Raw genomic sequence first — 72089 nt, 5'->3', positions numbered from 1 at the left:
GGGGCATGTTATCTAGCCCATTTTCGCCGCTTCATCGGCCGATTTCGGCCGAAAAGTGGCGATTTAAATATAGCACTATTACCTAGGACACGCTAACGTGTGTTTCCTTGATTTAGTAGCTGTTTTTTTCTCCATTTTGCATGTCAGCGATTATTATCCCTAATGACATGCAAAGTGGGGGTTCCTCACAATGTCTGCATGATTAACGTGGCAAACACAACTCCGCACTATTAACAATGCTGCCCCAGCGATAAAACAAACCGCGCTAACCGCGGTTATCGCATGAAGATAACATCTGCTTTTTCTTTTACTTAGCCATGATGGGAGGTGGATTGCCATGTTACGACCACACTCCCCTATCAGCAAGCATCTCCATAATCATCGGTGGATTTCAGGCGATATTTCAGTTTCTCACCGTCTATCGCTGGAAGTACATCGCCTGTTCGCAAAGCTTTGATAATACGCCGCTAACATGGTGATGTAATTCAGCGAAGTTGGAGATAAACAGAAACGCGCTCAGTGCGATAAGCGATGTTTATCACTCTTCTTTGATAATATGCCCCCCGTTCCTCTTATGGGCCACACGTGGTCAAAAATTAAAGGTAGCAAGTGATGAACTTACCCTACATACAACAATATTGTCTTGAATGTTTATCACATTACATAATATTTTATTTTGGAGTTAGGATCAGGGTAGACAGAACATTGTAGTGTATTTTAAATGTTCCTATCTTTGACCCTCTGCCTGGTGTTGTCATCTTTCCTGTGGGTAGTAGACATTGTGCAGTGTGAACAGCCATAGTAGCCAGCCTGCATCCCTTGTTGCTCTACATTTCCTTATAACGCTTTGACCAGGCAATATTTCTAAATCACATACAATTGTGACACATTCTATATTTCTGAGTAACATACAACAAAGATGGCAGAAGATAATCTGTATGTTCTCTGCTGGAACAACATTGAAACCCTATGGCTGCTGCTGGTGACATTCTGGACTACTTACTCTTTTCATGTGCAGAAAAACTGGAATTAGTGGCGAACATTACTAAATTAAATTATACTATATAAATGCTTGTATGCCTATTTCTACAAGGCTCCATTGCTTGACTTTAATCCAAAAACGTTGCTTAAGACCTGCGTCTGGGCCATAAATCATCTTGGAACCTGCTCTGGTAACAGCCATCTTTGTCACGTATGTGGTAACAAGACTGCACCAGAACTAGACTGCATCAGATTTCACTTCACATTAAGGGACTCTTGCAAAGATCTCGTGGGGCCATGGCGTCCATGCAATTTATGTCTCCCTCTACTGATAATGCAATATAGTACTAATGACTGTAATGCTACTGGAATTAATTATGGCTGCATTTTCGGTGGTCTACTACTGAGGGGCTCATTAGGACAGCAGTCGGCATGTTGGTGGCCGTCCGACTGACTTCCAGCAGTGAGGTCCCACTGCCACAATATGATGCGGTTGGTCAGACTGCAGCAGTCGGAGGGACCGACCGATGCGTCCAACGGGCTCAAGAAGCCCATCGGGCCGATGATAAGATTGTATTCCCTACAATAGGGGCGGTGCCTGTGCAGGCACTGCTGTAGGGATTACCATGTCCCCTTCCGACAGCCGGACCGCCATGGAAAGGCTTTCAGGCAGGGACTTTGGAGGACCCTAGTAGGGCCCCGATTCCTTGTGATTCTCCTCTATGAAGACCAGAGGCATTTCCAAACATCCATATCCCATGCATGGATGTTCAAAAACAGCCCCTATTCCATGGCAGCTTGTGCTGCTGCCCTTTTCAGGCTGCATCCCAAGCTGCAATGGAAAAAAGCAATGATTCTGACTGCCTACACAGAGGTCACATCATAATTTGTCTGGTGGGACTGTCAACTACTTGTCAGTGGGTCCCAATCCAACTGCAATGGTCGTCCATGGTCGTCCATCGTAATCGGGCCCTAAGTTCTGTAAACTCAAATAAACTAATTATGGCTGCATTATCGGTGGTCTACTATGAATTTCTGCAACATAGCAACTTGTAAATTGAAAACCTGTTAGTTAAAATGTGCCCTGACGCAAATAAATTGTTCTTGTTCAAGCACTCTAGCATGCTTTGGGGTTACGTTTCACTGTTTAAAACTACATTAAATAAAATAAACATATTATTCGTTGCTTGGTTTGTTGGCAGATCTTCTCTGAAATTTGTCAGTGATAAATGTTAAAGCACTAGTTCAACCCTATCAATTTAAGAGATCTCATTTGATTGCAGTTTCCCAGGAATTCATTTTATCCTCATGCTGTGGAATCATCAAGCCTTTGTGGAAGTTGCATACAAGATACTGTATAACCAGTTACACCTGAATACAATAATTCTCGTGCAAGTATATTACTAGGTGTAAATTAGCACTCTGTAAAACTGAGAGTGGAGCAGGGCGGGTGGTATGGCATGGGTGCAGCCCAGCCCCCGTCCGATCTTCCAGGACCATTGGGGAGGAGACAAAATGGCCCCAGAAAGGGGGTACAGATTCCTCTCATCCCATTCTCCATCTATGTCCTCTGCTTAACAGCACCTGACCCTCGTATCCCCGCTGAAATGTATCACCTCCTTAGACCAGCTGGTATTTACCAGTGAATTTGCCTCAGAATTTCGAAAAATAAATGGACAAAAATGAAATAATTTTGGGTCTACATGGTTGTTCCGTAGTCCAGGGTCAGAATCTTGTAATGTCTGAACTTGGGTATGGGGATATTGAAGGGAATCCAAGATTCTGAGTTCCTGGTATCCATGCACATAAATCCAGCCAACCTATATTGAAGGCCCATAAGGGAGACGCCTTGGTGTTGCATGATCTAGTGCAAGTCTATACTGCCATTCGTCAAACCAAAGTATATATGTCTCCCTTTACACTGCCAATGTTTATTTAAAAAAATCATATAAACACAATTTACAGCATTTAAAAGTGCAGAATGAAAGTGACGAAGATAATCATGGTGAAAAGGTTTTGGAAAATATGATGCACCAACCACTGACCTTTACTAATCATGCTACAAAATTGAAAATGCAGATCAGCATTGGCAAGCAGAATTAAAAGATAAAATACAGTTCAGCTTGGTTGTATCGCGGTGTCATGAAATTAGGTTGTATATGCCTCCCCATGGACATTCTTGCAGGAAAGCATTAAGAGTCTTATTATGAGTTTAGCGGTGCTGGAGCGGGATTGCCTCGCTACCGCACCGCCAAACCCGTGTAGGAACCACCCGCCAGTTTAGGAGTTTTCTCCTATCTGGTGGACGGTTCTTTGGCATTCCCAGGGTGGTGCCTATCAAATAGGCCTCGCAATGGGAACATCAAAGCCAGTCCTTGCTAGGCATGTACTAGTATCCAGGCACACAGGGAGGCACATGTTGTGCCCCCTTGTGTTCATCCACATAGCGTGAGGCACCAGGGGGCCCTTTGTTTCCTCACCGCCACACTTTTCAGGGCGGTAGTACCGCCATAAAAAGTGTGGCAATGAGCAAACTCATAATAGGCTTGGTGGACCACAACTGCCCCGCCAAGCATATTGTGGCCTCAAGACCACTGCGTCACCTCCAGGATCTCTGCTCTCTTGAGGTTGCGGTGGTCCCAGGGTGGTCCTATCAGAGTGGTTGGAAGACCGCCCCCGCTGTGCCCGTTCGAGTCTTGAGGTCCGTGGACATCCAGACTTGTAATAAGCTCCTAAAGCTCCGCAGAGTATTTCATGAGAATGAGATTATGCTAGCATGGTCTCAAAACAAAATGTCCATTAATAGAGAGAACCTGAGGAGGGACATGTTAAGAAACTGTACTCAGCTGGCAAACAGAGGTTGCCCTAGAGATCCAGGCAACCACATGGTTTAACTAATTTATACACACTGTGCCACTTTCAAAATGAAAACACATGTGTAGAGGTAGGTTACCATTGAAAAAAGCCTTCATTGTCATCTGCTCTAATGTCATTTCACATCTTGGATGAGTAAGGGAAGAAAGACCCACAATTCTGACTTTCAAGACTGAGATTACACATGGATAAATAGCAGTCATGACAGTGAACTGAGAATTTGGCAGCCAGAATCTATGTCTACTTGCCAGTGGGTCACTAGAAAGGTAGCCCCTTTGTTTTGGAATGAGCGTCCATTCTATCTACATCAATGTACTGATCATTCTAAATTGAGAAAATTCTTAAGACAGAGCTATTTGTGGCTTAATTAGTTCCTATTACCTGTCTATGGTCTGGGTGGCACCCAGATACCCCTTCCAGGGTGATTTGTGTGCGTTATAAATTGAACTAACATGACATAACATTTAGTCCATCTTATGATAGTGATAGCACAAAAGAAAAAGGGATAGGGTAAAGATGCATGCACTACTCTATCTTTCTTGCTGGTGCAATTTAGAGTCTGTCGTAAAAACAATGAAAGTTAAAATGGGCTGTTGGTAGTGTCTTGGCTATTGCTAAAGCCAAATTGAACCAAAGCAATAATGGATAATCTGCTAGTAGTATCTTCACTGCTATCTCCCAGTCATTTTTATTCATTTCCTATTCAGATTTAAATAACAAGCACACATCTGCTGTGATCTGCATGTCAATTTAGATTTCTAGCCACTGACAAATAAGAATATATTTAAAAAATGAGCTAATATTAAATTTCCTTGCTGCCCTCATTTGGTGTGCCATTATTACCCCTTCTCCCCCACCCCCTTTTGTACCAGTCCTTGCAGTGTGCGGAGGCGTGTTCCCTGAGACAGACATCTTTAGAAGCCTGTTAAAAGTGTGAAAGAATATCATGCAAGTCTTTTTGCCACTGAAGTGCTAAGCCAGTGGCATAAAGCCCCTCCTTGACCCCATTTCAGACCTGCAATTAAAAAGGAAAATTTGAGGAATTTGAAATGCCTATAATTCGAATTGGCGAAAGGGTGGGTTGAGAAAACAGGTGAGGGCTAGGAGTGAGGGTAATAAAACATACCGGTTAGTAATGATATTATTCCTACGAAGATGGAACTATAAATATTGGTACTCAATAGTCTTCCATTTCCTCTAGAATAATTGGTCACAACCTTGGTCAAATTGAAAGTGACATGGAAGTGAATCACCCTAACCTGTGAAAATTCCCTGTATTTTTTTGCATGCAGACCTCTGGTTTTTGGTGTCGTAAGTCTTCCTAATAGAACTCACTCACTGTAATCTCTATGATAAAATGAATTTGAGCTGTAACCTCCATTGTCCACAACTAAGTGAAGGTTCACTGCTGCACAGCTGAGGAAGGTAGTTCAGCACAGATTATACATCAGCATGTCTTTGCATATATGTGCATATGTGCACGCATGTGCAGGCTGAGCGAGGAAGACTGTTGTTGGACTCAGCCAGCCATCTGTGCAGAGTTAGCACTATTATAGATGGAATCTAGATTAATAGATTAAATTGGTTGTTATTACAAATCAGAGTTAGAGTATTCCAAGGCACTCTTTGTATGGAAATCATAACGGACACAGAAATCAAATAACAAAATCATAGCATTAGTGGTGTTCAGTTTCCCAGTGGCATTGTCGACATGGCATTCATCCCTGACCAGGATGGGGACTTTCCTGTATGCTCAGAACTAGGCTTCTTGGCGATGGTAACCCAGAAAGAAACATCTGGTAAGGATCAGGCAAGCCAGGTAAAAAAGAACAAGAGATTGGAGCAGCAAGTTGCTTCATAACTGTGGGCCAGATGTAGGTAAAACCCAAAATGCGACTTCTTAATAGCGATTTTTACCGAATTGCTATTAAGAACTCGCAATTCCCGATGTAGCTAAAAAAATCGCTAAAAGATAGCGATTCGGTAATATCCGCTAAAATAAATACCGAATCCTTATACCGATTCGGCATTAGCGATTCTTTATTACCGATTCGGTATTCAGCGAATCCGGTATTTCAAAAAATCGCAAATCTGTGAATCAGCCAATCCTGTGCTTCCTGATGACCTCACAACCAGGAAGTGGCCACACCCATGGAGTTACACTGAACCTGAAGCAGTGGGAGAGGCAGGGAACTGAAGCAAAACCCCAGGAGCTGCACAGCAACCACCTTGCTGACCCACCAAAGATACCATGGACACACAGGAGAAGGGAGAGGATGGTGGAGAAAGGAAGAGAAAACAAACGTTCAGTGAGAGGGAGTTGGAGATACTGAATGAGGAGGTGGTGAAGGACCACGACCAGCTCTTTGGGAAAAATCACTGCACGTGCCCCAATCGCAAAAAGGGAAAATATGTCTCGTGATCCAGCAGAAAATCAATGCCAATAGGCGTGACCCAGCGCTCGAGAGAGGAACTTAAGAAGCGCTGGTACGATCTCAGGAAACGTGCCAAGGAGAGGGTGAATGACAGGCTCAAACAAGCCAGAAAAACAGGTGGGGGAACATCAACAGCGCCTGCACCAACTGCCTTGGAACAAATAGTGGAGTCCACCCTCCAGCCGGAGAGTGTCAGTGGCATTGGAGAAGTGAACAGTTCCACCACAGGAGCCATCAGACAAGGTAAGAAGCATGCACAGCATGCTGTTCCCCCCTCCCGAACCCCAACCCCCAAATACCCTGCAAGAATTCAACTCCAGTCCATGCTTTGCCAATATCCAGCAATGCATCATGGGAGATGTAGTCCCAATCAACTAATAGCATAGCAGTCAGTCCACTCAACCCAAATGCATGTCGTACACATCAGTAGATAAGCAAGCGGGGGCCAGACAGTTAGATTAGCAGTCATTAATTTATTGTAAGGCAAATGCTGCTACACAAGTGAGTAAATGGACATTCTGTATCCACAGGCGAGCCATTGCGCCAGGCTGCAGGAGGGGAGACAGATGAGGCAACCAGGGAGCCCAACACACTGGAGGAGGATGTCCTGTCACCTGCTGAGGTCACACTACCACCACCACCATCACCACCATCAGCAACACCACCACCACCACCACCAAGAGCCAGGAGGCACACAGTGGCTAGCCTCCATGGTGAGCTCAGAGGAGGAGAGCATGGGAGCCCAACAGACCCCGCAGGATGAGGATGGACACACAGCAGGAACACAGTCCTCCATGGAGTTTGGCAACTCAGGTGCCCGAAGACGCCGACCAAGGGCACACAGTCCTGAGGTAGAAGAGTCCAGTGTCTTTGCAGGTCTGGAGGGGAAGATGCTGAAAGTGCAGCGCTTGCAAGGCAAAACAATGAGGGCAATGCAACGCCAGATGGTGGCGAACAACAAAACATTTGCGACATGAAGGAGGCCATATACTGCCTCAACAACACCGTGGCTGAGAGCATGCGGGACATGTCAGAGGCTGTTAGGCTGTTATGCAGCAAGATGGAAAGCGAACGTGGGGCAAGGCTCAGGGACAGACAGAGGTTGGATGGGTACACCAAGGCAGTGAACCGGCTATGCAATGCCACCCATGTGCTCAGCAGGCGCTCGGTGGCCATGCAGCTGGAGATGGCCAAGTGCAGCCGTGACATCACGAGGGGATCGGTCACAGTCACCAGTGCCCTAGAGGTGCTGCAGACCTCGCAAATCGCTGCCACAGGATCGGGGATGGGGTGATTGCGAAGAGGCAACAAGCCGCAGCAGCATCACTCCCCCAATACAGGAGTCCAGGAGGCGCAGTGGGAGGCACGGGCCAGCCGCAGGACAGACCGCTAGGGAGGACAGTGTGCCTAGTGAACGCAGCAGTGCTGCACGTGGGCACAGAAAATAAACCAGGCATCGCCTGGCATTGGTAGATGGGTGAAGTAACCCATCTGACATAATGATGGAATTGTAAACATTGCATGGGGAGTATCCATGCCATGTTGGGGTTGTGGAGGCACTGTGAGGCCATCATGGTGTGGCGGTGTGCTGTCCTATTGCCTGACTGAAGGTCAATTATACACCGTCACGCTATTGCAGTTACTCGCTTTGTCTCATTACTTACTCAGAAATAGTTGTGTGTGATCTCAGCCTGTCTGTGTCTCGCATCTAGTGCTGCTGTGACTCCTGCTGTTCTGTGCTGTGTCTGTGGACAATCCTCTTCCTCTTCCTCTGATTCAGTCAGTTCCACGGGTGTTCCTTTAATTGTAGCCAGGTTATGCAGCATGGCACATGTTGCTATTATTTTGCAGCAGGTCACAGAGTGGTACTGCCATGCGCCTCCACTTTTGTGCAGGCAACGGAACTTTCTTTTGAGGAGTCCGAATGTACGCTCCACCACATTCCTCGTTGATTTATGTGCAACATTGAATCGCCTTTCACTTGGGGTAGATGGGTTGAGGTATGGAGTCAGGATGAATGCTCGCACAGCATATGCACTATCACCTAGGTGTTAAAGGAAGAAAGATTATTCGCAGTCAGCAATAAATACATCAAAGGTAGACATCAGTGTGTTTCACATTTATTTACCTAGCAGGTATCCTTCTCCAAATTCACCCCCAGCTAGATGGGTATAGATCCCACTGTTCCTGAAGATGTAGGAATCATGCTTGCTCCCTGGAAATGTTGCTACGATGCCGGTAATGATGTGGGACGCATCACATATGACCTGTACGTTGATTGAATATGTTGAGTTGCGGTTCCGGTAGATGTACTCAGTAGCAGCGGGGGGGCAGATTGGTATGTGGGTCCCGTCAATGCACCCTATTACATGTGGGAACTGGGCTTTCTGATAAAAGTCCATCTTTGTCCTGTGCAATTCTGCCTGTGTGCTGGGGAACCGGATGTAGTGGTGCATCCTTTGCATCATGGCATCCAGGAATTTGTGGAAAAAAACGCGACAGGCAACTCTGTGAGACAGCACCAGCCACAGCTGTTACCCCCTGGTAACTGCCGGATACTAGTAGGTGCAGGCAACAGAGGACCTGCACATGTGGAGGTATTGCGTGCGCCCTTGGTGTTTGGTGCTCAAGGAGTGGGTGCAGGTCACGTATCAGGTCCAGGATGGTGGTTGGGTGTAGCCTGTACCTCTCATGGATTTCTGCCTCTGTGAGGTGGAATAGTGTGATGCGCAGTCTGTATACGCGTTCCTGTCGTCTCCAGATCCTTTGAGCTGCAGCTTGTATCCGTATCCGCCTTGCAATGACAAAGAGGGCCGCCATTGTGTTCACGCAGATGCATTCTGGGGCTGGCACCTGGTCACCACCTGGTTTGAGTTAGTGTTAATTTGCGACTTTTATTTAGCGTTTTTTAATGGAATCGGTATTAGAGATTTTAGGTACATTGTTCTGCGACTTTATTTAGTGATTCCTTATTTAGCGATTCTATAAATAGTGAGTCAGTGTGGCATAATCGCTAAATAAGGAATCGCTAGGTTCATTCCAATGGTTTTAGCGATTCCTTATTTTGTAATTCGGTGTTTCTGCCTCTACATTACACATGGGGTTTTAGCGATCGCAAACGTGGAAATTCGTCACATTTCAGCCTTTGCGATCGCTAAATCACTACCTACATCTGGCCCTGTGTGTCTTGTTTGGTTTCTCGTATTCGTCCAGTCCATTACTGACCTTCTTTGCAAGAGCACACAGTTTCTTTGCTACTCCCTTTCAGGTTCTTTATTCTCAATTGTTGCTTACTGTTTAGAGACTTCCTTTGTTGCTGTTCTTCTTCACCTCATCGACAGTACTGCATGTAGTCCAGTTTACCAGTGGCATTGTAGCTATGGAATTCATTCCTGACCAGGATGGGGACTTTCCTGCATGCTCAGAACTAGGCATCCCAAGCCAAGATGGCGACCCAGAAAGGAACATCTGGTAAGGGACAGGCAAACCAGGTAAAAAAGAACAAGAGATTGGAGCAGCAAGTTGCTTGATAATTGTGTGTCTTGTTTGGTTTCTCACATTCGTCCGGTCTGTCACTGGCCTTCTGTGCAAGAGTACACAGTTTCTTTGCTGCTCCCTTTCAGGTTCATTAGTCTCAGTTATTTCTTACTGTTTAGAGACTTCCTTTCTTGCTGTTCTTCTTCACCTCATCAACAGTACAGCCTGTAGTCCAGTCTCCATGATTATATGAGTCAAGAGTAACTCTGGCACCCCCAGTGGTGAGTGTACTATTGTGTCTACTTCTATGTGCTTCTATATGTATTCACATCCTGTAATGAAGTATACAAATCACATCTCAATATGTGCATTTCTATTTGCCTTTGTGTAGTGTTTCTCACTTTCCCACGCCTTCTTCTCTACATCCCTTGAGTCAGAGTTATAGCATTGTTAATCCTACGACGTACTAATTCTTTTTACTTTTGGAAGGCAGAAGACCATCCACCAGTCAGGAAAGCTATTAAGATCCCTGGAGCCGCTGTACAGTGCCATGTTGTCCCATCAACCAGGTGGGAGAGAACCTGGGCATGACTGCTTGACCCAGGGGCTGGGACACTAGTTCTAAAAAAGAAAGACCACTGGACGCCCATCACAGCCTGTTTTGAAGCAAGCAATGCTAAATATTTTCTGGCCACAGAACAGCTGGATCAATGGACCAAGAAAGAAGAGGTCACAATTCTGGGGTTAATTAAAGGCAATTGGCAACTGGATTACTATCACAGCATTGAAACAGAGAGGAATGATACATTTTGAGGGGATTGTTGTGCAGAATTCTCCTTTTAGATCTGACGTTTCAGACAGCATTAGCAGTCTTGTTTTTTACGAAACAATCATACATAATATAAATGGTGAAGGTGCTTTTGGTCAGTAGGCTTCATCCAATGGTCTGCTAAACTGTCATTCAAATTTTGCTGCATACTCCCTGTGTCAGCCCACTTTTGTTATTGGCTCCCTTCACTTTACGTGACTTCACAAAGCCTTTGCTCATTGTTCAAAAAAAGAAGTCTTTTTCTATTCAGTGCTTGACCAACAGTAATAATAAAAATGCATGCCACAACTGAAAGGCTTGTTGTGTAAATAACATCACTGGAGAAGTGAAAGTTTTAAATTGAACATTTTTCAAACTTTTTGTAAATGTTGTCTCATAATCTAGCACTAAAAAATAAAATTGATAAAGTAACCACTACGCCAGTGAATGCAAGACCTATTGGATTTGCCAGTTTTTGTTTAAGTCTGGTGTTAGCCAAAACCGTTTGATTTTACTAAAATTATATGTATGGTGTACCTATTTATAAGGGCTTTTAGTCACCCATCTTCATCCACTGGTCTTTTTTTTTATCATTCACAGTTTTTTCTGCCCACTACAGCATGGGACAGTGGGTCAGCCCGCTTGAGCCATTGGCTAACATCAATGCCCTCAATAGCATTCTGCCTTTCACGACGAGCACTCGGCACACAAAGAAGTCCCTGTAAGTGCCAGTGACTACTGTTGCAATGTGTGATTTTTGAGACCAGAAACATATTTTTGCTTTTAACCAATGCATTTTCAGGTTGGTGGTGGCCCAGAAAGGTCCCCAACAATACAACAATTACGTTTGCAGCATCCATGACAAAATAAGCATTGACAAAGGAAAAACGTGTGGCAGGCAATGCCAGAACGATTTGCTCTGACAACACTTGTTTTGCATTGTACATGCATTTTTACTATGTTTGTTACTCCAATTCCTTTTACCTGTTCCGAAGCATGCAAACAAACTAAATCATAAGAATAATGATGTTAAGGTGAGAATAGGGTAAGACGCTTACCGTTGTTAATTTGAAAAGGGTACGTGCACACCACTACTTTTGATGAACCCAATCACCATCATCCCCTTCTAGGACATTTTTATTTCGGACATGACTGTTCCTATGCCTTGTTTAGTTTGCCTTCTGTAAATAAAGATGCAGATGGAACCTTTGCTTCTACTGAGGTCCTAGACGGTCAGTGTCTGCCTTTGCTTCGAACTCTGTTTTGTGTGAAGGGTGAGTAGACTTCTGGGCCTTCATTACTAGCAGCCAAGTCCGAATTGGGAACCCAAAGCAGCCCTGGCAATTTTGACGGACCACCCCCCCTTCCTGGTTTTGTTACTGGGGCCAGATATAGCAGCAACGCTGCAAAACGCCCCCAGTAACAAAAAAAGGCCCACAATGCTGCCAAATTGGCTCCCACACTTTTTTTATTTTCATTTGTTGCATATTTATACAGCGCGAACTCGACCCGAAGGTAGCGCTTTACATGGACACCGTATTTACATTACACATTCAGGCCCGGGGAGATTGAGGGCCTCATGTAGGTAGCCAAATACCGGTCGGTAACGGCCGATTTTCGGTAAATATGCCGTTACCGACCGGTATTTAGACAAGTGAGATGTAGGAGGCCAAAAACAAGTTTTCGGTAAATATGAAGCGGTAAATACCGATTCATAATTACCGAATTCTAAAATACCGATTCATATTTACCGAATACATATTTACCGATTCGGTAAATATGAAGTGGTAAATATGAATCGGTAAATATGAAGTGGTAAATATGAAGTGGTAAAACTGAAAATGACATGTAGGAAAAATCGGTAATTAAGAAATCCATGAAATTCGGTAATTAAGAGTCGGTAATTAACACTGAGTGAAAGCAGGTGGTAACCATCAACAGACCATATAAGCAATCCCAAAATGCAACAGCGTGGACAACATGGCCGCTCTGTATGTCATTGCAAGGCGCCTACGTCTACAGGCAGCAGGTCTGAGGATATGGAGACGGGAGGAACGCATCTACAGACAGCGCATCACACTCTTCCAACTGACTGATGCAGAGATACATGAAAGGTACAGGCTACACCCCCAAACCATCATGGACCTGATAAGGGACCTGCACCCACTCCTGGACCAGCCAACAAGAAGGGCGCATGCCATACCACCACATGTGCAGGTGCTCTGCAGCCTACATCTACTGGCATCTGGCAGTTACCAGGGGGTGATAGCTGCGGTGGGCGGTGTATCCCAGAGTTGCCTGTCCCATTTCTTCAGGAAGTTCCTGGATGCCATGATGCAGAGAATGCACCACTACATCAGCTTCCCAAACACACAGGCTGAACTGCAGAAAACTAAAACTGACTTTTATCACATGGCACAGTTCCCCCATGTCATTGGCTGTATTGATGGCACACACATCCCAATCTGCCCACCAGCTGACACTGAGCACATCTACAGGAACAGAAAGTCCACCCACTCCATCAATGTGCAGGTGATCTGTGATGCAGGGAACATCATCACTGATATTGTAGCGAAGTTTCCTGGGAGCACCCACGACTCTTACATCTTCCAGAACAGTGGAATCTACACACGACTGATTGCCGGAGAATTTGGAGAGGGATACCTGCTAGGTAAGTAACAGTGACGCCCCATGAAACCTGCAAATCATAGTGTATAGAGGCATGTGACTGATGGTTCCCTTTTACTCACCTAGGCGACAGTGCATATGCCTGCCGGTCATTCATCCTCACTCCCTACCTACACCCATCAACCCAGAGTGAGAGACGATATAACGTGGCACATAAATCTACACGCAATGTGGTGGAGCGCACGTTTGGACTACTGAAAAGCAGGTTCCGCTGCCTCCACAAGAGCGGAGGCGCACGCCAGTACACACCGATCAACAGCTGCAAGATCATTGCCACTTGTGCAATGCTGCACAACCTTGCCACGAAGAGAGGAACAGAGGTGGAACTAACAGATTTTGAGGACAACGAGGAAGAGTCAGGCCAGCCAGAGGGCAACGCAGCTGGAGTGCCAACTGCAATAGATGGGAGAGAGAGACGGGCAGAGATCACATGCAACTATTTCTGAGTAAGTAAGGGGACACAGCCAGTTGTGGTATGTCATGACGTAGTTTTAATGCGGCACTACGCCATGAAAACAAGATCAAGCCAATCTGGCAACATAGCATATTTACAAGGAGTAAGTCCAGGGTTACGTCACCCATTGGGAATTGGCTACGCAGGGCTGCATCAATGTTTGCGCATACGCGCTGCAGTGTGGGATGGCACGAATTGAGCATCCTCACTACAGCCAACCCCAAGCCGCCTGCTGCTCCTGCGTGCTTCTGGGACGGGGGGTGTGATGCTGCTCCTGCTGCTGGAGTCGATGCTCTCCGCAGCATCCCCTGCAGCAGTTGTCGCCGCCTGACTTGTTAATAGCACCTCTAGTGCACTTGTCACCTGCACCATCCCCCGAGACACGTCGCTGCAGCACTGTGTCAGGCCCTCCTGCATCGACACAGAGCGCCGGCAGAGTAGAGAAGTGGCAGTTGCCAGACGGTTGAGTGCCCTGGTGTTAGTGTCCCTCCTCTGCCGTTCCCGGCGCCGTGCATCTATGTCAGCATCTAATTTGCTGCACACCTGCTGGATTGACTGGGACATGTCCCGAATGCCCGCTGCCATTGTGCTGATGTTATTGTCCATGTTGACTAATGTAGATTTCATGCACCGCATATGCCTCTGGACTGACATGACTGCCTTTGTTTGCAGGCGCTGTTGTTTTAACATTTGGCCCTCCAGCCCCGAGAAGACACCATGGCTGTCAATGTTTGCTGGTGGACTCTGGACACGCGACCTGCGGCGCCCTCTTGCACCCGTCTGTTCTGCCTGTGAGGTGTAGGGCACAGTGGCATGGCTCCCATCCTGGGGCATAGTAATTTGATCAGGGCCCCTGCTGTCGTCAGACGAGGTGTCTAAGGCTCGCAGCCTGGCGGCAGCACGCCTCCTCATTCTCACACATGCAGGCGGTGATGTGGCCGGTGACTCAAACATGAGTGGCGATGCTGGCTCTGGGTGAGGTGATGCTGGCTCTGGTTGAGGTGAGGCTGGCTCTGGTTGAGGTGAGGCTGGCTCTGGTTGAGGCGAGGCTGCCTGTGTTAGTGGTGCGGCTGCCTGTGGCACTGCTCCCTGGGCTGAACTTGTGCTGGCCAGAGCTGATCTGTGTGGCCGGTGTGCCCTCTCTCCTGCAGCATGTCCTGTCCTGCGCGATGTCACATCTGTGGACAGAAATGCAACATCGGCTCAGTGTACCTGAAGGGCTGCATTGTAAGCATCACAATTAAATCATGTTACACTCTAAATTTGTCCTCTGCCTGCTTTTGGCTAATGTGTGTAACATGCCTTGTTGTCCTGTGCCATTTACTTCATGGTTGGGGTTTCCCTGACTACATCTCCCAGAATGCATTGCCTGTCTGCACTAACACATGGACTGGAGTGGGATACTCATTTCACAATGGGGGATGTGGGATAGGGGTAGGGGGGGCTACATTGCTGTGCATTCGTCTTACCTTGTTGGGTGGCGGCTCTGGCAGAGCTGTCAGCATCCCCAAGGCCTACGACGCTCTCATTCTCGATTGTGGCCCCCACCAGCTCCTCAAGTTCGGTGAGGGCAGGTGCCCTGTTGGTTCCACCTCCAGTCTGGCTGGCCTCCTTCTGGATTTCCCCCATCTTCCTCTTGGTTACAATCCTCAGGTCATACCAGCGCTTTTTGAGGACCTCTATGTCCCTGTGGGTCACTCCCACAGCATTGACCTGCGCCTGGATGGCCAGCCAAATATTGCGCTTTTCAGCCTCAGGCACTTGCAGGGACTGCCTCCCAAACAGCTTCTGGTGCTGCTTCACCACCTCCTCCACCAGCACCTGGAGTTCCTTGGGGCTGAATTTCATCTTCCTCCTCCTTTCCCCTCCATCTCTCACTGTCCTCTGCGTCGACATGATGTTTTTTTGCTGCACAAACAGGCACTGGCTCCCTGCCTCTCCTCTGCACTCCAAGCCTCTCCAGAGTCTGTTAATTGTGTGCACCTGCCTGGGTGTGGCCACTTCCTGGTTGGGTGGGGTGTGGTTGCACAGGATTGGCTGTTTCATCCAGTCATGTGACTTTTTTTCCCCGATTCGGTAAATACCGATTCGGTATTTACCGATTCGGTAAATACCACCTCGGTATTTACCGATTCGGTAAATTCCGATTCTTGATTACCGAATGTTACCGATTCGGTAATTATTACCGAATTTTTACCTACATATAACTTACCGATTCTTAAATACCGATTCGGTACGGTTCGGTATTTAAGAATCGGTAATTTTTATTTACCTACATGAGGCCCTGAGTGATTTGCCAAGAATCACAGGATGTGGACGCGACCCTGAGGCTCGAACTCTGGTTTCCAGCACCAAAGTTTAGCCGACGGACCACATCCTCTCCCCAAGAGCCTCCTGGGGAAACGCCCGATGCCCGCTATGGGCTATACTAGCAGTGACAATTTAAGAGCACAGGTGTACAGCAGAAGGGCAGTCTTTGTTATTGATTTCATAGCAACCTTCATTTTATTATGGATAAAAGTGATAGAATTTAAATTAAAGATAGTCAGTCTTTTCGAAGTTCCTATTCCTATAGATATAAGACAATACCAAAAAACACTTGACTGTTTTATTTTGCATTCTGTTCTCTACAGTAAATAACTACTGAAGTGCAACTTACAAAGTAGTTTCAACCCTAATGCGATGCAGAAAGGCTGTCATTTAAATCGCTAATAAGTATTATGCCAGAAACTATCTATTCAATATAAAGCAAATATGTTTACAATTGTATCTGCCATCTGTCTAATGGATGTGAAATACTTAGAGCAGGATAATCAAGGAGGGTTTGGAAAACGTGTTTTACAATTAGGAAAGCAGATTTTTTTTTTTATTCTAGAAGGTCTCCTCGTGTGCGCCAACCAAATCCGAGAACGCACAAACAACACAATGCATTGCAGCTACTCTCCGTGTTACTGATTCTAATTACCCAGAGCAGATGTTCACCGACTCCAGCGGTCCAGGATCATTTCAGTGGACACATCATCACAACAACTAGTTCACTGGATGATTATGGCTGCGGAGCCCTGGCAAAAGGGGCAATAAATAACATGTCATCATGTATTCATTCATTTATTTACCTAGTAACGGCTGCCATTTTGTCCATGCAATCAACCAGCTAATGCGTTCAGTATCATGGCTATTGGGGAACTCATTAGCAAGATAAGTCATTCACATAACAAGAAGCTGTGAGGATGATAGTACAGCAGGAAAATCTTTGACAGTACGAATCATTCTCTTGACACTTCCGCTGACTTTATACAAGTACTTACATACAGAAGAAGAACTTGGCACTGTAAGGCATTCCAAATTTTCTGAACAGCAGTAGAGGATTGAGATCTATTTATCAGATCCTCTGGAAGAATCCTCTGGGTGAATAAAAAAAAGGATGCAGACCCCTCACTCACGCTAGGAGGCATGCGTCATCATCATCAGTGTTGCTCGTTGCTTCCTCGGATCCTGTTACAGGTGGGCTCACCACGAGCTCCTTTTGAGAGCTTTTATGTGTGAGAGTTTGATTGAGAAGGGTTACTAACTCTTAAAGGTGTTATTATTGGTCACTGGGTTTTGTCCTCAGCATTTAACATTGTATCCATTGGGGTGGAAGTCCTCTCTATTCAGTGTCTCAATAATACAATATTATCAACTTAATAATATATGGGTGGCTTAGTTAGGCTTCTGCCTTCTTGTTAAGTACATTTCAGCATGTTTCAGCCCCTTGGGAGGAAGCATTTTATTCATGGGGCATTCTTCAGAAGCAGACAGACCCTAGTCAGGGTTGTGTTCATTATAAGTGAAAGTAGTAAAGTAGTATGTTTGCAGTACAACAATAGTACTACAAACTAACAAGAATATGCTGTTCACAAACTATGGGTAGAGGTCTACACCTCTGCCTATCCTATTTTTGTGTATGGAGATCTCCACCCCTACTGCAGAGTCACTGCACACATAGGTATGTGTTTTAGTAGTCAATGTGGTAGGGACAGAGGCAGCAGCTTGCAGTGAGGAATACTTACTATGAAAGGGTGTTAAAGAAGGAGCAAGGAGGGATTATGGAAAGGCTAAGGAGGGGAGCAGGGAGGGGCATGCACCTGCCCACAAAGGAGCACGCCCACTCCTATTCACAAACTGAGAGGTCTATTCACAAAGGTAATCTACTTTACTACTTTGAGAGATTCACAAAATCCAAGGGTATAATTACTCAAAGGTACAGACTTACACGATCTTTCTCCCTGAAACATGTGGTGGAGTCAGTAAAAAGCCTCACATATTGCTGTAAATTTACTACGAGTTGTGAATTTATAACCATATTTGATGTGTTGCACATTTTCAGGTACCTCCACAATCAGGGCGGGGATCTCTCTATTGAAAAGCATAGGGAAAACCGTTAAGGTTTATTAATTATAATAAAAATAAAAACGTCATGTTAAATATTAATGTTAAAGTATTTTTTAAACTTGATTAAAATGTAGAACAAATAATAAAAGTGATGCTGCACTTTTAATCCAAAAATGTATTATTTGATTATGTTTATATGATAAATTAAGATAAACTTTATTTCAAAGTTTTAATTATTGAAAAATTCCTCACCAAAAGCATAAATTGTACAATAATATATTATGCACTAAATACACTATTAGTCATACTTAAAATAAAATTAAAATTCAATTTAACAGTAATTTTAAATAGAAAAGGTAAATAACACATTTATGAATATACCCATAACTTCTGTGTACACTTATAAATATATGGAGCCCGATTCACAGAACTAACTTAAGACAAAATCCTAAACTTATTACCATTTTGGTATTCACAGAAGGCACTTACTCATTTCGGTATTCACAGAAGTTAGGAGTCCTAACTTTAGGACTCCTAAATGCCTTCTGTGAATACCAAAAGTCTTAAAGTTAGGATTTTTCTCAGTTTAGGAGTAGTAAAGTTAGGACTCCTAACTTTAGGACTCCTAAATCCCTTCTGTGAATACCGAATGTCATAAAGTTAGGATTCATCTCAGTTTAGGAGTCGTAAAGTTAGGACTCCTAACTTTAGGACTCCTAAATGCCTTTTGTGAGTACCGAAAGTCTTAAAGTTAGGATTTTTCTCAGTCCTGGAGTCCTAAAGTTAGGAGTCCTAACTTTACTACTCCTAACACTGAGAAAAATCCTAACTTTAAGACTTTTGGTATTCACAGAAGGCATTTAGGAGTCCTAAAGTTAGGACTCCTAACTTCTGTGAATACCGAAATGAGTAAGTGCCTTCTGTGAATACCAAAATGAGTAAGTGCCTTCTGTGAATACCACAATGGTAGTAAGTTTAGGATTTTGTCTTAAGTTAGTTCTGTGAATCGGGCCCATGAACATTAAACTGAATTGATCTAGATCTCAAAAACTGTACTTTTCACAGGTAGGAGGGAGTTCCTACCACTGGATTGGAGAACTCCCTACGGTTAAGTATGTGTAAAGTTTGAAAGTTTATAAAACTTGAAAAAGGTAATAAAACATAATTCAACGATAAATGATAATGTAAAGTTACTCTATATACCCCTGCCTTAACCCCTCCCCTTTGGTGGTAATTATTTCCCATTTAATAGCCATTCCTCCAACTTTTACTACTACATGTGTGAGGACTATGCAGTCAGGGCAGAGATTTCAGCACAGAAAAATTTAGTACAGCTAGATGAGTAGACATCTGCCCATAGTTTGTGTATACTATTTTGATGTATATTCCAAGCTAAATAATGAGCACTGTACATAGCATAAAGTTGATTCAAGCCTGAAAGCACAAGCTAAATAAAGGGAGTTGTAGCCCTCAGTGGGACTAGGTTTCCCACTGGGAGGAGAAACCCATATGTTAACGCATGCCACCTATGGTGGGTGAGGGTTTTCGTCCTGGAAGGGATTTCCTCCATTCAGGGATTTAGTGAGACTATAATCCTCTAATCCTCCATTTTTGTTATACAATACAATATTGCGCGCTATTGGAGACACAAGGAGGCTTTGTGGAAGGGTCCTCTCTATCTGAGGCAGAAACTACAACCAAATATCCCAGCACGGCAGCTCAGATCGAATGATCTATTGCTCCTATGCCGAAAACGCATCACAACAACGAGATTCGGAGGCTGCGCCTTCTCATTCCTGGCCCCCTATCATTGAAATAGTTTACCCTTATCTATCCAAGCATGTACGGACTTCACCACATTCAAAACACTTTTGAAAACCTGGCTCTTCTCTCAGTAGTTTTAACTCCACTTTGCTCCCACACTGTAACAGCGCCTAGAGATCCCTTCTGGGATGTTTTGTGCGCCTAACAAATGTAACAATAATAATAATAATACTAATAATAATAATATTAAAAATTAAGTCTGGCATTAATCAAGAACTTTTGTTTTTATTGAAATGCTATCTCTATCTATTTATTAGCTGCCTTCACTGTGTCTGAAAGCATTCTTCTCTTTCACAAGGAGCATATTGGCACACAAAGTAGTTTTGTTCAGTGCCAGGAACTACTATGGCAATGGGGGCTTTTTGAGACCAAAGACCGCTGGCTGTCTAGGAAGAAAGTGCTGGTAAATAGCACCATGCCCACCCGATAAGCCCCAGGTAGAGAAAGGAGCATAGTGCAGGCCAAGTGAGTAACTAGAAAATGTAAATACCCCACTCTAAATCAAAGCTCTTGTAACACCAAACAAGCAAAGAAAGCCATTGCAACACTCTCCAGAAGAGCTCTCTTCTCTCTTCCAACCAGCTATCCATTAATGCTTTCATTCACCCATTGAAATTTACCATTTCACATTTACATTGTCATCCATTCATTCTTTCATCCATCAGCTTTTCACCATTCTGTCTGCCTACCCATTCATATCCAAACCTACCCATCCATCTCCAAACCTAGCCATCTATCCATTTCAGCGATCCATCCATCCACCATCCATCCTTCTGCTCACCCATCCACCCACCCTTTCACTCCTTCCATTCGTCCATCCATCTATCCTCCCTCTCCTTCACTCATTTATCTACCCTTTCACTCATCTATCATCCACCCTTCCACCCAATCTTCCTTTCACCCTCCCATCCTTCCACTCATCCATCCATTTACCCTTTCACTCACTAATCCATCCACCCTGCAACCCATCCATCCATCTATTCACCCGCTCCTTCATCAACACATTCATCATCTATCCACCATCCCTGTCATTCATGCATCCTTGCACCCATCCTTCCACTCATTCATCCATACATCTAGCCGCCACACGTATAGTCACTCATCCATCCACCCTTTTACCCACACATCATCCATCCTTTCACAATATATATCAGCTTTTTTTGCCCAGCTGCAGATAGAAGAGCCCTATCAAGAGCTCCACCCTGCCATACCTGCTAAAGCAGAGGGTTCACAATGCCCCTGTCCAAACCTATCCTTCCGTCTCCAAATCTATCCATTAAACTCATCCATCCCTCCTTCCTTTCACTCATTAATACCTCCATCTATACTTTTGCTCATCCATCCACACTTTCACACCACCCAGCCTCCTTTTCACTCATATATCCATCCACCCTTTCACTCATCCCTCCATCCACCCCTTTGGCTATCCATCCACCTTTTCAGTCCATCCATCCTCTTTTTCACTCATATATCCATCTACCTTTTCACTCATCCCTCCATTCATCCTCTCACTCATCAATCCATCCACTCTTTCACGCTGTCAATCCTCCTTTTCACTCACATTTTCATCCACCCTTTCATTCAACTATCCGACATTCAATATATACATCCACCCTTCCACCTATCCATCAACCCTTCCACCTAGCCATCTACCAACTGATCCATCCATCTACCTGAGCATCCACCCACACACCCACCCACCCACCCATCTATCCACCCATCCATCCACTCACTAATCGGTCCACCCACCCATCCATTCAACTACTATTTCTCTCAGCCAACAATCCACCCTTTCATTCAGCTATCCATCCCTTCACTCATCCATACACTTCCATCCCATCCATCCCATCATCAATCCATTCATTCACCCTTGCACTCATCCATCCATTATTTTACTCATCCATCCTTACCTCAATCCTTTCACTTATCCATTCATGCATCTATCCATCCACCCTTGCACTCAGTCACCTACACTTATACGTTAACTATGAGCCTTTGTCTCCGGACCTTCAGACAGAAGAGGCCCATCAAGGACTCAACAGCTGCTGTAGCTGCTATAGCAGTGTGTTTGCAATGCCCCTGGTGCTGGCACACAGTGAGACGAGAGACCCAGTGCCAGGACAAAAATGGGGGAGGACCTGTGGCCTGCATGAAAGCCTCATGAGGAAAGAAAGGAGAGTTAAAGTAAGCCCTTGATTATGTAAGATATAAGAGGCCAAGGAGAGTGGGCCAGTGCTGCTAGAGAGGGCGGCAGATGAAGGTGGGGTAGGATTAGCAGTTACAGGCACCAGATGAAACATAAGGGGCCACATGAAGGACCGTCAAGGTTTGTGACTCGCAAATTGCGATTTTTAGCATCTTGCACTTTGTGAGTCGCAAACCCTGATGTACAACAGTGTCTCGCACACTGTTTGCCATTCCCAAATGGGTCACAAGGTGCCTACCTCCCTAATATTCATGAAGCAGGTCCCAATTCCCGACCCATTGGGAATGGCCACTACTCACAGGGATGGTGAGGTCAGCAGACCACCATCACTGTAACTGTTTTTTTTTTTTAACTTTTTTTAAAAAAAATGCAGCCTGTTTTCCTTAAAAGAAAATGAGATGCATTTCAGAAATGAAAATACAAACTTTTTTAGAGTGGGTAGTGAGTGTTGTTGCCCCCATTCAAAAAGGGTAGGGTTTGCAAATGCTTACCACCAATTTGAAATTGGTGCTAATCTGCAAATATTTTATGACCTCATTCCTGGTCGCAAAACATTCATACATACCAATGTGCTGCTTCCTAATAGCGTCTCACTAATAGGTTACCAACGTGCAAAATAGCGTTGGTACATAAGAAAATGCATTTTACCTTGGGTCGTACATCTAGCCCAAGGAGTATAGGAAAGATGAAGTGCAAAGGGGGTACACATGCTACATGAGAAGGGAAAGCAAGGCGCTTTACTGTAGGTCCTGGAGGAAAGTGTGAGGGGGGATTTTGGGGTCACATGAGGCCCAAGGGTGGAGCACAGAATAAAGGGCAGGGATTTCAAGGTTCAAGTCAGACCAGGGGTCAAGAGGCAGATAAGACAGCCTCTTACATGCCAGTGCTGTGAGTTTTCTGGAGCTGCAGAAGCTTGATGTTCGTCTCATGCTCGAAGTAAATGAGAGGAGATGGGGAGGGCCCGGAAGCTACACGAGAGCCTCACGGAGAAAGCAAAAACCTCTTACCTGACAATGCTGTAGATGTTCTATACAGAGCTGCAACTTTGAGCTCTGCTCCATCATGTTGTTCTTCTGCTCTGGGGAAGTGAAAGTGCAGGCCCCAGCTTTTGCATCCACCCATTCACTGCCAATAAACTTCTCAGAGCTAAATACAGACAAGAAAAGTAGTGACGGTTTACAGGATAGCACATCAGTTCCAAGCAATCTATTATTTAAGCTAGTCAGTGTATGAGTAACATTATTGGTGCCTCTCAAGGTAAAAAAGCAAGAACACCCCCTTACCATGGATGTCACCACACAGCGGCTCAAAAGAACTCCTGTGCAAATCACTATACCTTGGCACTCTCCAAAAATTATATCACTATTATAGATAGTGTGGCAATATTTCATCAAACAAAGTGATTGCTCGCAGGAAATCAGTCCAGTTAAATAGACTTCTGTAATTCCATTTAATATCAAATGACAATCTTTCCTTAGGATAGTAAAAACCCAATAATCAAACATGTAGTCCAAAAAACAGATATATATTCTATCACAGAGATCTTGATGTCATTAGTTGATCCACGGAGCTCCTGTTGGTATAGCCTCCCTGCTGGCAATGATGGATACAGCCGACACGTGTTTCGTTATGATAGTAACATTTTCAAGGCATATTGTATATATAAGTGTGGATGCTAAGGATTCGGGTAATCCAATGCGCATATATCTTAGTGCTAAGGAAGCAGGAGTGGGAGACGCTGAAAATAAATAGAAGATTTAATTTGGGGAAGGATTTGTTCATCTATCAGTCCTCCCACCGTGAGACTCTGGAGACATCACGTTGCGACACAGCTACCACGCCTGCTAGAAAGAGGCCTATCATAGCCGCCACCCTTTCTCCGTATTATGGACTAGTCGCTAAACTAGCGCAACTGGTGATTTTATATGCATGTGATCGTTTTGATTGTGGGAGTAACACGTTATGGGAGCTATGGCCCATCACTTCGCTTGATAGAGAATGATACGCTCACAGTGGGAGGACCGATAGATGAACAAATCCTTCCCCAAATTGAATCTTTATGTTGGGGAAATCCTACCCACTGGAGATATTTTCAGGGTCTCCCGCTCCTGCTTTCTTAGCAGTAAGATATATGCGCATTGGATTACCCAAATCCTTTCTCTGGGAGAGGAAGGCACATTAATACAATGGGGAACAGTAAAAAGCACCCCCCTGAGCTGTTCTCAGGTACTCCACCTCCTTTTGAGACATCTGAATATAAGGAGGGTGACTAGTATCCCTGGCACCAGGTGTTTAGACCTAAAGATCAGCCTATAAGGGAGTTGCAGCGTAATGGGAGAGCACAAAAGAAGGCTGAGGTTTCAGAACCTTAATTAAAAATTACACCTGTACTAAATTCCTTCTTTAAGATGTTACCCCCTGTTGTGACCCTGAGAAAACAAGCCATATGGGTTGCAGAGTGTACGGGGGACAAGCAGTTGTTTCAGTGATGGCAGCAGAGGAGAGCACATCCAACCCAGAGGGGTGGCTTAATCAAGGTGTTGTTTTAAAAAATGTTAGACCTGATACATCTCCAAGAAGAGGAAAAGGTATGTCCCAAATTGGTGATCTTACTCATGAATAAGGCAAATCCCTGTTAGGTACCACCCCAAACGTGATAGGAGAAGAAGACACAAGTTCAGAGGCTACAGCTAGGTCCTTATAAGCCATGTTCTCTTCACTCACGGTGGATATTAGGAAAGGTTTTTTGGTTTCAGAAGCAAGTCAAGGTGAAATACACAGTTTTTGTGAGGCCATTGAGATAAAGCTAGTCCTTCTGTACATAAGAACGCAGACTCTTGAGATTACCATAAGGGAGCTGAGAGAAGATTTGAGTAATAGTAAGACGGAAATACAGGCTCTATGGCAAGAGTTGCAGGAGAAGCTGGAGTAGCTGGAGCAGCGTGAAAATAACTCAAGAAGGAATAACTTCACGATTTTGAATGTCCCTATTAGGCTTGGGAGAAAATTCCGTTCCGGTCACGGAAATTGCGATAATTTGACATTTTCGCGTTCCGCGGAGAGCGCGAAAATGTCAAAATTTCTGCAATCCGCATCTTACCGAAAAATTTTTTCTTTCTCGCGCTGTAAAAAAATACATTCTCGCGTGCGCGCGATCGCCTTACCTGAATGCCCGCGTTCGCCGACAAGTTTTCCCGATCCGGTCGCATTCTCCACGAGATGTTGGATTGTTGGTAGCCATTTGCGCTGTCTCGCGACAGTTCGCGCCCGCATTACCGTCATTTGTCGCGCGATCACGTCATTCGTAGCGCGATCACGTCTTTCTTCTCGCGATCATGCACCGCGAGAGTATGAGATGATTGAGATCTCGAACACGTCATTCTCCACTGCGAGCGAGAGCGTGAGGACGCGGGTACGTCATATCGTATGCGAGCGGGCGGGACAAGTGAAAACAAGATGGCCGCGCCCGTGAGCAACCGCGTGGGTAAGTTGGCGAGCAGCGATCACACAGAAAATAACGCGAACAGGCGGGAAAAAAACATCCGCATCTTCGCGATATTTCCGTGTGTTTGCGGAGATTTTTAACATTTTCGCGATAGTTTGCGTAAGTGAATTTCGCAAATTCCGCCCACCCCTAGTCCCTATGGGAAGGAAGGTGATGACCTGAAGGCATTTGGGTTTTTTCTTATAAAGGTAGGGGCCCAAATTGAAGAGAGTGAGGAGGACATAACTAAGGATATCCGAAGGGTGCATATCGATCCATTTAGAAAAAAATCCCAATAGGATTAAGCCATGGAAGATTCTCCTTAATTTTCAGGCATATGCTTTAAAGAAAAACATTCTTTCAAATGCATTAAAAATGAAGTGTTCATCCCTGCACCCCATAACAGGGCATCTCAAGGTGCCTGCCACAAGGAGCAGGGATCACAACCAGAGTCTAAATACAGAAGGAGGCCCTGCTGGGGGCCCCCATACATGCTTTCTGAAAAGGTTTCCATGTCGGACAGGCCGGAAACCATGCATGATAATCCCATTTGGGATGACTAGCCAGTTCTGACTGGCCCACGGGATCCTTGAGCCCATTGGAAGCCAGCTGGAATGACCGGCCAGTTTCAATTCCGACCCATTGATACATAATCAGCAGGTCGGAATTGAAACTGGCGATGGGGGTTGGAAAGCCTCCGACAGAAGGAGGGAGGCTTTCCAAACTCTATTGTAATAGGCCCCTTAATGTAGGAAATTTAGATAACATGCTTGAAAGGCAGCTATTTAAACTACAAATATTTATTTATGTGAAGCAAATTATGGCCGGCCTCTTGTCATATGTCATGAATGTAAATTACAGTTGGACTTGAACAGGCATGATCATGTGACTTCCACATTTGCATTTCCTGTAAATGCCCGACACATTGTAGAAATTCTTAGATCGCCTTATTCCCTTCACTTTTCCCTGGGTTCTTGATTCGTAAAAACTCCATTATCAGGTCCAAATCTCATCTCTTATACTACACTCTTGATACCTTCTGGGGGAGTGAAACCATCAATTACACTCTGTCTCTTGATCTTGTTTATGTATGCTTTCAGCGATCACAATCATCCTTTGGCCCAAGCAGCCTACTTACTGCTGAAGTAGAGAATGTAGGGATTCCATAATAGAGAAGGGAGCCACTCTATTTGGCATTGGATATCTGTAACATAGTCACTCCAAGTATAGGCCTACAAACATAGCACCCAAAATCCTAAAAGTCTACTCAGATTGACTTTTTTTGGGATACTCATTGGAGCAGCATTGCTTCTTGGTTCATGCTCTTACATAACAGTACCTTTAATTGGGTTCCCAACCGTGGAGAGGCCATGGATACTAGAAAATCATTTCCCAGATCTTCAATCCACAATCTGCAAATGAGCTAGACAGTTGCTGTTTGACCTCCTGTTTTCATCTTCTGTTTGACCTGATTATTTGCGATACTTACAAAAACATTTTTTTCATATTACCCAGATTGTATTTAGGTTTGATTGCTCTTGACTCTAGAGCTCCTCCACGTCTTTCTGATTTTCTCAGGAACATTTTTGTTTTCATCAAGCAGTGGTCTTGTACCTGTATTTTTATCAGCGGTGGCTGGTAATCCAAAAATAAAGGGGGGTTGCCATGTACTCAACTCACCTTAATGTTGCTTCTGCCCGGTGCAGCACTCCTGGTGATGGTTGTCTGACGTCCATGAGCAAGAAAGGGAATTACTTCCCTTCCTGCATTGTGGAGCGCACCTCCAGACAAATCCTGGAGCTGCTCTCAGCATGGGAGCAGCTCCAGGATTGGTTGGCGCAGGCAAACCCAGTGCTCATTTTGAGGCTGGGGCGTGTGCTTTCATTTCCCTAGCTGTTTCACATCACCAGGAGTATTAGATGTGCAGTGCACATGTCAGGCTGGCCGTAGGTAGCCAGCCGGCCAACCTGACAAGCACACTGAAAGGGGCAGCAGTAATCCTGCAATCGCAGGATTGAGCCCTTCCTCATGCCTGCACTGTGTACTGCACGAGCTGGTGGCAAATAAATTAAATGGCATTATTATGCTATTTTATGTATTAGAGTTTGTCTGCTGCGCTCACAGCAGGCGGGGCCATGCTCCTCAACCATTTACGTGACACCGCCCCTAGCTTTTATTACCAACAGCTCCCCTGCTTCTCCAGAGAACCAATGTCATGTGATGAGCATGCATTTTTCCCCCTGCACTGCACAAGAAATTTCAAACAGTCAGTTTAGAGTTGAAGTACAGCTGCGCTCGCCGGGCATACATTTTGTAATATCCTGGCTTTGTTGTTATGCATTGCATCTCTTGCTTCGACAGTGGAATGTTCATCTTATGATGTAGTACAGAATGTTGGGAGCCAGAGAGTCAGTTGAGAAGGGCTGAGCACCATACTGGCTGCTCCTGGTGGGATCTATGATTGGTCTTGTACTGTCTTGTATTGGATTGTATTGGATGACTTTTAACCAACCACAAATAAACATCTAAAGATCCTCTACACGTCTGGACTAAGTCACTACATAATTTTGGCTACATTGTTTTGGGGCCTAGTTCTTTTCATTTTCTATATGGGCCTGGTTATTTTTCTGTGAAACCGCCACTCCACTTGTTTAAAAAAAAAAAGAACGCACGGTCTTGTCATCCTTCCACATGGGGGTCGCACGCTGTTCATCCAGTGACGTCCTGCCATCCTGATGTGTTCAGTTCTGACGTCTGTGGCAGTCCAAGATTTACTTATGGACGCTGTCCCGCACAACGTACTGTGAGCCTCCCGGCACAAACGTCGGGGAACGTGCCGCCATTTTGGTATTGGCGTCTTTCACCATTATCTTTCCCCCCGTTTTCCCAACCACGTCATTTCTTGCTTGTTCCAGTAAAGTTTCAACAAGGACGGTTGGAAACCTGTTGCAGCGTGGAGATTGTTTAGGCACAGCGTGTTGAGGAATCGACTACGAGGTATTCCCAATACATTTTCATCAAAGACATACGGAATCTGAGATCCAGGTTGCGGTTTTGTGTTTCGTCACAACGTTGTATCGTCGTTGCTACATTTTCTTCGAGTGTGAGATATCTCTCATAGCTGGTGCTTGCCCAAGAGAAATGTTTGCTGCTGACTCATTGACTTTGACATGTTTATAGTGGCCTTACATGTCAGCACAGTATTTTTACGCTTGTAATGGTTTCTCACATAAAGGTTGGCCCTACATCGGGGTTCGTTTTTGGGGCCCTTCTCCCACATACATATTCGGACCTCTAGTGAGGCTGTTTGGGTTCCGTTCCTCATTGTTTCTGCATTAAGAGGTTGCATCAGGTTCCCAAATCAAGGGTTGATATAGGGTTTTGTTTTCCCTCTCTTACATTTATGGGGTTTTAGTCCCATTGTACGCAATTTCACATGTACCCTTACATGAGGGTGACCTTTCTTTGTTTTGTTGCAGGGGTGAGTCCCAACGTGCTTAAGACGCCTTGCGCCGCACGAGTTTTGTTGCAGGATTTTGACCTTGCCTGTCTTCTCACATGGGAGAGCATTCACGTTTTTACTTGGCAGAGTTGTCCCTTGTAGTTTGTGGGACAGGACATATGGTACAAGTCCCTTTTGTTCTCATGACATTATATTCTTATATTAGTGTGATTTTTTTTTATTACAAATCACAGGTTGTCCCTTTTGGTTGGTAGGGGCAGGACACTGGGTATTAGTCCCTCTTGTCCACCGTCACATTCACGTGGTCCCCTGTTTAAGGTGGGGGCAAGATGTTGGGTCACATCCCTTCTGTCCACATTTATATACACGTTGTCCCCTGTTTAGGGTGGAGGCAGGAATTTGGGTCTTAGTCCCTCTTTCCACACCTTTACATGGAGCGTTCCCTACATGGGATCGTTCTCCGTCATTCCTGGGTTACTGACTTCTTACTTATCCTTTGTTTGGCTGTACTATTATTTATCCATGCCTAGTTGAGATGTCTGCACTTCTTTTAACTTTGTACCTCTAGCTTATAGTTTTAGGCGTCCAGCTGTCCTGCATTGCTCATCAGGGATCTTCTATGACGCTTTCTCCTTGCAGCATTTCTGCCTTTGGTGAATGTTTCGAGCATGGTGACGCCGGAAGCCACCCGGCGAGGCGTCACCGGTTTTACTTGTGACCACAACATCCACATTTTGGTTGATACTGCGACATGTTTTGATAATTTTCCTCTTACACCGGATTTTGAGCTGTTGTTGACGCTACTACATCGAACGTTTGCCACTCAAGTGAAGTTATGTATTGATTTTCTAATTGTCTATGGCATTTCAACATTAATAGTGTTACGCTGCCACCTTAGAGATAATCCTTCAGTCCATGGGTTCTTGCTTATGCATAACCTGATTTTTACATAACCTGTACTTGTATTTGTATCCTGTATAAATTGTTTATTGTTACAGTGCACAATGTCTGTACCTCAATACGATGTGTCTCGCAAGAATTTCGGTCCCGTCTTTTCAGTGCATATCTATAGACCACACAAGGTCATCAATTTTGGTTTTGTTCCCTTACTCAGGGTGAATTTTATGGGCTCTTCGCCCATTTGTTGCAGTGGACAACTATATATATTTAGTGGTTTTGTCCTATTTGTTACAGTGCACATTTTACCCTTCATAGGGTGTCTAAGGTTTTTATTTCTCAGTGCACAGGGGTTTTAGTCCCATCATTACAGTGCACAGGGTGTCAGTCCTTTTTGCATTTATATGTGTTTTTTTTGGGGGGGTTTCAGTCTCACCTCTAGGATGCACAACATGTTGCCTCTACGCGAGGCGTGTCTTGGGTTACAGTCCCATCTCTATGGTGCATAACATTTTTTTTTATCCCTCGTTTTCGCACTTGGTTTTTTTTGGGTTCTGTCCCATCTTCTACAGTGCACATTTTACCCTACACAGGGTGTTTATGGTTTTATACTCACGCAGTGCACAGTCTGTTTCTCAACACGAGGTATCTCGTATGGGTTTTGAGTCCCGTCATTACGGTGCACAGAGTTTTTTTTTTAGTTCCGTCATTACTGTGCACATGATTACCTCCACACGGGGTGTCATACAAGGGTTCTAAGTCTCGTTGTTATCGTGCACTTTTATCCCACTTTCACACGTGGTGTTATGTAAGGGTTCTTGCTCTTCGACTGGTGCACAACTATGACCTCTGCATGAGGTGTCTCATATGGGTTACATTCCCATTTTTACGGTGCACATCATGATTGCCTCTTCATGAGGTGTCTCATATGGGTCACATTCCCATCTGCTCAGTGCACAATAATTTACCTCCACGGTATTTCTTTCTTTTCAGTGTACACTGTCACGGGTTCCTACCCATGTACTCAGGTTCCTACCTGATAAGCTAACTTTCATGTTGCTTTAGTGCACAGTGTGGAGGCTCCACATTAGTCTATACACGGACACCTCTTGTCTCAATTGTTTACCCTACACAAGTTGTATGTGACAGTTTGTTGAAGTCTTCATGTTACGGGAATTTTGTGTGATTTATCTTAAATTGACAAATCATTTCCCTTTACAGCTCAGTTTTCCTCTTGTTATCTTTTATTGTTTTCATCTGTGAATTCTGGATTCTATTTTTCTCTGTTTTTCTCTCATTATGGTGTTCTTTTGTTCTTTGGAGGTTCTTTTCTCCGTCTGCCTTTGTGTGTTGGTCATTGTGAGGAAAAGGGATGGTTTTGTCACCTTTTGTCATTTTTATGGCATTCTCACCTTTTGTATTTCTTCTCTGTTTTCTTCACTTATGTCTTCACTTCTTATTTTGGGTGTTCTGTTTCCTCAATGGTTTGCGGTGTTTCTTATTTACTCTTTGTGTTTCTTCACTTATGTTTTCACATGTTCTTTTGGTTGTTCTGTTTCCTCAATGGTTTGCGGTGTTTCTTATTTACTCTTTGTGTTTTTTCTATCTTTTTGTTCTCTTTTCTTTCTTCATTGTTTTATATGGAAGGAAAGGGGATATGTCATATCCTGGCTTTGTTGTTATGCATTGCATCTCTTGCTTTGCCAGTGGAATGTTCATCTTATGATGTAGTACAGAATGTTGGGAGCCAGAGAGTCAGTTGAGAAGGGCTGAGCACCATACTGGCTGCTCCTGGTGGGGTCTATGATTGGTCTTGTACTGCCTTGTATTGGATTGTATTGGATGACTTTTAACCAACCACAAATAAACATCTAAAGATTCTCTACACGTCTGGACTAAGTCACTACACATTTCAGAAAAAAGGAAACATACATGACCCTGTCACAAAGCTGTAGCACATATAATTGGCGTTAACATGTACAAGAGCCATCTGTACTGAAAATGATAGTTTAAGATTCACAGAATCAAGACCTGCGGATATTTACTGACACAAATAAAACATACACAAACTGTGCATTTTTTAAACTAGTTGCATAGATAAACTCCAGTTAGGGTAATAAAAGGCATCCATGACTCCTGTATTTTGTGTGGGTCTAGAGAAAGGGGTTTCTCAATTAGAACAAAATGTTTTTAGAAAAAGAGAACATCTGCAATATATGTTTCGATAAACTGTGCAGGCCTGCTTCAAAATGTTTGCGAATCAAACCATTACTCACACTCAGTTTAGGAACTCTCAAACATTCCCAGTTATATACATGGAAAGCTGCACCTGTTATAGCTTCCATGTGTACTACTGGGAATGTCATGTAACATCAGTTATTTTACCAGTGCAGGTTTTTGAACCCAGCACCACATTGTGGAAAGGAAGCCCACTGTGTAAATGCATTTTCTTCCTTTCTTTCTTTCTTTTTGGACAAATGATTGTTACCCTTTCAGAAACCTGTTTCACAATAACCCCTTGAAATCTGAGACGGGTCCATTCCCCTCTCATCCTAAAAAGGCTTTTGCTGGAATAAATATATCTCTTACCACATCCAGATTGGTAAGGGGGCCTTTTAGGAGTTGCAAACACCAACAAACTCACAAGTTTGGGACCGTTTCTCAACTTTCAAGTCACACCATACTTAGATTTGTGGAGTTCTTGCCAGGTGAATGGTGTTTACTACCATGTAGTTATACACATTCAAGGTACACATTTTATTTGTAGTAAAAGCATTTACACCTGCCAGGTATCCATTTGTGAATAAATGACATGACTAAATGATGCCATTTTGATTGTAAGCATAGCTTTGTGAATCAGGCTCTGGCTATACTAAGGGAAGTCTACAGATGTATGATGAAGAATTATAGCAGAACACCCTTAAAAAAATAAAGGCTCATATTTATCATTTTCTCAAGCAACCCAGTGCAGCAAGACATGCTGCGCTGTGTGAAAGGGAGGGCAGGTCTTGTGTCGTGGGCCCTAGGCCTACATCGTAATAAATGATTGACACTAACACCATTAGTAGGGTACTCAAACTGGCCACGAGCTTGAGCATTCGGACCCCTTTATTAACAGGCACACATCACTTGTGACCCCTGTGCTGGATAAATGTGGGGTGGGAGTACAAGTCAATCCTCATGAGAGTGGCTGGTGCAAACATTAGAAGGTGTCCAGCAGGACACTACAATCCACTCAAATTTTATTGCAAAACAAAACGAGTCTAACCTGTGGAAATAAAACACAATAAACTGGATACCACATGATCCGTCAGTCTCTGAAGTCAGATCAACAGTACAGTGGAGGACACGTGTGCTGATGAAAACCTACTGCACCCGGATATCTCTGCTTGAATTCATATTTTAACCAGAGGGACTCAGGACACAAACGCTGGCTTGGAGACTTCAAGGTTACTCTGCCAGCATACCAACTGGAAACATGTCTTTATGCTGAAGTTGGTACATTCCGCCAATCTTGAGGATGATGTGTGGTAAGTTTCAACAGTGCAGAAACAGGGTGCTTCAGGAGCGTAGTCCATTGTGAAGTTTAACAATGGTGTCGCTTGACCAACTGAAGACAGCTTTGGTGTGTGGTAACCTGCCTCCATTATATGGCCTGGATATATCCTGCAATCTGTTGGTTAGGCAAAGTCAAGTCTCTCTCCCGCACTTGGGGTAGGCACCTTAACTGGGTTGCCACAGGACAGCTTGTCAGTTGCGCTGGGGCTGTGGGCTTCCTGTGTCTGGGCAGCTGTAAGACCACTTAGGATCCACTGCCTAGTCACTAGTGCAACTTAAGGGGTGGATGTACTCTGGTCAGTATCTGCTATCGCTACAGGGATCAGGATGCAAGCGAGGTGAGCAGGTAGTCACTGGTTCTTCAGATTGTCAGTGATGGCTGTTGTCAATTGGTATTGCAATGCTTCAGGACTTCAGTCTTGTTATTTGGCGCTTCAGAGGTGGTAGTATTGACACACTTGAAATGGGCTGCAATGATGCCATGATTTTCCCACCTGAACTTGGTTGGTCGTCAGGTTCCTAGTGTAAACCAACAGGCCACACTACCATCATTTCTTCTGGGTGCAGCACCTTGCCCCACCTTCTGAGTAGGTCAAATGGGCCCCTCTGTTTTCAACAGTCTCAGGACCATCCAGGTGAGACTTCCAGTTGCTTGAGACAGGTGACAATGACTGACTTGGAGTAAGTATGAATGGAGGGACTTTGAAGCAACATTGTCGATGTCTTTCCTGATGCTGTTATTCTCCCTTGGCATGTGCAGTTGCAAGCAAGGATGGCATCGGTCTCAAGCAGCTGACACTTGAAAAGTGACAATAACACTGGGAAGTGTGGAGCAGAGACTTTGAGCTGTCTCCAGGGATGTTGCTGTGCTTCAGTGGCTGTCTTGTGTCTGTAGGGGCACTCTCCAGTAGTGGTCAAGGCCTCTGTCTCTTCACTCTGTGATCCCTTTGGAAGATGGCATTGGGCCTCATGTTGTCAGTTCTCCTCACAGGGACCTCATACCAGCTCCGTTGCATTCATTGGACTGCACATCTTCTCCCGTTTTGGACCACTCTCAGGTCCAATCCTGTATATAGGGCTGGGCATCTTCTTGCATGTGCATCTGCAACTTCATGGACTGCGGAGGAAGTAGGTGTGCTTTGATGGATGCGGTCAGCAGCCCCTTCTATGCCTTTCTTCTCATCCAAAAGGTATTCCGGGTAAAACTCAGGATCGCCGTGGGAGACGAGGGTCTCCTTTCAGTTGTGGTATTGGCAGATTGCCACTGGGGAATGTGCAACTCTCTTCATCCTGTAATGGGCCAGTGAGCAACTCAGCCTTAAGCACTGTGGGGGATGACACTCCCCGAACAGTCTCTGGCCCACTGCTAGTGCAGTTAAGGTGTAGATGTTGTCCTTACTGCATTCAGACCACACTAGGCCTTTCCTCCCTTCTTGGCTCTGGGGATCAGTGTTGATGCTGGGCATGTATGTGGTGGGACAGATGGCAGGCAGCTCCTTACTTGTCTTGTGGTGGGGATCTGTGCCAGTCTTCCTCCTCATGGCACCAGATGCAGCTCTTTTCTTGCAGGCACCGGGTAGGCAATCATGGTTTTTCTGTAGCTGGCATTGTCTCTGAGGATGCCCTCAGCTGGCTCCCTGTATGCCTAAGTCTTATTTTCTTCACTCGAGGGCGTAGTGCTTGTGGCTCAAAACTATGCTGTCATGGCACTGGGTCTTGCATAGGTTTGGACGTGCTTCCCGGATTCCTTGAGTGCACCTCTGACTTCATGCTCAGTCGCTCACCTTTTGCAGTGGGCTGGTGTCCTGTCAGGCATTGGCAGGGCTAATTTGATGTCTCCCTGCTGGCGCCTTTTTTCTGACAGCTTGCGTGCCCGTTCCAATATAGCGGTGGTGGCTGTTTGCCACTAGGGGGCATACTGTGCTTTCTTTTCTCACCGGGAACTTTCCTTATCCAAGTGTGGCCTCTGCTGTCTGGCCCATGCGCCTTCAGCCTTGGTCCCTGGCAGTACTTACAGGCTGATGATCAGGGGCAGGAGGTGTTAACACCCGCATCTGCTGCTGTGCTTCCTTTCTTCCTCCTGGGCGCTTAATTCTTAGAGCGTGCTGCTTTGTGCTGGGCTGCCTGTGGCTTCACCTCCTTGGCTGGGCTGTTCCTGTCTACTTGTGGCATCACAGCCTTGGCTTCTACTGAACTCTTTGCTGGGGCAGCCTTCTTAGGGATCTCTCTCTGCAGAGGTTCACAGTTTCTCCCCTCTAAACACTAGGAAGCCCACAAGGGGCATGTGGTGCTCTCATTGAACAGTCTTTTGCTGTGGCTGCGTAGAGCGCTGTCACAAGAGTACTGTGGGACCTCTCTACCTTCGAGGCTTGCTTCTCCCTCACTGTTGGCAGGGGGTGGCCGGTGTGTCCTGAAGCACACCCATTCCTTAGTGCTGCACTGGCAAAGCAGTCGGTCACCAAGGGGGCGTGCGATACCCTCAGCACCCAGCCTGGCTGCTTTCAGGCATTGTCTCTGTGCTTGCTGTCTGGGCGAAGGCACCACAGGTCTCTATTATTTCAATTTGATAATGACCAGGGCCTTGCAGTGTTCATGGGAGAGGTTTTTTCTCCTTTTTCTCGTGAAAGGTAAGGAGCTGCCTCTCCCTTCATTTTGACTGCATGCCATGGCAGCCTTTCTAGTGCTGCGGGCCGTTTCTTCGTCAACTGGCCATTAGGTGGCACTGCATTGCTATTCTTTACCGGCCTCAGCAGTCTTCCTTCCTACTGCGCACCTTGAAAGCTGCTGCAGATGCCAGAGCTGGGCTTCCCTGGTGCTGGTGCTTCCACTCATGATAGATTTAACCCAGATCTGTGACTGGGGTTGTATGTTTGATTTGTTCAGTATTCTGTCCATCATCTGTTCTTTTTGCATTTGTCACCCCAAGTAAGAAGGGTATGCCCAGATGTGGGTCCCATGCTCGCTACGCCATCAGATTTAGGCTAGCCTTGTTGATGAGGGATGATACCCCATGCCAGTTCCAGGATGTTTGTTTCTGGTTAACGAAGGACCTGGCCGGGCAGTTTGGGCTAGAGGTTCCCATGGGGAGCAGGGTCAAGACTGATTTGCATATAGCTGGGTCTAAACTGGAATGTTGTAGCATGCAAAAAAGCAATGGATTTAGCCGAGATCTGTGACTGGGGATGAATGCTTGATTTGTTCAGCATTCTGTCCATCATCTGTTAAAGGTCCTTCGACTCATGGCACTTCTATGTGGGCAAACTAGATGACAGGCGGCCTGTAGCTGCTACCTCCACAGACAACAGTCATGCACCGGAGGGCGTTGCTTGCTCCTTTCTCCCTGGGGTGGCTGGCTGCAGGTGGGGCCGCTGACTGGCACTCCAGCAGGTAGGGGAAACCTCAGGATAGGATATGTATCTGGCTGCTCAGGCGGCCCTTACTTCTGTTTGGATTTGCCCATTCTTCTCACCAGCAGGTGATTCACCCACTTCAATGTCTGTGCAGTCTACTTTCTGCCTAAGCAGGCACAGAGGAGGCCTTTTGCATGTGGGTCGGTGGCATGAAGGCACCTCAAGCACAGTGCTAGCTGTGACACTTCCCCCATTGCATTTTCTCCACTGACCTCATGCTGCAGGGCCGGTCCACATTATTGCTGCAGGGGACTCACAGGAGGGCGCTGGTGCATGCACTAGGTAGTCTTCTTCTCACCCTGCAACCATCGACATCCAGCTGGCAGTAGGTGCGAGGGAACCGTGGACTCTGGCTAACTGAAACGCTGCTGCCAGCTGACTCGCTGGAACAGACCCACTCCTCACCAATGTTGTGGGCCCTGGGACAACATACTAATAAATGATTGATAGGAACACCATTAGTAGGGTACTCAAACTGGCCACAAACTCAAGCGCTCAGACCCTTTTATTAACAGCGGCACGTCACTTGTGATGGCTGTGTTCGATAGGTGTGGGGAGGGAGTACAAGCTAGCCCTTGTGGGAGTGGCTGGTACAAACACTAGAATATGTCCGGCTAGATGCTACAGGCAGGAAAGCAACATGTTTCACATTATATGGTGCATTCCCGTCCTATCCTTGCACTGGCACACTTTGTACTGCACACTTGGACCATGGTGCAAGGGTGCCTGCATCGCAGGCAGGATTTTTGCCCTGCAGGATGGGACGCCTTCCTGCACAAAAACAATCTTATAATACTTTTTCCTCTTTCTACATGAGAAGTGAAAAAAATGAGAAGAAATAAAGATATTTCTCCTCGTAACACCTCCCCTGGGAAGCCAAAGATTTTTGTTGCAATCCCAGGTCTACCACTGATGCTAAATCTGTGAATGTGCCAAAATCCATGGAGCAGAGTAATGCAAGTCTGAGACTTGCACTGCCTTGCGTTACTCCAGATTTACCCAGCCATCCTGGGCCTCAAGGTGGCCTTCTAAGGCTTGGTCAATCTCAATCTAATTTTTGCGTCATCCTGCGCCCCCTCTCAAGGGCGACGCAAAACCTCTGATTAATATGCTCCAAACTTAAGTGGTTCAGAAGCAATTAAAATCGGAGTCTGCGGAGTAAATCTTTCATGCTACTATTATATCATGTCAATCATGAATCGATATTTATGAGTCGTGACGTTTCAGCTAGCTTAACGACGGTGAATGAAAAGAAAAGATTTAGCACAAGAATTGCTTTGGAAAGCAAGCTTCTTATTTTTTTTCCGAACTGACCACATAAACACAAAACTTTAAATGATGGTTTCATTATGTTTTTTTCGCTTGTTTATTCTTTTGAACGAACGTTGGTCTATAAAATTCTGAGGCCCAACATGGAAGGCCGGTGCTGCCCACAAGTTACTTATTTCCACTGACCTGGGTTAAGGGAACGCAATATTTGTTGACAGCCCCACAAACGGCTAGTGTTCTAGCAGACGAATTAAAATATAGACATATGCCTCGGTGGCAGTCGTGAATTTCAATGTTGATCTAGCTTCTCACGTGCCATGATGTGTTGCAGTGACCTCAGCAGCTCAGAGCCCATGGGAACCAGCTGTCCCAGCGCCCGGGATAATCTACGTGTTTAAACAATATCCAGGGTGGCCCAGTTCGGCCTCGTAAAGATTTTTCTTTTTATAAATGACATTCTGGTCTGGTGACATCAAGTTTGACTGAAAGAGGATAAAGCAACAGAATTCGGAGGATGGCAGCGGTTAGGATGATAAAAAGTAGTAGCTGAAATTCCCTTTTTCCACTGGAACATGAAAATAAACTATGAACTACTCTCTCTCTCTCTCTCTCTCTCTATATATATATATATATATATATATGTATATATGTGTGTGTATATATATCTGTGTGTGTGTGTGTGTATATATATATACAACTCTATTTATTTATTTATTTATTTAATGGTAGGCCAAGTTAGTCGACATCCCCGCTTCTGTTGTGTTTTTTTAATTAATTATTATTATAGTATCTATATGTATAGTCAGCGTGGCATGACGCGCGTACAAAGCTGACCAGTGAAAACACCTAACTCCTTCGAATGTGGAGACTATACAAAAAAAAAAGTCGTATGAGACATCAGAGGATTAAAACCATTGGAGCATTCTGCAAATCAATTCATCTGTCCCTAATAGAGTTTCAATAGTATCCTAGTAACCTCCTTAGAGGCGCCACGTATGATCTCTATTTGCAAACACTATTAAAATGCGCAAATAAAGAGCCTTCTATTTGACAAAACAGAAAAGGAGAATGAAAGGTTCAGCTAAAATTTCCTGAGAGAGCTGCCGGAGAGAGGCGCAGCCTCCTCCAACGTGGGCAAGTGTATTTGCCAACGTGCCATATGGGAGTCATGCTCGGGACTTTTTTTTTTCGAGAATAATTAAATGTTGATGGCAGAGTTCAAATGGATCATTAAAATTCAAAAGTGTAAGAAACAGATTTCTTCTTATGTTGTTGAACGCTCCAGAGGGCTGAATAGCTTACCAGAAGTGAGCCCGGCTGCAGCAGCGATCAGCGTGTGCTGCGATGGTGCTAATTTGATCATAATATAGTCATCTCTGAAGATTACAGCTATTCAATTAAATATTCTAATTAACCTGAAGTATTAGGCAAATGATACTAATTACAAATATTCTCCTGAGATTCAGAGCAATGAAAATCCCACTTGCGACTGATACTTCTGGCCAATGTTTCGTAACACAATGTCCTATATCATAGGCCTCGCGAATATTAAAATGTAGTTAATTTGCCTAAACCTCATTTGTTTAATGGCATTAGCATTTTGTTTGAAATTGTAATAAACGTACATCCCGCTTTCAAGTAAAATTTAAAATGAGTGTACTCTTGGGGTAACTTAAGACTCCTGTTTACAGACTTAACACTTTATTCAGTGAGCGGAACAGTTTCAGCTTAACTCTGAGCCATTAAACATATTGAAATTGTTTAAAAATGCTAATAATTTGTCTTTCCAAATTCAGCGAAGGATATTTTGCAGTAAAATTTCATTACGCTCCACATTTGATCAGTTTCCCACAGTGAGCACCCTGACGCTTGAACTTTCGTTATAGTTTTGGCAGAATTAGATTTTTGTAATTCTTTTTTTTCTTTTTCTTTGCACAGCAAGCTGTTTTGAACTCTGCGTATCAGCTCTCTGGAGAGCTGTCGACTCTGTCTCCCGTTTTATATTTAGTCGCAGCCTGCTCTAGGCTAGCAGCACCCTCGCCATTTATTGCTGTCTTTATGCTCCCACCGCCATTTCGCTAAAATAGGTCATGCCTCCCACGCTCAGCGGGCAGGCCCCTCACCTTAAAGGAGAGTCCTTTCTCAACCTTAGCAACTGGTGCTTCTCTGCAACATTTTGTGCAGTGTTCTATACAAACTTGATAGCCCAAGCAACGGTAGTCAGTTGTGGGTATGAATAAACGACTGAAGCTCAGCAAAAGAGCCAACCCCCCTCCCCCCCCCCAAAACAAATTTACAAAACACATGAACGTGTGGTACTATTGAACATTTCCCCTCAGTTATTTGTTTCTGGTGCGGTTTTGAGTCTTAACATTTTCACGAGGCGGTTTGAAAAAAAGGCAGTGGTGGTTAATGTGTGTGCTAACTGTCAAATGGAATATTGCCTCCAAAATGCTAGTACGAAATGTTACGCATAACAATGACATTTTGACATTTTAAAACTCTTTTTTATTAAACATGCTCTAAATTCAACCTTACAATCACAACAAAGTTACAGGTTTCATGTTCCAGCATATACCATTTGATTCGGTAATCTACAATAGATGTTACCCCAGGGCTCCCTCCTATCCCCTATCATCTGCCCTCTATATGCCTCTGTACGCCCTCCAGTTCGACCATATTTTCTCCCATCTCCTCGGGCACCCTCTACTCAAATAAATGGTATGTTCCGCCTTTTGGCACCAATCCAAGGGGCAGATTTATGTTTCCTGGCGCATCCCTGCAAATCAGCAAGGATGCGCCAGGAATGATGCGTCACGCAAGTTTACCCTTGCGCCACACATGATGCGCCGCATTTACAATGCGGCGCATCATGGCGCAGGAATAAACAGATGCGTGACGCATCCGATGGCGTAAGGTTGGCGCAGTGCTTCAGTAGCGTCGCAAGCGCGACGCAACTCCAGCACTGTTCCAACCTACCCTATCCCTAACATGGTGCGTCAAGCCTTACGCCTGCTTCAAGCAGGCGCAGGGTTTTGGCGCATCAGCGTTGGGAAAGTGACTCAGTCAAATCTTATAGATTTGACTGAGTCACTTTTCAGGGGCGTTCCTGCGACGGAACGCCCCCCCTCTGTCGACACGCCCACGTGAAACCTGACGCAGGTTTTACGTGGCGCAGGGCTTTACATCGTGACGCATCTCCATAGATGCGTCACGATGTAAATATGGCGCAACGTGGCGCAGGGTTTACACCGCCGCTGCGTCACAAAAGTGACGCAACGGCGGCGTAAAAGTGGCGCATCTCCAATATAGATCTGCCCCCAAGTCTTTGGTTGATATGTGAATGCCATTTTAAATTAAGGAAACACAAACCTTTTTTTTTTTACTTTATAAGTATTTTTTTAGAGCGTGTTGATTTTGTAGACCTCTCATAATCTGCTTTCGTTTCTTTTGAATGTTTCTTGGCCAATCAGGAGTGACCTGGCCGACCACTGGATTGTGGTAGCAGTGTAGAAGGAAGCAATCTTTACTCTACTTGGCCACGTGGAGGGGGCATAGAGTCTTGCTGTGTTTGTGTAGTGTATTTAAAAGGTCAAGGCTATAAATATTGGCTGGCTGGAAAAACGTTGAAATCTACAGGCTTGGGGGCATATTATCAAGGGCAATATCGCAGCTTTTGTGGTACTTTTATTGAGATAGCAGCTGTTTTTTTACTTGCTTTGCATGTCAGCAATATGTATCGCTAATGACATGCAAAGCAGGCGTTCCTGACTTAAACTACATGGAAACAGTATCAAATGCAACTTCGCAGTATCATCAACACGGCCCAGAACCAGCGAAGTGGTAGAAAAAGTCCCGCTTACTGCGGTTATCGCAGGAATCTAACACCTCATTAAAACTTGACTTACAAGTCTTGTCAATGGAAGGTGGATCGATGGTATAAGTACATACTTGCGTATTAGCAAGGTTTTTCTTATCGCTGTCAAATTGTCGCAGGATTTCTCCCGCTATTTCAGGTTCCTTACTGCTATCGCTGGTTTGCACATCACCTCTTAGGAAAGCGTTGATAATATGCCACTAAGAGGGCGATGTGATCCAGCGATAGACGGCGATAACAGGAAATGCGCTAATCGCGTTTTGCGATATATATCGTATTCTGTTGGTAATATGGCCCATAGTGAGGTGGTAAGAAAACCTGACCATGCACAGCACTAACCTGATTTTTTGGCTAAGTTCACTCAATGGAAATACCACATTCCTGCATGCATACACACATGCATACAAGAACAAAAGGCGTACATTAAATATACAGGTTAGGAGAACCTATTCACCACCTGGCTCTTGGATGTCTTGTTTTTTCGGTATATTGGGTCAGAGATGATGTTTGGGGGAATAGCCACAGGATGAAGCTGCTGCTACTAGCAGCCGTGGCCCATGCAGGTAAGAGCGGTGGGGCAGAGGGGACGGATGGGGGGGACAGACAGACCGCAATGAGGGAAAATTAATTATTTATTTAATTTTCCTCTTGGTCGTCTGTCAAATACCCCCCTAACCCAGCCCCACCACCCCACTGCTCTTCCCCGCACGGGCTGATGCTGGCTACTAGTTTCCGTTTTAGGGACGGTGATTTTCCTTAAAAGAAGAGGGTGCGCATCACCTTTTTAATTTTATTATATGTTAATGCAATCACAGACCCCTCTGTGTTTTTGCATACCACTTATTTCAAGTGTTGCAATTTACTCATAAGTATTAAGAGTTATCATAACTCAGGTTGCACTTTTGCATTATCTTTTGAACCTATGCAAGTGAATTTGCACATACCCACACCTTTGTTTGGTTTTACATACCACTTGTTATAAAATCTTTTAATATGTTTGCAATGTAAATTCAGTGCCCTTCATTCACAGCAGAGAAATGGAAGTCTGAGTTGCCCCCCAAAAAGGTTAAGACCTGTTGACCTTCATGTTATCCTCAACTTTCCTTAGTAGGATCATTGACCACTAAGTGCTCATACCAATAATAGTTGCTAACCAAGTTCTTGTAGGATGGTGAATGGGGTTAACACACCTGTAGCAGAAATATATGCATCAAGCAATGCTGAGGATATAATACTGCATGACTCCTAAGAAGATTAATGACCTTTCTAGTTTCTACAAATATCTATGTGTAACATGTGGTCACAGTCTTGGATCTTGCAATAATCAAATAGGAGGGAGAAAGAAGAGCATGTGATCCACTCAGCTTCTTTTTCTCAAATGTCAAAAATATCAAGTGGAGAGCGGATCACTGGTCCTGAAAAAACCAGGGTATGCATTATCAGTACAAAGTACTGTTAAGAAACCCTCATTCACGTTTTTGCAGGTGGATTAAAGCGGTATATTGCGATTCTCCGCTCTGTTGTTAGCAACGTGACAGCATCATCATTGGGTTAATAAATTGCTTCCTCCGCCCGGAGGTCGTCCCACTGGTTATTTCAGTAGTGATCGTAGAGAAAAAAAAAAGAAAGAAGTTTAGGTGTTAAGTGAAGTGACGTGTAGTGAGATATTTAAAAATCTCGTAGAACCAGTACATGCCTTTAATTAGACTGGGTTCGAGATAGTTTAAAAAGATTACTCTGTGTGCACAAATTAGACTAGTTACGGTCTAGTGCACTATACAAATGTCCATAAAAAGGTCGACATGTTTCAGCCCTCTAAAATGCCCCTAAGGGTCAAGTGGGCTTTCTTCAGGACCTAGCAAAGTGAAAGGGACCCTAATCTTCAAGGGTCTCCGGTGAAAAAAGGTGGAAATATTATTCCATGTATCTTGTTCAATTTGAACCTTGTATCCCTGGTTGTGGGCTACATCGGGTGATTACGGAGGTCGCTCACGCTCTCTTCAGCGTGGGTGCGTGACTAGTGCTGACTCTGCTTTCTGATCAATACCGGGTCTCAGAAGGCAGAGTCAGCACTAGTCACGCACCCACGCTGAAGAGAGCGTGAGCGACCTCCTTAATCACCCGATGTAGCCCACAACCAGGGATACAAGGTTCAAATTGAACAAGATACATGGAATAATATTTCCACTTTTTTTCACCGTAGACCCTTGAAGATTAGGGTCCCCTTCACTTTGCTAGGTCCTGAAGAAAGCCCACTTGACCCTTAGGGGCATTTTAGAGGGCTGAAACATGTCGACCTTTTTATGGACATTTTTATAGTGCACTAGACCGTAACTAGTCTAACTTGTGCACACAGAGTAATCTTTTTAAACTATCTCGAACCCAGTCTAATTAAAGGCATGTACTGGTTCTACGAGATTTTTAAATATCTCACTACACGTCACTTCACTTAACACCTAAACTTCTTTCTTTTTTTTTTCTCTACGATCACTACTGAAATAACCAGTGGGACGACCTCCGGGCGGAGGAAGCAATTTATTAACCCAATGATGATGCTGTCACGTTGCTAACAACAGAGCAGAGAATCGCAATATACCGCTTTAATCCACCTGCAAAAACGTGAATGAGGGTTTCTTAACAGTTCTTTGTACTGATACTGCATACCCTGTTTTTTTCAGGACCAGTGATCCACTCTCCACTTGATATTTTTCACAGTCTTGGATCATCAAAAATATTTGTAGAGGGCTGGTGTGTCTGTGAAGACATTTGTGTGTATGTAGCCTGCAGATCATGTTTGGAATCTAAATAATATAAGGCAAATGCTTTCAAAGTTTTTACATATTCCAGGCCTGGTTTAGAGTCAAAAAGTGCAATTGTCCTGTCTGACACATTAAGGGCTTATTACAAGTTTGGCGGTCTGTGTACTGCTGTACCAGCTTTTTGACCGTGGCAATCTTGGCGGTCCGACCGCGTTATTACGAGTTAGCCGATTGCGTTACCGAAGACCGCGGCTGAACTGCCAGGACCACCAGCAGACTCTCAAGCTTGTGGTAGGGGAGAGCTCCATCGGGCAGAACTGATGAGCTCAACGCCCTCCGTATTGTGATTTTGCTTTCCTATTAGCCGACTCCAGCAGTCCAACAGCCTGCGTCAAGGTGGTGGAAATTAAGAAATATGGGGTGTGTACTCACTCTTTTCCTGTTCTACCAGGCGTAGTACAACGTGGTTCACTTTCTTTAAGCCCCCACTTCACAACAGCATTTTAATTCCAAGGATAATGACCCTGTTTGTGGTGATATACAGGATCAGACCCTTTTGCACCATATGCCGAATACCAGGACTGACCGCAAATGGGCCTGATTCCAGCAATGGGTAGAGAGTATTTCTTCACATGTATCATGCACATGTGCACATTCAACACATATGCAGTCGAAATGCTCACACAAGCATCAATACATTCGAAAAAACACTCTCCACCACCGCAAGGTCTTTGCAGCTACACCACAGGTACCGTGGTCAGCTCACAATATGGCAGTCTAAAGACCACCAGAACTGTGGGCTACTTGAGGAGCATAGGCAGTTCTTGGGCAATCGGACCGCCAAACTCATAATAAGGCTGTCATGATGTCATAGGCCAGCTAAAAAAAGCTGATGAAAAATCCTTCACTTTTGGTGAATGTGCTACTCTGCTAAATTAAAAATAAGGACCAAACTTTCATAACCTGCATCTCCTATTTTGGTACACAGTTTAGGGACTGCTGCAAACATCTAATTTAACCTGCTAGTCATGTGGTTGACTTTTTTCAGGTCTATCTGAAACATCCAGTTTTCTGACATTGATAAAATGAGTTATATTAAGTTGGCCAGCTATTTGCACCAATTAGAGGATGCCAACTATAATTCAGTTTGTATTCTATAATATATAAATGTACATTATCGGCACAATTATACACAAACACCTGTGTGCATACAGTGCATCACAATGAATTAACTGGGCATATACCATTGCAGTGATTAAGCATGTTACTTTTTGTGTATGTCTCTAAAACAGAATGCAACATATCTTGCAGCAAGAACCTTTTGTTCTCTTCTTGAAATCTGTAATCAAAACATTGTCTTTGGAACTCCTCTGATTTATTACAGCTCTTGAAACACTCGTACAATTTGATATTAGCCATCGGTCAGTTGTTGGGCAGGGCCAACATGTATCTTTGTTATCCTCTCAACCTTTCAATTCCATGGCCTTCAGAGTATGGAATCAAGATATGGCACAATGGTAGCATATTAATCTATGCTAGTTTAAGAACGAAGTGGTTTAGGTAGACTGAGGGATCCATGTCGCAAAGGGCTGGAACCTGCATAAGACAACAGACAACTCATCTTGTGCTTCTGAAAGTGGTTTATCCAGTTGTTTACTATTGCAGTGTGGTGTTTTTGGATTTCATATTTCCATAATGAACAAAAGCCTATATGTCCTTGAATGTGGATCGAAGTGTGTGATAAAAAATCTGACCATTGCTCCAGTTTTGTTTATTCAATTGTTGTAGGAGGTGTCACACATGCAACAGCCACTGCCAGGAATGTCATAGGAGTCAAAGACCATGCTTTATTGCTCCGTCCCTCTTCCCCCAGTTAATATTAAAGTTAGGTCCTCTGTTCAGCTAAGCACCAGCATGGACACAGATCTATTGGAAACCATACATGTCCCATATTCCCAAAATCAGGAGATGAATGAAAATATATATGTATACTCTTAACAACGTTATGTGGTAGCTGAAACACAAAAACCACTGCTGCACGATTGAATAAACAACACTTCAAGCAACACCTAAGTGCCTTCCTCACATTTTATTCAGGAAAATGACATTGGATGTATGAAGAGGAGGGCGGTTCTCAAAGAAAGCCAAGCACCCCTTTCACTTTGCTGCCTGCTGGCAATCTACGCGTTTTCCCCATGTTAAATCTATTGAGATTTTTCATTTTTTGAACACGACTACAGCCCAAACCGCTGAACGGAATTACATCAAATTTGGCACCCCTTGACGAATCTTCAAAACATTTTCAAAAAACATCCCCTTTTTGGTTCAGCTGCTATGTTGAACTTTTCTGAGTGTTCCGTCAAGCGTGGTCAAGAAGAAAGTGGGGGTCCTAAACACGTTTTCTCCATGTTAAGTCTATCGGGATTTTTCATTTTTGACCACGACTACAGCCCGAACCGCTGTACGGAATTACAACAAATTTGGCAGAAAGCTAGATGGTGGTCCAGAAAATATGCTTTTTGTAATTTAGTATAAATCTGTTCAGTAGTTTCAGACATATTTATGTTTAAAAAATATAGATATCTGGCATCCCAAAAACCTACTGAAATGTTACTAAAATTTGATTGGCTTCCAATACTTCAACCAGGCAGTGTTGGCAGCCATCTTGGGACCAATATACACGATAGCACCCCATTAAAATGCATTGTAGTGAATAGCGGATTTTGAGGGCAACAAAAGGGAGAACGTATAAACAGTGATACATTTTAGTTGCAAAATATATCATTGGTTGATGGTACAATAATAATTTTAAGAATAGTGATGTGCTCTAAGGTGATTTTACATTTTGAAAAAGCCTTTTGCTGTGTTTTCATGAATCATGTTTGGGAGAAAATTGTTTTCTCAGGATTTTCCCACAAAGGTTATGGAAGGTGCTCCAGAAGCTAAAATGTAGAGCAAATTTTCTGTAAATTCACACTATCTTTCTCAGCCATATGAAAATGGAGTCTGACATTCTCAGTAAATCATATACTTCCAACAGGAGCATCCTGTTAGTTGATTCCGTTGTGTTCTACTGCAGCCAAGCAGATTATGCTAAAGAACAACTAAAGCACTAACAGTGTTACTTATGAGAAAACTATGGCACACTTGAAGCCATGTTGATTGAATCAAAGTGATAGAACTTAAAACATTTAATTTAGTGAGGAACAAAATGAGGAGGTTCTGTTTGTCGCAGAAATTATGGTTAGTGCTGTAGAAAGCAAAATTAGGACACATTTTAAGTGAGTTCTCAAATATCTTCCTCTTCTATTTCATTAAAAGATTCAGACATGCAGACTAAAACATACACTTTTAACACCAGTAGCAGATTGCCTGTTAATTCCCTGGTGATCAGCAGCTTTACTATAGTGTTCTAAGGAGAAACTAGAGTGCTAACATTCTGAATGTATGACAAAAGTGTGTCACATCTGAACGTCATCTTGATAAAATTGAAGTAGAAAACTGAAAGCATTTCTACTGAGGATACTGCAGTAAATGAGTAAAGTAGGGAGCTACATAACAGATAAGTCTCCCAAGATGGCCACTAGAGAAGAAAAGAGCCCAAATACAGCAAAAATATCACCCAAATGTAACCCAGGTATAGCCCAATGTCAGAAGTGAGCGAAACACGTATTTTTTGTGTTTTTTGGCAGTATTATATAGCTCAGTCTTGACCCGGACGTATTAGAGTAAACTACATGAGCATCATTACTCAAGGACACATTCATTTTGTTTTCAGGCGTGGGGCGATTGAGTAAGTTTTCCAGAATCACAGAATTTTGAGCTGTTGCCGAAACTCAAACCCGGTTCCCCAGTTGCAAAGTCTCCAGCTCTGGCCGTAATGTCACCTCCTCTCCCTCAAGTGTAACAAATAATCAAGTGATCAGAATATATATAAAAAACATAAAGAGAGCAAATTATTTAAAAGTGATTTGTTCCTATTTGAGAATACAGAAATTATGTCCTCCTTTTAGTTGTTTGGATCACTAACTATAATTTCACTGGGAATAAGACCCTCTCATGGATGAGGGTGCAGAGGCCAGAAGTTGACCACGCTCGGCAGGTGGGAGGGGCAGTGGCAGCACAACGGACCATGGAGGGCAAAGGAAAAGGGGCAAGTGCAGCAAACCAACCATGCTGTACAGGCAAAAGAGGCTGTAGCAACATGAAAGATCATTGAGGGCAGAAAGAAGAGGCAGTGGCAGTACAACCATACATGCCAACAGACCAGATTCAGGCAGGAGACTCCCGATATTTTTAAGCCCAAAAGGTTATTATTTTTTCTGTCTCTTGTCTAAAAGCACCTCTTTTTCAATGTGATCCAATGGGGAAAATCCATTCCCCTGGTTTTCTTTTTCAAACTCTCCCTCTAACCAAGTTAAAAATGACGGCAAATAAGGTACATTGGATCACGGAGAGAAGGAGGAATGGGCTAGGGACATGGACTTGAATAAGAGAGGACAGTATAAAATGGGCAGGGGCACCAAACTGACCTTACAGAGCAGGCACCAGGGTCTATGTGAGCACAATACACCACACTGGGCAGGTCGGTTGGCAGTGCAGGATAACGGACAATGGAAAGCAATAGGGAGGTGACAGGGCCATGCACATTGACAACAGAAAGTAGAGGGGAAAGAGGCAAGGGCAGCAAGTTGATCATACTGGACAAACAGGAGGGACAGGTTCAGCATAACGGACCATGAAGGGCAGGAGGGAGGGGGCAGGGGCACAACAATGGACCAGACAAGGCAGGAGGGAGGGGATAGGGGTCTTCACAGGGAAAACAGAGGCCAGGAAAAGGGGGCAGGGCAGGAGCAGTAAGCTGACCATGGAGGGCAGGAGAGATGGGCATTGGAAGCACAACACACCATGTAGGGCAACAGTATGACTTCAACACAAACATTGGAGAAAATGTGGGAGTGATCAAAGACAGGAAACTGACAACACAGGGCTGGTGGGAGTGGATGTGGCAACACAGAAGACCATGCATGGCAAGCAGGAGGGATACTGGCAGCATAATGGCCATGGTGGGAAAGAGGGAGAGGACAGGGGCATGCACAAAGGACCATTGAGAACAGAAGGGAGGGGCATGAGCTGGGCACACACAAAAGAGGGCAGGGGAAGGGGCTTAATAATAGACCACAAAGGGCAGGCTGGAGGAGCAGTTGCAGCAACACAGATTATGGAGGGCAGAAAGTATTGGCAGCAAAATGGACCATGGAAGACAGGAGATGGGAATGGGGCATGGAACCTGGACAGGCAGGGTGGAGGCAGCAGGAACATGGTGGCAGCCATCTAACCATGCTAGGCAGGTGAAAGGGCAGTAGCAGCTTAACAGAACACTGAGAGTAGGTAGGTGTGTGACAGGTCCATGGAATATGGTGGACAGGGAGGAGGGAGTAGGGACATGAACATAGACATTGGAAGGCAATTGGAAAGAGAGTAGGGGCAGCAAGCTAAGCACAGAGGCTAAGCAGGGGGCATGATGAGGCATATAATTGGGCAACAGAGGACAGGAGGAGTAGGCAGGGACATCAAGCTTAATAGAGCTCAGTGGCAGCACATGAGACCATACAGGTCAGGAGGGAGGAGGCTCTTGAATGGACTGGGACAAAAGAGGGTAGGGAGGATGTACATGGGGCACCAAGCTAACTGTTCAGGGCAGGCAGGAAGAGCAGTGGCAGAACAATAGCCACACATGTCTGTAATGAGGGAGCAGAATTATGAACTTGGACAAAGGATCACAAAGAGAAGGGGATGCAGGAGCAGCAATCTTGGATGGGGCAGCACAAAGCCAGGCCAGTCCCTGTGTTTAACCCCCCAATGTACATTGCGATGGGTATCTTACTTAACGTTGAAAAAACCTCAGATATTCACTGAAAAACCTAAAGGTTACAGTGCTGTTGTAATTAGGAAATCAAATTCAAAAACCCTTAGAAATTCACTGAAATAACAAAGGTTACAGAAACATTATAGTTTGGCTCAGACTTTACTGATACAAAACCAGTGAAATTCAGCAGTTATAGTTACCTGTGCTAACTATAATTTATGCCCCCACAATGCACTGCTTATAACCTCACACATTAGATCACTCATGACATGGTCAGTGATATTACTCATGACATCATCAATGACATCTCAAATGATATCACTGATGACATCATCCAGTGATTGTCAGTGTTTTCTAAAAGTTCATGAGTTTTAAATATATATACTAAGGTACTACAAAAGTACCACATACGCCCATATATAAAGATTTGGTTCCCTGTAATAGCTTAAAAAACACAAAACAGCTTTACACCAATTAAGAAAAAGCGTGATCTCTGGAACAGAATCTACCTTTTTCCCAAATTTTGTGTAAATCTGTCCAGCAGTTCGAGCTGCAGTGGTGTCTAAATCCTATGGATAATTAACATGGGAAAAACACTTTTTTTAACCCCAGCCTTTCTCTATGCCCCTGAAACTTTTCATGCACAGCTAGAACCACCACCACACTTTTTGGGGAAAATTGTGTGAATATTTGTCAACCAGCACAAAAGATATAGGCAAGTCAAAAAAACACAGAAAATACCCTTGTTAAGTAACTGATACCCACCCTAAACTCTAAAAATTCCCTTGCCAACCAAAAACCCATAACAATGCTAAACCCTTAAAATTCCTTGCCACCCTAACCCCAAACAAATCCCTTACCACCCAAAAACCCATACTCACCCTAATCTTAATAAAAAACCCTTGCCACTCAATAAACCATACACATACTAAACCCTAAAAATTCACTTTCTACCCAAAAACCCATACCCACCCTAAAGCCTAAATAGAACTTTACCACCCAAAAACCCATAACCACCAAAAACTTGAAAAATTCCCTTGCCACCAAAACAAAAACATACACAACCTAAAACTGAAAAAATACCATACCACCCAAACACACACACACACACACACACACAAAACCCTAAAAATGTCCTTATCACCCAAAAACCCATACCCACCCAAAACCATAACGTTTCCTATGTCCACCAAGAATCCACACCCACCCCAAACCTTAGAAATTCCCCTTTTCACCCAAAAACCCATGCCAACCCTAAACCCTAAAAATCCCTTGCACCGAGAAACCAACACCCACCCTAAATACTGAAAATTCCCTTGCCACCAAAAAACCCATATCCACCCTAAACCCTAGAAATTCCCTTGCCACCCAAAAACCCATACCCACTCTAAACCCCCAAAATCCCTTAGAACCGAAATACCCACATCCCCCCTAAATATTCCCTTGGCACTGAAAACCCCATACCCACCCCAAAGCCTAAGAAATCCCTTAGTACCTAAAAACCCATACCCACCCTAAATCCTAAAAAATCCATTGCCAGCCAAAAAGCCATACCCCCAAATCATAAAAAATCCCTTACAACCCCAAAACCCATAAAAACACTAAACCCTAAAAAAATCATTACCTCCAAAACCCATACCCACTCTAAAGGTGCCCTTGCCACCCAAAAACCCATACCCACCATAAACCCTAAAAAATCCCTTGCCACCCAAAAACCCTCACACCCTAAATGCTGAAAATCCCCTTGCCACCCAAAAACCCATACCCACCACAAACCCTAAAAAATCCCTTACCACCCAAAAACCTATACCCACCCTAAACCCTAAAAATTCCCTTGCCACCTGAAAACCTATGCCCACCCTAAACACTAGAAAATCCATTGCCATCCAAAAACCCATACCCACCCGAAACCCTAAAAAACCCCTTACCACCCAATAACCCGTACAAACGCTCAATTCTAAAAAATCACTCCCACCCAAAAACCCATACACACCCTAAAACCCAAAGGTTCCCTTGCCACCCAAAACCTATACCCACCCTAAAACCTGAAAAATTCCTTACCACCCAAAAACCCATACCCACCCTTAACCCTAATAATTCCCTTCCCAGCCCAAAACCCATACCCACCCTAAACCCTAAAAAATACATTATCACCCAAGAGCACATAACCACAAAAAACCCTAAAAATTCCCTTGCCACCCATACCCACCCTAAACCCTAAAAACCCCTTACCACCCAAAATGCCACACCTACTCAAAACCCCAAAAAGCCCTTTTCACCTAAAAACCCATAAAAATGCTATACTCTAATAAATTAATTATGACCCAAAAACCCATACCCACCCTAAAGGATCCCTTGCCACCCAAACCCCATACCCACCCTAAACCTTAAACAATCCCTTACCACTCAAAAAACACATATCGACCATAAACCCTAAAAATTCCCTTGCCACCCAAAAACCCATACCCCCAAACCCTGAAAATTCCTTTGCCACCCATAAAACCCATATCCACCCTAAAACCTAAAAAAGGCCTTGTCACTCAAAAACCAATGCCCACCCTAAACCCTAAAAATACCTTACCACCCAAAAAACCCACACCCACCCTAAACCCTAAAAATGTCCTTGCCCCCAAAAAACAATATTGACTCTAAACCCTAAGAAATACCTTAACACCCAAAAACCGATAACTACCCTAATCCCTAAAAAGTCCTTTGCCACCCAAAAACATATACACACCCTAAACCCTAAAAAATACCTAATCAGCCAAACACACACACACCCTAAACCCTAAAAAATACCTTACCTCCCAAAAGCCCCTACTAACCATAAATCCTAAAAAAAACCCTCACTACCCAAAAATCCATACACACCCAAACCCCTAAAAAGTCCCTTGTCACCCAAAAATGAATACCCACCTAAACCCTAAAAACATCCATTACCACCCAAAAAACCTATACCCTTCTGAAACCCTAAAAATGTCCATGCCACTCAAAAACCCACACCCACCCAAAAATCCCAAAACACTTTTCACCAAAAAACCCATAAAAATGCTATACTCTAAAAAGTTAATTATGACCCAAAAACCCATACCCACCCTAAAGGATCCCTTGCCACCCAAACCCCATACCCACCCTAAGCCTTAAACAATCCCTTACCACTCATAAAACACATATCGACCCTAAACCCTAAAAATTCCCTTGCCACCCAAAAACCCATACCCCAAACCCTGAAAATTCCTTTGCCACCCAAAAAACCCATAGCCACCCTAAACCCTAAAAAAGTCCTTGTCACTCAAAAACCAATACCCACCCTAAACCCTAAAAATACCTTACCACCCAAAAAACCCACACCCACCCTAAACCCTAAAAATTTCCTTGCCCCCAAAAACCAATATCGACTCTACACCCTAAGAAATACCTTAACAGCCAAAAACCCATAACTACCCTAATCCCTAAAAAGACCTTTGCCACCCAAGAACATATGCACACCCTAAACCCTAAAAAATACTGAACCAGCAAAACACACACACACCCTAAACCCTAAAAAATACCTTACCTCCCAAAAGCCCATACCAACCCTAAATCCTAAAAAAAACCTTACAACCCAACAATCCATACACACCCAAAACCCTAAAAAGTCCCTTGTCACCCAAAAACTAATACCCACCTAAACCCTAAAAACATCCCTTACCACCCAAAAACCTATACCCTTCTGAAACACTAAAAATTCCCATTGCCGCTCAAAAACCCATACCCACCTTAAACCCTAAAAAAACCATTGCCACCCAAAAATCCATACAAATGCTAAACTCTAAATGTTCTCTTGCCAACCAAAACCCAGACCGAACATGAAACCTAATAAATCCCCTCCACCCAAAAACCCATACTCACCCTAAACCTTAAAAACTCCTGTACCACCCAAAAATCCCTACCCACCTTAAACCTGAACCCTAACAAATTAATTACACAAAATTACCTATGTACACCCTAAACCCTAAAAAAATACCTTGCTGCCCAAAAAAACAATTCCCACCCTAAACGCTAATAACAATATCTGTATATTTATATATATCTATATGTATTTTCACTGAAAAAAACAAAGGTTACAGGGACATTATAGTTAGGCTGACATTTCACTAGTAAAAAACCAGAAAATTCATCAGTTATAGTTATATGAGCTAACTATACCTCGCGCCCCTGCAATGCACTGCTAATGACCTCACATATTACATCACTCATGACATGGTCAGTGACATCACTGATGACATCTTAAATGACATCACTCATGAAATCACCCAGTGACTGAGTGTTTTTAAAAAAAGTTTATGAGTGTTAAATATACATACCAAGGTGTATTGGTGAATCAGTTTCTGCAAGATTTCCTGATTGAATGATTCAGTGGGTGCATGAGTAACTGTATAAGTGGATAATTAAGTGCCTCAGTGAATGCATAGGTGAGTGACTTGTGTGAATGGCTGTATCTGTCTCTCAGTTGGTGTCTCAGTGGTTGTATAGGTGTGTGTCTGGGTATATGAGTTTTTGTATGGGTGAGTGATTGGTTGCCTTAGTATATGTATGGGTGTCTCAATGTCTGTGTGGGTAGGTGAGAGGGTGTGTAACTGCCTGTATAGAGTGTGTGGGTGAGTCAGTGGTTCTGTGGGTTAGTGAGTGTGTGTGAAAGGGGCTGTATGGGTGAGTGTGTGTGTGCATGGCTTATATATATATGGGTGAGTAACTTCAAATGTGAAATACAGTATAGGTGAGTTTTGGAGTATATGAGTGACTGTATATGTGAACAAATTGTTGCAAGAGTGGCCGTATGGGTGAGTGTTTACTTGTGTCAGTGACTGCATAGGTGAGTGAGTATGTGTTAGTATCTGTATAATTAGATGAGTGGGTGTGTGCATAACTGTAGAGGTGTGTAAATGACTATGTAATTGACTCTATAGGTGAGTGAGTAGCTCTATGAGTTACTGACTTTGTGTGAGTGGCTGTATGGGTAACTGAGTTGATCTGTCAGTGGTTGTATTAGTGAGTGAGCTGGTGTATGAGTGGCTGTATGGGTAACTGAGTGTATGTGTATGTAGACCTAGGAATCAGTGAGTGGGTGTGTAAGTGCTGGTATGGGTGTGTCAATGGTTTTAAGAATGCCATTGTAGAAGTTGGAGTGGGTGTATGAAAGGTTATATTGGGGTGTGAGTGGGTTCATCAGAGATTCTGTGGATGATGTCATCATTGTTGTGACCAGTGATGTTATCAGTGATGTCATCAATGATGTCACTGACCATGACATGGGTGATTTAATCTGTGAGGTCATGAGCAGTCCATTGTGGGGGCACAAGTTATAGTTAGCTCAGATTTACAAGTGAAATGTCATCCTAACTATATCACCCCTGTAACCTTTGTTTATTTCAGTGAATTTCTAAGGTTTTTAAATGCTAATTCCTAACTATAACTTCCCTGTAACCTTTGTTTTATTAGTGAATTTCTAAGGTTTTTTAAGTAGCAATGGTCTTTGCAGAGTGTTGGGGAAAGGGGGCGGGGCCTCTATCCAGCTCTAGGGAATTCCGCTGTGTAGGATTGACAGAAAGTATCAGGAGGGTTTCTTGGTCCCCAAGTTCCCTCAGTGTCCAAGAGAACTTCATTGCCCAACCAGTAGTGTACTAGGAGACACGTTTGCAGAGTGGACCAGAAAGGTGGAGTGGCCTCCAAAGACGTCTTAGCAAACTCACTGTGTGGGACTTCCTGGAGGTAACAGGAGGGGTAGTTGGCCCCCAATGACCCCCAACAGCCAAGGGGACTTCATCCCCCAACTAGTAGTGTGCCAGGAGATGCATCTGCAGAGTGGTGGAAAAAGGATATCCTTGATAATTGCACAGGTAGTGCCTGTGTGATTCTGTGAGTACCATTAACAAGGACACATTGCGAATACTTGGTGTTTTAAACAAAGTTGAAAAACACATATATAGACATATTTTACATACAGTTTCAGTGTAGCAATTTAGTAAGATTCTAATTTAACTTTCCCCTTTTTATAGATTTGCAAAAATAACTACATCAAAAATGCATTTTGCTTTTTCACAGCAACACCGAAGGTTGCAATGACATCAGTAGTCACAAATACAAATTACAAGATGTAAAACAGATATTTAAACATATTTTACACAAAGTTTGAGTCTTGCTGTTTCATAACATAATTGTTTAACTTTATTTTAAAAAAGCATTTAACAAAAAAAAAAAACCTTTCAACATCTAAACTCTTGAATAGATATTAACTACAAAACACCCATCAAACTACCAATTCTTACCAAAGCTAAACAGGATTCAAAAACTGCTCCAACACTAGTACAATGCATACTCTGTGAAAAGACCCACTCTAGAAGGATGAACACACAATATTCATGTGAGATGAGTTCCATGGTCTATCATCTTAAAACCTAACATAGAAAACATCTCTAACTGGCAATCAAGTAGAGAGAAGATGGAAGACCATCTACATCAGAGGCACGAGCAACAATTCACACCCAGAATGTCCTTTGAGAGGTGCATACTACTGCAAGAGATATGGCTGCAGAGTTTTAAAAAATGGGCAAGTACAAAACCACAAAAAAGAAATTTAAAAAACAAATCATGTCACTGAGAAATAAAGGAATATCATTGGATAATACAACTTCCAACAAAAAAAATAAAAAGAACACACCCATTTATCTTTTTTGAACATTATTTAAGAGGAGTTCATAGTGAGCAGATTTGCTCAATGCACAAAATGTTACAAGACAGTGTCAAGGGGTCAAAATAAAAACATTTTTTACGGGACTACGTCCATGCTTTACCATCTAAAAACATACCAAAGCAATAGTGTAAAAGCAACAATAAGGCAACACAAGGTTGAAGGACTCTGGACTTCAATACCAGCCACAACAACACTGGGTCAGAGAGTCCCTTCAGTGGTCCAATCTCAACTTCCAGATTTGGCTCCAAAGTTGTCCCGGTTGCGTCATACTGCATGGATGGTGGAGTTGTAGTAAGTGCTCAATAGCAGTCTTTAAGAACCTTTCACAATGCTGCAAAGAATCATAAATGTGGATTATTTTTTTATTTATGGCCCTTCACAGTTGTTCTACATTAGCATGCATTTTATTATCTTACAAAATGGGTATCTAATAGCTATGTGTTGTTCATTTTATTATCTTCTAGTTTATGGTAACACTACTTAAATATAACTTGCCATATGCACAAGTCAAAACATTCCTCTACGAATAAATACACAGCTAACTTTTGCCATTTATCAATAGTTACTTTTTCACTTTAAAAAAAAAAGTCAACAGTCTGGGGCCGATTCCGATCTGGGTCAGAAAGCTCTCCGACCGAGCCGGATCCGGAGTGATTTCGAAACCGAGCTGGACTCCTACAGTCCGACCGAGCGAGTACGATACGGCCGCATGCTGCCGGACTCGGTTCGGTCGGACTCCCATAGAAGTAAATGTTAGCCAGTTGTACGATGCGTACATGGGCTCCCATTGACTGAATGGGTACGTCTCGCACAAGGGCACCCCCTACAGTGGGTACGCGTCGGTGCCATCTGCACTGTACATACCTGTGTTGGTCTCCCCCTGTGTCCGAGTCGTAAGGCTGCGGGTGACAGGGGTCCAACGCGGACCCCCAAAGGCAGCTTGCTGGACGTTTTATTATCCGGAAACTTCGTCTCAATACGGCTGTCCGACACGTGCATCGTACTGGCTCGGTCGGAAATCGCCTCCATTGCACGGCACGGTTTGATTACAGATGAGGTGTGTGGAGCGGTTTTAACACGGAAACAATTTGGTCGGTGATTTTGCATTTCTCGCATCGTACTTGCTCGCTCATACAGCTGTACGAGTTGGGCGGAGAACACGCGTACGGCTTGTACTTTTTCCTGCCGGATCACGTTCGTAGCCCTTCCGAGCGAGATCGGAATCGACCCCTTAGTGTTTAAATCTTCTAGTGAGTGCGTCGTCAACATATGCAAACATATTCTGGTTTTTTAGACCACACTGTGTAAATTTTTTTTAATATATTCTTCAAAACTATCAACTGTAATATCTGCGTCCTGTTCTACAACTCCTCCTCTTAACAAATGATCATTTTCCCAAGAATCCTGCTGAGGACTAAAGAAACGAAACTGCACATCATCGCAAACCTTTTCTACATCTGCCACCGTACCATACAAAAGTGTTCTACTCATTTCTCCTGAACATAAAGCAGGAGTTTTCACATTCTACAGCCTCAAATGGGCAGATTACTTGGTTTTTCCAGGAAGGTTTAAAGTTTCATCAGTTGCTGGCTTTGGTTAAATCCATTGTGGATTCCCAAGCTCATCACTTCATGATTGTGCACTGTGGCGGCAGTGACCTAGCCACATTGACTGGGGTAGGGTGGGAAATCATAATGAAAGAAACCTTTCCAAAACTGATGTCACTTTTCCCTCACACTGTCTTGGTGTACTCAAATATATGCCAAAGACAGAAATGGATGTGTTTTTTTTCTAATTTTTTTTTTAGTTTTTGACAATCTTCTTGACAACGTCACGATCAGTGTGAACATGTCGCAAAAATGGAAAACAAATTCAAAGACGACCAACACATCCAAAAATAATATGTAAAAAATAGATTCTGAAAATTGCAGTACACATATTACTATATGCATACTTCTTTCAAAGCATGTTTAAACTCATATTTTTGTACAATGTTTCTTTAAAAACCATCTTTCAGACCTATTTTCCATTGTTGCAGTTTTTTGGAACATCGCAATGACGTCGTTAACTGCGACGATCACGCGTTTTCCATAAAGTATAAAACACATATATCCACACATATTACAGTATTTTCCACACAGGGGGTTTCTTAAAGCATTCTTTAAAATCATGTTTTTCTAGAGAGTTTCTATAAAAACCATCTCTAAAACCTATTTCTGTCTTTGGGGTGATGCTGGAGATTGCGATGACGTTGGTAATCGTGATCCACGCTGACACCTCCTGAAAATGGAAAACAAAAGCAGACATTCAATGACCACCCGCACATTCAAAAATAATATGTAAAAGAATCCATTCTGAACATTGCAGTACACATATTACTATATACATACATTTTTCAAAGCATGTTTAAACTCATATTTGTGTACTAAGTTTCTGTAAAAACCATCTTTCAGACCTATTTTCCATTTTTGCAGTTATTTGGGACGTCGCGATGAAGTCGTTAACCGCAATGATCATGCCTTTTCCATAAAGTCTAAAACACATATATCAACACATATTACAGTATTTTACACACTAAGGGTTTTTAAAGTATTCTCTAAAATAATTTTTCCTAGAAAGATTCTATGAAAACCATCTATGAAACCTATTTCTGTGACACTGGAGATCGCGATGACATCGGCACCCACGATCATCACGGATACTTTGGTAAAATGTAAAGCAAGAGCAGGAATTCAATAGCCGCCACCATTTTTAACAATTATAACTATCTTACTTATTCTAATCATCACACTAGATAAATCACTACCTAATTAACCCTATAAAAATATTTATCAACATCTCCACAACAGTCTGTATTAATGATTCACTGGCTTATGAGAGTGCATGCATAAGTCTCTGAGTGGGTCTGCCACTCCATTTATAAGTCTATGAGTGGATATCAGAGTGGACTTGTGAGTCTTTCAGTAAGTGTTTCACTGGCTCCATAAGTCTCGGAGTGCATCTTTCTATCAGTAAATGTATGAGTGGAAGTATATGTCTTTCAGTGGCTCTGTGAGTCAGTATGTGATTGTCAGACTGGATCTGTGACTGAGTCAATCAATGTCTAAGTAAGTGTGTGAATGGAAGTCTCTCAAGTGTGTGCATGAATGTCTTAGTAAGTCTCTAACTAGAAGTATGAGTGTCTGAGTGCGTCTCTGAGTGGGTGCATAAGTGTCTAAATAGGTCTGTGAGTGGGTGTATGAGTCTCTGACTGCTTATGTGAATGAGTACATGAGCCTGTAACTGGATCTATGAGTTGGTGCATAAATGTCTGAGTGGGTCTGTCTATCAGTGAGTGTGTCAATGGAAGGAAAAGTCTCACACTGGGTCTGTAAGTGGGTTATGAGTCTCTGAGTGGGTCGATAAACCAGTGTGTCAGTCTCCAAGTGAGCCTGTAAGTGCTTGCATGAGTACCTGAATGGGTATGAGAGTGGGCATATCAGTATATGAGTGGGTATGTGACTGGATTTATAAGTGTGTGAGTGAGTAAGTGAATGGGTGTATTAGTATCTTAGTGAATATGTGAGTAGGTACATAAGTGTGTGACGGTCACGGGCTAGTATGTAAAAATATATATATTTTTTATATTTTCACCAATTGTGCGGTGTTACCGCAATAGTCGCGACATCCCTGCGATTGTACAAAGGGCCGCACTGGTGGTTGCGCAGTTGACGCAAGTATCACGCACGATTAAAAAAAGCTATTTTGGACACATAACTTGTCTCACTAACACACCCCATTTCTCAAACACTGGGTCAGAGTACCTCTACTCTGACCCCTTACGTTAGCTTTTTGAGAACTTTTAAGCCCCTGGAACCGTTCCCAAACAATCAACTGGTGGCTGCAACTTTCTGTTCAGATTCCATCCAGCCAAAACAGAGCATTCCCATTGGCACATGCATTCGCATTTAACCACAAAACCAAAGTGAAATATCTGCGTCCAGAGATATCACTATAAATTTCGGCTTACATTTCTCAAAACCTGCTCAACATATTTACACCAAATAGGCAAAAGGCACTTCCTTGAACTAACATCTACCTCCCATCCAAATTTGGTCTAAGTCTGTTAAGCAGTTAGAGTTCGGGCTGTAGGTGGGGCTAAAGGTCACTATGGGAATTAACATTACAAACGCTTATTTTGTGCTTGGAATTCGTGGTGCAAACTGCATAGATCACTCCAAAACTTTCCATGAAGACCAGAACATACCTCAACACTTGTTTTGGGAACATTTCACTCTCCTTATTCAATTGTAATGTCAAAAAGCTTGCTAAATTATGGTGTGCCCTGATCCGTATGGGTTAATTCCTGGGCCCTCCACTACATATTACTTGAGTACATTGTTCGCAGTCTTGCAAGATATTGACCTTTAGCTGGCTGCCGTAGTAGTCTTCTTAGATGCCGCCAAAGCTTTTGATTCACTTGAGTGGGACTACCTGTAGGCAATCCTCTACAAAATGGACTTCCCAACCTGATTTGTGTCCTGGATACAACTACTTAACTCCACCTCAATGGTTAGGATGCACGTTGACAGTGGTACCTCCTCTGCTTTCATGATAACAGAGGGGTACCAGATAGGGTTGCCCGCTTTCGCCCCTACGTTTTGGCTTACCGGTTGAACCATTAGCTGCAAAGCTTTGACAACAGTGTTGGAAATTTGCATTGTGATACCCTAGTAGACATCTACTAATTTCCTTGTACGCGGGCAATATTACACTCTATCTCTGTGACCCTCACATAAGCCTGAAAAATGTGCAGAGGGAGTTCACTCACTGTTGTGGCCTACCAGACATTCATATGAATTGGGAGAAGTCTCAGCCCTTTCTTCTTATGCCTGGTACGACGCCCTTCCCCCAAAATTCCTGCTACAATGGTGCTCAATGGAACTTAAGCACCTGGGGATATAGATAACCCACAATAAGGACATTTAATACTATCACCAATCAAATCACACGATGGGTCTTTCTCCCACTGTCCCTTGCGGGCAGTGAAGCCTTATTGAAGATGGAATCCTCCCTAAATTACTGTAACTTATTTTGAATATCCCAGTCCCACTGCCCCAAATCATTCTTCCACATTTTCAAATGATACAACTTGCCACGGTGAGGAGAAAGCCCCGTATTCAATGGGATACCCTTTCATTACCCTTCCAGGAGGGGGGATTTGAAGCCTCAGACACAGAGCTCTATTTTTTATGTGCTCAGGCTCATCATGCTATTCACTGGTATCACCCCACCCCTTTATACCTCATCTAGCTATTAACAAAGGTTAAACGGCACTAAATCCTCTGTTTTTCTACATTGGTATGCCTTCGGCTGGACCCCTGTCCTCCATGCCCACGTTCACCTGTACTACTACAGCCTGGCAAAGGCTATGCCGCAAAATGGGTAAACACTTTCTTTAATTCACATTTACTCCATCTGGAATGTAACATACTATTGCCGGTCACTCATTAATCCTTGGTTCCGCTTTAAATCAAACAAAAGTTAACTCATTGAAGTGATCAATATAATAATGTTTATTTCCTTACACAAAAGGAACACATAGGAGAGATACAGTCCTCACCCCTGGATGTTTTCACATACATTAGGGTGAAATGTACATCTAAGGCAGCTGCCACAGATTTCCCCGCTGAGCCTCCTACTTTTGTCACGTTACAAAACATGTTACAGGCCACCAGCCGTAAACACCTGGTCTCCTTTCTGTACCACCCTGTACAAGCCGAATCGCAGGGTTCCCAGGACAGAGGTAATATGTGTTGGGAATAGGAATTAAGAGTTTCTCTCAGATGAACAATGGCATTACTGCTGTTTACAGCCAGTTCAGATATCATCCAGTAGTAGGTTCAGAATCATCCATTACAAGTTTCTTCAGAGTGCATACTACACCCTTGTCAGGCTATGCAGATTTGGTCTCAAACAAAATGACTGGTGTGCTAGATGTAGGTCCGATGGCGCAGATTTTTTACTCCTGACATGGTCATGTGGGCCGGTACATTCCTACTGGTTGGAGGTGTAGGAGTCCCTTTCCTATATGAAAGAGGAGAGGATATTACTGACTCCTTATACTGGGGTATGTTAAGGATTATTTCACTAGCCTTGCTTCTTGCCAAGAGATGGGTTGCCTGTCGCTGGGGTACCTAAGTTCAAAGATTGGATCACAGATCTCATATGAGCAATTATTTTTATATGCTGAACTTCTACCTAATTCCTCACGTCCCAGAGATAATTGGCACCCACTAGACACCTACCTGCAGTTGCTGCCCGCCTACCCTGCCCTGATGGCATGACCCCCCTCAGTGCATATCTTTCTCACTCTACACTGCAGCCCATATACGTATGTGCCTTTTCTTGGTATGGCTTAAGTTTCCAAAGTAGCCAATGACGTTTACATTTGCCTCTGTGCATTGATTTCATCCTGTGATGCCTACTCTTATGCTTTGTGTGGTGAAGATTGAGGGAAGGAACGGCCATGTATGTAACTATTCACTCTACATGTGAATGTGTAATAACACTGATGTACATTTGATGTAGCTCTGTCGCAACTGTTTTATGTATTGAACTGTGTCAAAAAAAATCCAGTTAGAAAAAACCCCACCTGTATCAGAGTGAGTGTGTATGGGGAAGTATAGAATTACTTTCCTTAAATTTAAATACTCTTCATTTTATAGATTTAATGATATAGTTGTAATTTATATTGTGGAGGCAACAGTGTTGCAGGTTGATATTACAATCTGGATATTGTGTCAGATTGTGTGACTCTGCCTGTCTGCACGGTCCTGTGCTGTCGTTGTTCTTCGCCACGAGGGCATCCTGGCTCATTTGAACACCTCCTCGGCCATCCTGCTGTCCCTGTTTCCCCCCGCCACCGCTGCCTCTCCATCTCGGCACGGGCGCTGAGAAGGGGGGACTACAACTCCCAGGGTCCTCTGCGGCAGGAGCCGCCGCTGCTGATTCGCGCCTGGAGGTGCTTTAAAAGCAAGGCCAGCCCCCACATCGTGGGACGCGCGCGGGCGTCGCCGGGCTGAGCCCGGGCAGAGGGCGGGCAGAGGGCGGGCTGTCTGTGGCCGTCAGGGGCCAGAGGAGGCCGGGCCGGGCCACCCCCCATGGACTCGCAGTTCAATGCAAACCATTCCCTCAGGTGACTGTCATATACACACGGGCGGTTGCTACACTAAATCGCTATTTATGGTTGTATTAGTGTGTGTTTAGAATTGTATAAGTATGAATAGACACAAGGGTGCGGTGGGGACACTTGATGCATTCATGATTAGGGCAGAGAGCCTACTCACTCATGAGATCGAGCTAACTGAGCGGCGGCTATCCCTAGATTTACTAACGGCTCAAAGACGCTCTTCTTTGGAAGCTCTAACTCAGGGAGACATTTTACATCACCGGCTCCCTGTATCACCTACCCTTCCTCCTATGTCTGAGGCATCTTCTCCCCAATCCTCCTTATTAGTAATCCCGGACTCCCCCTCTGTTACTATCTCAAGTAGACAAAAATCTCGGACTCGAACCCGCAATTCAAAAATTTCTATTGAGTCTAAATCTAAGGAACCACCGGCCAAACGTAAAAGGGGCCCCAATCTTAAATCCAAATCACACAACTGCTCTGAAGTTCTTAGTGCTGTTCCCCTAAAAATGCCAGCTGCTCTAACTACCGTGTCTACTGGCACCCAAACCGATGACATAATCTGCTCCCCAAGCAAGGATGACATTATGGCCGCCTTGGAGTCGGGCTTGAGAGCAATAGTTAGCCACTCCAAGGCCTTATTTGATAAAAACTTCTCTTATTTACAGGAAAGACTCACACGCATGGAGCTATTGTTAACCCGGGAGTCAGTTTCTGATCTCCCGGTTGATAACCGCAATCCTTTAGTTACAACCACTAATATGCAGGGGGATTCTGTTAACCTAGGTCTTGGGACGGCTGTCGCTAACAATAGGACCCAGTGTCCACCTAGCAGCCCACCGCAACATCACTCTGCGATTGTTCCCCCCCAAACATTGGACCCTGAAGCAAGACAATCCACCGTAGATCCAACGCCGCCAAAGACTTTTCCTAAAACTGAGGCTCTGAATCTTCCCCCTGCCTCATATCCTTATGTGATAGTTTTGGCTGGAGTTCCCTGCTTGTCAGGTTCTAGGAAGGAGTCATGGGTGGACTTCCGAAACAAATGTGTGGATTGGCTGAGGAAACACAAAGGGTTCGATCCGGCCAGATTGCACGAAATCCTAATGGTACGTAGAGTGGGATGGGTGGGTGAATCTGTTAAAAACATTACAGGTGATTGTATTGTTAATAATTTTCATAGACCCCACACTGTTCAGTCTCTAATGCAAACCCGTGAGTTATCGCCGGGTCTAAAGTCGAATATATGCATGTTTACTCTTGGTTATTTTTATAAACCCATTATTAATGCATGTGTGCCCACGCCCAAGGCCCTTCCTCTGGTTAATCGCTTCTCACCTTTGTCAGATTTAGACGTTCCCGACTGACAATCAAGAGTGAGTGCTGAACCCCCTGCTCTGTCACAGATTGAGGCTACTCCTGCTCTTTCCCCAGCACCAGTACTCGTTATTCAAAATAGCCTAGACAGTCACTCAGGGAGAGTTGTGTCAAAAGCGGGCACCTTAAATGTTTTAAGTTGGAACGTAGCAGGCCTCCAACAGAGGCTACGCGATCCCGGGTGGCTCAGCTTAATTCAGAGTCACAACATAATCATGCTACAGGAGACATGGGCCACTACGGAACTGTATGTTAACGGGTTCCACTGCTATAACACTCTGGCAACCAAATCCAGAATGGGCCGTCCCTCTGGAGGCTTATCTACCTGGGTTAATATCTCCGCCGTAGGCACTACTAGGGTTATACCAACTAATAACCAGAATTTCCAGGCCATATCATTCAACCAGAAAATAAGTTTCTTCCTGGTTAACTTTTATAGTAATGATTTTATTTCATCGCCAAATATAAATTTCATAAATCTTTTTTACTTTATTACTACTTTGGAATCTAGGCACGACTTTGATGATACTAGCGGGCTTGTGTTGGGAGGTGATTTTAATGCCAGACTCAATGTGGCTTGTCCACCCATGGGGGAAAGTAACCTCGGCTCTGGGTGTCAAAGGGGAGTGGAATTGATTTCCTTTTTGAATTCACACTATCTGGAGAATGCAATGGACATAATGGTTAATTGTCTGTCAACAGTCCCCCTAGTGCCCACATTCAGAGGCAGAGATTGTTCATCAATTATTGACTAAATTTTATTTCCCCTGGGTTGGCCGACCGTATTAGTGAGGCTATAGTAATTCCCATGCCTCAAGGAGATCACAACCCCATTAAGGTCTGCCTAAAAGCAATCCACCGCCCGGTATACAACAAGGAATGTGGAGCTAGGAACCTCTCCACATGTTCAAATAATCTTAGATTAAAATGGAGGGGTATTAATATTAAGGGGACTTTTCAGACACTGGTTAGAGATAACTTACCCCTTTTCCTCTCATGTTTGTCTGACCTAAATCCGAATCCCGAGGCAGTTGAGGATTTCGTAAAGATCTGCTCAGCTTTCCGAGCCCAACTCATGACTTCGCGGCGCATAGTCTCGAATGGCCCGAGATGGTTTGACCACGAGTGTTCTCTAGCCAACCGTGACTTGCGGCGTGTTTTATCTTTCTGCCCGAGGAACCTGACCGATGTGAAAAATGTTAGGATCCGATATAAACTGGCCATTACTAGAAGGAAGGAGGAGATCTTAGAAGAGCGCTGGGAGGTGTTAGCGCGAACTGCTGATCGCGGAAGGGGGGATATTTTTTGGGCCGCGGTCAAAGACTTGCGTTGTTCAGGCCAGCTTTTGACCCCAATGGACTGCACCATTTCTGGTGCAGCCTGGGTGGATTATTTTTCTAAGATCTATGCCGCCCCGCACTCAGCAATAGCTATCCCAATATTTAACCACCCCCCGTGGGTAGAAATATCATTATCGGAGGTGGAAGAAGCCAGAGTGCGGGGAATAAGGCCCCAGGCCCGGACGGCCTTCCTATTGATATCATTAAATCTTACCCCGACTTGTGGGGCCCTCTTTTGTTGAATGTTTTAAAAAATCTAACACTTACCTCCCCACCACCAACTTGGTCATCGAGCACAACAGTGCCTATCTTTAAGAAGGGAGACCGGTCCCAACCATCCTGTTACAGGCCTATCTCCCTCATTGACAACACCCTAAAAATACTAGGCAGAGTGCTATATAATAGAATTTTGATCTGGGCCGAGGATAATCATATCTTAGAGAGTTTCCAGTTGGGTTTTCGAAATAAGGTTGGTACGGCAGAGCAATGTCTTAACCTCAACCTTATTTTGGGTAAATATACTGTAGCTCGTAAATCCCCAATTTACCTCGCCTTCATGGACCTATCCACTGCCTTCGACCTTGTTAACAGGTCGATGCTTTGGAGGGCCTTACTGCAATATGGCCTGGATGAATCTTTGGTTCATTTCCTGGCCTATTTGCACAGAGATTTGAAGGCCTGCATTAGGATTAGCCAAGGAGGTGAGGTGACTGACGCGGTAAGAGTGCATAGAGGGGTCAGACAGGGCTGTGTCTTAGCCCCTCTTTTATTTATTATTTATATCAATGGGCTACACAAGTTTTGGTTTCTCTAACTTGTGACGTCCCCAAAATAAAGGGCAATTACCTCCCCGCCCTGCTATATGCAAATGATGCGGTCCTTATGGGCCGCACCCCTAATGCGTTACGCACCCTAGTGAATGGTTTCGTCGACCATATGGACTCTTTGGACTTAAAGACCAATTTCAAGAAATCTTTTGTCATGTCCTGTGGCCCGAAGAAACGACACATTGGAAGCATTGTTGTGGGGACAGAGAGATTGGGGTCTACTAGCAGTTTCCCGTATTTGGGAGTGGTCTTTGCTGCGAACAACTCCTGGAGTGGGCGTATAGCCCACTCCAGGGGTAGGTTCTCAAAGGCCAGTAACTCTATCCTGAGCCTCCCCCGTCCTAAAAAGACTGGCGCGTTGGCTGCCACCCTAAAGATATATAAGGCCCAATGCGTCCCGGTTGCAACGTATGGAGCTGAGGTTTGGGGAACTGCCAGATGCCCACACATTCTTGCTGGGGAAAATAGATTTTGCAGGAAACTCCTCTGTGCCCCTATCTCCTCTCCCCACTACATATGTCATAAAGAATTGGGGTTGCACTTCATAGGGGATTTTATTCGTGCTCGCCCTGCTCTTTTTTGGCTGGCTATTTGGAAAAACCCTGCCGCTAAATTGACTAGGGACATCATAGAGGATTGCTTATGTTGTGATAGAGGCATGGCCATCCCTTGGCTTTCTGGGGTGCTGAGCGTTCTTTGTAGTGTGAACTTTCAAAGTGTCTTTTCTGATCCTACCACTACCCAGCTCCCATCTAAGTCTGTACTCAAACAAGCTCTCTATACGTTGTTTAATGATGAAAGGGTTGTGAGAGAGTCCATGAAACCTAGTGTTACTAGATACCTAGCCCGCAATCTTCTAACCTATCCCACACCCAGCTATTTAACTCTCCCAATGAGTCACTGGGAGCGAGGCCTCTTATTTCGTCTTAGGGCTGGTACTATTAAATATGCTCTCAGTTTCCCGCTATGGAATTATAATAATCAAATTGTCGAGCCGTGCCTATGTGATTGCCGGAGTGATCAAACAATTTTACATTTTTTATTCTTTTGTAAATTTTATATTAAATATATTAAATGGTTTTTAACTCCGTATTTTAAAAAATTGAAACCAATTAGCCTGGACCTCGCACTTTCGATGATATTGACCCTGGATGATCATGAACTTGTTTTCCGTGTGGGCTCCTTTTTAAAAACTGCGGTTCGTGCTCGTTTAACTATGTCTTAAAGTGTGCATGAATTGTTGTTTTTATTCTGTAAATATTTGCATATTGTATATTTGCAATACTTACTGTATCTTGTGCTTTCATGGATTATTATTATCCGAATAAAGTTTTGAAACTTGTGTACCACACCTCCTAAAAGCAGTAGGAATAAGCAGGCATTTAAAAGAAGAAAGAGGTTTTATCCCTGTGACAAACAACATTATTGATTTAAGAAGATCACTTTCGTACTCTGTTAGGGCCAAACACCAAGACTTGCACAGCATTCCTTTATTAAAAAAGTGTGTATTGATTTGCGAATCCAGCTTTATTTGAACCTGTGATCTGTTCACTGGACCACAAGCGCCGATGTGCACCAGCCACCATTTGATACTACATTTGTTGAACTCACCAGTATGAAGAGCAGAGGAAGCATCAACAAAACATGTGAAGAACAGGGGACAGAGAAAGTGAAATAAGTAAGAAATAGTCAACAAAATCTAAATAGCTTAATTTACTATTGCAGTTCTTTGACTCAAAGAAAAAAAAACTTTAGAGCGACGAGTCCTAATAACAAGTGCAATCACAAGAGGCAAAAGAAATATAATCACATCACCTCTACACAGTTGAAACTCCTCTGGCTCCCTTGCTAGCCCTGCACCATCTTCAAAAGCAGCTGCAACATTCACAAAGATGTCACAACCAGCACCCCCGCCTATCTTGCTGACAAACTCACCATCTCCTGTGACTCTCAGCACTCCTGCAGGCAGGACCCATGAGACTGGAGACAAAGAAGTGTACATAAGAAATAAAAGCAACCAATTGGACTTTTATGTTTGTACAGCCAGGATCTAGATTTATAACCCTGTGTCCAACAGGACCGCCTCAACACTGCTCTAATTTACAAAACAGTCTAAGACACACTTCTATAAAGAACACTACATAATGCAGTAATGCTTCAATTCTGGTCCCAGGAACCAGGTATATCTTCACTCATTCACTAACTGTATCCTTCTTTTGAATTTGCACAGTGCTCAACTGCTCTTAGGCTAAGTTCGCACTACACAATTAACACATACATACATACTTACATACTTTCAAACATACATATATAAAAAAATATATATATACACACATAAAAAGATTGAATTGCCTCGAGTTCAAACTATTGGTGTGTTAAATTAAAATTAAGCTACACAATCCTCCATGAAGTTGTTTCCTTTAATTGCTGAATAGACACATCAAAGAATAAAAATTAACCAAATATTTTAAGTTTAAAATTAGGTTTGGTTTGTCAACTAAATTGCCACATAATATATCAAAATTATCATTACTAGACATAAAAGATCTGTGAAAAATATATTGTCGATTAACTACCCATTCACTCCAGAGAAAAGGGTCTTCATAATTTTCAGCCTGATTGCAAATTAGTTTCTGATATTACAAGAGTAACTTCATATCTTGACAGACTCTACAAGGTCAATAATTAATTGTGTCTGGAGTTTTTTTAGCACTGCTTTCTAAAATGCTTACCGCGCATACTAATATGTATACAATTGCCTCTGGTATATATTGTGAGTGCATTGCCAAGAATTATTGCAATTCATAAAGATGTTTACGAACTATTTCTCCCATAAACCATGCTGTAGGCCATAGACACTACACTGCCTCTAGTCCTATGTGATGTGATGCCTTCATTAGTCCTGCAACCAAAAACAAAGTGACAGATGGGATGCTTGTTAATCCCAGCCACTGGTGATTGCTTGGGGTACATTCCAGCCCATCTTTTTTGCCAATGATGCTGAGGCCAGCCTTATGCACATTGTTCTGGGTCCTGCTCCAATTGGAACAGTCCAGCAAGAGCTGCCAGTCCAAGTCCCATTCAGACTGGAACACATGCACCCCGAGATGTGTTTCGGCCTCCTTAGTCCTCCTCAGTGTGGAATGTCATAAGTACCGTGGCAGAGCAAGCATGGGACCTACTTCAAGCATTCCTTCCATCACCTTAACGTTTTCTGCGTCTGAGTCCTTCTATGTGAACAAAGCAGCAATCTGTGTGGTCAAATTTACCACCGTGATTCACATTTAGAAGCAGAAACAATCTGTCAACCTGATGGCTTATCTGTATTTTAAATGCATCTGGAGGGGTGGAGGTGTTGTTTCAGCGAGCCACACAAGAAGGTGAGCTGAAAGGTTTGTGGATATTCAAAAATCGGTTGCCATAAGTTTTACACACTGAAAGCGCAAACAAGAATGATCCTTTCAAAGCCAGACGATAGAGCCTGTCTAAGGTAGTAAAGGGTAAGGAACATTCTCATATTTAATGCAGTTGCAGGTTAATGGGTTTCTCCAATGCTGACCTTTTTACGGGAGAAGGAAAAATATAAAGTAAAAAGCGGAAATTGCACTTTTCTGCTCGATTTATTCATGACGTAATTTCAATCGTGTAAATTATAAAGGGCTTATTTACAAGCCCCTTGCGCCACTTTTGCATCATTTTTAACATGGGAAAAGTGACGCAAGAGTGGCGCAAGGGGTTTGTACATCTGCCCCTAAGTGCTTACATTTTGCTCTCTTGAGTATTCTTGGAAATCATGAGCTGTTGTAGAGTTCTAATAATTCACGTTTTATGTGTGAAACTCACAAAGTTAGATAATGCGCAAATATCCACTCTCTTCACGGGAGTAAATATACGTGGGCTTTGTGCATGGTCCCGAAATTGGCAAACTTTGGTG

The sequence above is a fragment of the Triturus cristatus genome, chromosome 5_1, assembly GCF_964204655.1.
Source record: "Triturus cristatus chromosome 5_1, aTriCri1.1, whole genome shotgun sequence".
In the NCBI taxonomy this organism is placed as follows: domain Eukaryota; kingdom Metazoa; phylum Chordata; class Amphibia; order Caudata; family Salamandridae; genus Triturus; species Triturus cristatus.
The sequence above is the reverse complement of the archived record's forward strand: the minus strand, read 5'-3'. Positions refer to the sequence as shown.